Consider the following 56,177-nt stretch of genomic DNA (forward strand, 5'->3'; position numbering starts at 1 on the left):
TCTCCATTTAGTTCGTGTTGGGTTGTTAACATTATTATATTAGATTGTCTTTATACTGATATAGGCAAAACTTCATTATTGACTATCCCTTGGATTCTAAGATATACATAAGGAATCACATAAAAACTTTGTACTAAGAAAAATTTTCTAACAATCTGCCTCTGGGAAATTCATGTTTCCAGCTTACCCCATCTTGTCTTTCCTGTCTTCCTGCTGAGCTAATAGCCAGATCTCCAACTGAAATGGCAATGCCCATCTCTGATTAACGGGACCTCCCCCACCTTCTTTAATGGCTTCCTCCCATTGAGATTTCAATCAGAGCATTGCTGGGAATCCCTCCTGGTGCCTCTCCAGGACCACTTCCATTGCCATTTTTTATATACTCATCTTCAACAAAAGAAAAGCTAAAGAAATTTCTTCATCTTTCAAGCCACGGATCAATGTAAAAATGCTGCAAAACCATAGCATTTTCTAGCCAAGAAGGCCTCTAGAGCAGGGATGGCAAATGTTTTTGAGCTTTCAATGACACAAATAGCCCCCTGCAGCACGTGTGCCACAGGTTTGCCACCACTGGCCTAGAACCATCACCTGGTCCAGGGAGTGACAATGGGCTACTCTCGCCCTCCTGATTTTTTATTGACAAATGTCTTTGTAAATAATGTTTTATTTGAACACAGTCATGCCCATTTATTATGTGGTATTTGTCTGCTTCCATGCTGACAGCAGAACTGACCACTTGCGACAGAGATATATGAACTGCACAGCCTAAAATATTCCCTATCTGGTCCCTCACAGAAAAAATGTGCTCCCCATTTAATCCAGTCTATCACCTAGTTTGGAAAAAAAAAAAAAAAAGCTTAGACCCAGAAGGGCTGGCTAATGGTGGACAAGAACCCAAGGCCAACTTGGGTTCCCACACAGTGGTGCTTTCATGTTCTAGTACCATCTCCCCATTAGATTACAAGTACCTTGTAGCTAGGGATTATACTTCATGTTTTTGTGGTTTGCCAAACAATGGAGGCTGAATACTGGGGTCCCCATTAAAACTAGCTAAATTATGCAAAGGGGTTGAGGAAATAATGGATTTATTCACACTTCTATGTTTCTTTGTTTGTTTGCAGTGCTGAGTCTTGAACCCAGGGTCTTCACAGTGAGCTACATCCCCAGCCATTCTGTTATTTTTTATTTTAAAACAGTGTCTTGCTAAATTGGGCCAGGGATTTAGCTCAGTGGTTTTGCCGCCTGCTGCGCAAGCGCAAGGACCCAAGTTCGATCCCCAGTACCTAAAAAAAAAAAAAAAAACAGTATGCTAAATTGCTAAGTAGCATAGGCTGGGCTCAAAATTGCAATCCTCCAGCCTCAGCCTCCCAGAGTGCTGGGATTATAGGCGTGTGCCACCACACCTCAGAGACGTCTATCTAAACCATTTCCATGCCTACATCCACAGCTTCCAGCTATTTACAGCCACAAACCAATGACTGCCCACCTGACATCAAGCCACTATCTGGTGATGCCTTATGTAGAATGCCATAATAGCACCCACCTCATGGGGCTGTGAAGGTCAGGTGAGGGAAAGTGTGTGAGGCTTTGGCACCATGCCAGACACATGTCAAACCTTGAAGGGCAGCAGCTTAGCCTGAGGATTATCCTCAGATCAGAGGCACCTTGAGATATAACTTGGTACTGGGGAAGTCGTGGTGTTGCTGAACTGGCAATTTCCCTTACTTCCCTCCACAAGCAACAGAGAAAAATACAACAGGTGGGTTCTAACACACTTCCTGCAAGCAACTAAATTCATATGCAAGTGCCACCACCTGAGGAAGTTGGAGCGTAAGTGAGGGAAACGTTTCCTCAGACCCCAATAAAAACTAGCCTACTGGTAGGAAAGAAAGATTTTTTTTGCTGTAGCTAAGGCAACACAAACATAGGTGCATTAAAAAACAAGAGAACGCCTAGAAATGGGTCAGTAGCATGGGCACAGTGTGGAGGGCACTGGCCAAGGACATCTGCCTGCTTCTCCCCACAGTGAAGATCCTCCCACCCAAGGCCAGGGCTTCCCTCTGCCACACCTGCCCCTGTCCATTCTGAGTAACTTTTCCTTTCTTAGATTTGAAGGCTCTGGGAATCTATGGAATCCATAGGGGCCATTGCTCGATAACATTCCATGTACATGGCATGAAAGACTTCTAGCTACTGTCAAAATACTTCAGACGTCCAGCTCATCCTCTGCCAAAGAATTATGCTTAGAACGTTATTTTGTATTTTGGTAGTTCCAAAAATGGAACTCCAAGAAGAATAATGAAATTTATTTTCCCAGGCAAACAGAGACAGCCAAGGACTCACCCTCCACCCCACCTCCCTTTGTGATGTAGGATGGCAGATGGTGGTCCCCCTTGAGATAAACATCCCCCTTAGAACCTAATGGGGACATGCAGAGCCATGAGTCCACCCTCTCCCCTGCTGCGTTCCTTTCTTTGATGCTCACGCAAGGTTTGTGCAGAGTTGCTCAGCCCATACCAGGACTGGAACCCTTGATGGGCTCCTCTGTGATGCACTGATCGTCTGCTTACCCCATGGCAGCCAGAGGGGATTACCAGGACTAATAACCGGTAAACACCCACGTCAGGAGGGTCTTTCCCTCCCCAGCCCTCCATCCCACTGCCGCCATCTGTGTTTGTTCTTTTGCTACGTAAGAACTCAAACTGGGTGGCAGGCCTGTTATTTTTAAAACCCTTTTAGTAGCGTCTATACCCAGCACTGCCTCATCATAATTATCCACACCAAAGGAGGAAACTTCACATTGAAAATGGATATGGTTTTCAGCCAGCGCCAAATGTCTCTCCTTCTGCCTTTTTGTCTCTCCGATCAATCAGAACATGTGAGGCTCCCAAATGAAGAGTAAACACACAGCCCAGGTCTCTTTCATCTCCTAACATATGTCACGAAGGGGGAGGGGAAAGCCCCATTCCCAGCTTCAGTCAGCGACCCGCTTCCTGTGACTTGAAGCTTCCAGGGGAAGGGTGATGAGGGGAGCCAGGAGGAGTGTTGAATTGGACCGGCTCCTCAGAAGATGATAGGTATGTGCTGCATACCTGAGTCCCGGAGTCATTACCTCCCCTGTGAGCACTTCTGTATTTATATATAATGAGATCATTACCAGGCAGCTATTCCAATTTTATTCAGACTTTAATATTTCTTGAAGTTAAAAAAAAAAAAAAGCATACAAAAGGATTTGTGATACCAACTCAATCAGACGTGCTGTTGATGGAGAATTATTCAAGTGCAAGCCAGAACAGGATAAAAAATAATTTCAGAGAGGTTTCTGTCAAAGCCGAGTTCTCCAGTGACAATGTTTCAAGTGAATGTGCCGGGGTATCCAGAGGTGAGGACGGAAAATCACAATGAACAGAAGAGAGGACAGCGGATAACATTCACAACGAGGCAGGCTGCAGCCTAACTATTCAGACAGGTAGGGCAGACACAGACTCCCACCCACGTTTCAGTGGGTAATTAGACCAGGGAGGCTGTTTTGCTCCCTGCCAGCTTCACAACGGGCTGCCGAGCTGCCGAAGCTGGGTCTTAGGAATTAACCCTTCTGAGCTGTTTCTTCCCTTTGCCATTGAACTCTGGTGGTTGGGCAGATGGGCAAAGCAATTCCTTTCTCCCTTCACAACAACAAGCTCTAAAGAAAAGCCTTCCTATCTCCCCAGTCCTGTTGCACCTGCAGGAAAAGAATTTTAAAATGGAGAGATTTTACTTCTCTTTGTCCACTAAGCCTCCATTCACAAAAAAAACTGGCTAGAAACTCTGTGTCGTTGCCCATCAAATATTCTGGGGAAGGCTCTTATCAGTTTCCAGCAAGTGAAAAAAGCCAATGAAGTCAATCAAATCATAAAACTGAACAGAAAGAAAACTCCTGTGATAATCCAGACTGTGCAGAGCCTCGGTGACAGGGCTGAGAGCTGCTCGCCACCAGCCGGGCCCCTAGAAAACCACGCCGCTAATAGGAACTCCCTGGTTGTTTGCACTTTGGATAAACACAAGCTTACGGATTCATTTCTGGGCTCTGTGTTTTATCCAAGATTACAAATCCAAGAAGAGTATCTTTTTAGCTATTTGCTCCCAGCCCTGAAACTGCAGATGGCAATAAGCAGATGGAGAAGAAATGCAGACTTGTCATCACATAAACATGGGATGAAAGGATTCTGGGTCCTTTCTTATGGTGGCTGTAAAGCACCCTTACACTTCCTAACAGGCTAAGCCAAACTAGCAGTAGAAGAAAACCTGCAGCACGTACATGCTGTGCCTGAGCCCCACGGTCACTTGAAAATAGAGTTGGTAAATTTTTTTATTACCCTACAGAAAGAGATACCTTATGATAGTTAGGAATTAATTCTGGTAAAACTATAAAGGCTGGTAAATTAATTCTGGTAAAATTTATACATCCCTGGCTCAACATACTTAAATCAATTAATGTAATACACTATATTCACAGAATCAAAGACAAAAACCATATGATCATCTCAATAGATGTAGAAAAAGCATTCGATGAGATTCAACATCCATTCATGATAAAAACCCTGCAGAAAATTGGAATAGGTCTTTATCTCAACTTGATAAAGGCTATCTGTGAAAAAAACAGCCAACATCATACTAAATGGTCAAAAACTGAAAACCTTCACACTAAAATCAGGAACAAGACAAGGATGTCCACTATCACCACTTCTGTTCAATATAGTTTTGGAAATATTAGCCACAGCAATTAGACAAGAGAAAGAAATAAAAGGAATAAAGATAGGAATGGAAGAAGTTAAACTGTCATTATTTGCTGATGATATGATACTCTACATTGAAGACCCAAAAAACTCCACCAAAGACAGACTTAATTCTAGACTTCATTGACAGATACAGTAGAGCAGCTGGATACAAGGTAAACACTCAAAAACCAATAGCCTTCTTGTACACAAATAACAGATTTACTGAGAGAGAAATTAGGGAAACAATCCCTTTCACAATAGCATCCAAAAAAATGAACTATCTAGGAATCAATCTAATGAAGGAAGCAAATGACCGCTACATTGAGAACTACAACATTCTGAAAAAAAGAGATCGAAGAGAATATAAGAAAATGGAAAAACATCCCTTGTTCCTGGGTAGGAAGAACCAATATAGTGAAAATGGCCATACTTCCAACACTGCTATACAGATTCAATGCAATCCCAATTGAAATCCCAATAGTATATTTCACAGAGCTAAAGAAAAAAAACCCAAAAATTCATTTGGAACCAGAAGAAACTTAGAATAGCAAAAGCAATTCTAGGCAACCGAGCCATGGCAGGGGGTATTACAATCCCCAACTTGAAACTATACTACAAAGCCACTGTGATAAAAACAGCATGGTACTAACAAAGAAACAGACACGAGGATCTGTGGAATAGATTAAAAGATACAGAAACAATTCCAGACATACTCAGCTACTTCATCTTTGACAAAGGAGCCAACCATCCTCCCTGGAGGAAAGATAGCCTCTTTAATAAATGGTGTGGGAAAAACTGGATTTAAACTTGCCAAAGTTGGACTAGACCCCTATCTTTCACCATGCACTAAACTAAAATGGAAGTGGATTAGAGATCTAAATATTAAAACAGAAGCACTAAACTTGCTGGAAGATCAGTTAGGTAGAACTCTTGAAGACATTGGCGTAGGAAAAGACTTTATAAACAAAACCTCAGTAGCATGGGAACTAGCAGAAAGAATCAACAACTGGGATCTCATCTTATTAAAAAGCTTCTGCACCGCAAGAGAAACCACCAACAGAGCTAAGAAACAACCTACAATGGGGGAAAAAATTTTCACCTGTTGTTCCTCAGACAAAGGACTACTATCTAGAATATATAAAGAACTCAAAAAATCAGACCCCCAAATATAAAGACCCAATTCAAAAATGGGTATCTGAAATGAACAGACATTTCTCAGACAAAGAAGTAAAAGCAGCAAATAAATATATGAAAAATGTTCAACATCACTGGTCATTCAAGAGATGCAGATGAAAACAACGCTGAGATTCCACCTCACCCCAGTAAGAATGGCTGCTATCAAGAAATCAACCAGTAACAAATGCTGGCAGGGTTGTGGGGAGAAAGGAACCCTTCTCCATTGTTGGTGGGAGTGCAGACTGGTGCAACCACTGTGGAAATCAGTATGGAGATACCTCAAAGAACTACAGCTAGAGGTCTCATTTGACCCAGCTCCCCTGCTGGGGATCTTCCCCAAAGAAGTAAAAGAATCATACTACAGTGATATATATGCACCCATGTTTACAGTGGCACAGTTTGTAATAGCTAAAGCTTGGAAGCAGCCCAAGTGCCCATCACCTGGAAACTGGATAAAGAAGATATGGTTTCTTTATAAAATGGAGTACTACTCAGCCTTAAAGAACAAGAAACTAAAGACATTTATAGCTAAGTGGATGCACATTGAGGCCATCCTCTTAAGTGATAGGACAGACATGTGTAAATACCAAATAGTTTCTCTGGTGTGAAAAACTAAAAGTGTAAATAAGGATCAAAATGTATAATTGATATTGTGAAACAGGAAGAAAAGGTCTAAAGGAGTCGGGGAAGTGTGAGGGGTAAGGGTGAGAAAAGAAGGGAAAAGAAAAGATACCAAGAAAAGGAAAAAAATGGAAGCAAAGTCTTTGTAAATAGAGAAGGGTGGAGGGGGTGAAGGAAGGGCAGGGGAAGGGGGAAAAAATAAGAACCAAGATGCATCAGGTAAAGGTACAGGATCCCAATGATGAATGTAACTGTACTGTGTACCTAAAATGTACCAATAAAGTTAATGGGAAAAAAAAACTTATACATCCTATTGTTGGATGGCTCAGCATTTAGAAATCAGTTTGAGAGAGAGAGAGACAGACAGACAGAGAGAGAAGACAGTGCATTGACCATCAACATGGATTCTCCAGAGAAGTGCGAGATCACCCCCTACCCACCAGTGCTCCTCCCTCTGCCTCTCTAGGATGAAGAACACCCCTGTCTCTGTACCCTTTGCTCTTCCCTCACAGTCTAAAAAGAAGAGTGCTGTCTCTTCCTAAAAAGGCCAAGCCCCTCTCCAGCACACTTTCCCTAGCCTGCACTGGTCCTCTCCTCCTGTCACCAGGTAAGTTTGTCTTCCTCTTCCTTGGGAAATCCTCCCAGCCTGGCTCTTGGGAGCTATGAATCCCAGCCCAGCTCCTCCACGTCCTGGCCCTGAGCCTGGCAAGAATGCTAGGAGTGTTGTTCCCGCACAGCTGCCGTGCCACTGACATTATTCTTTGGGATCATCAAATCCAACCTTTTTCACCAAACCAAATAATCCATACCGATTCTTCATCCCTTGCTGACTTTGGTGATAAGTGAGGAGCTTCTTGCAGCCCTTTGCTCTGAGCTCCCCACGAAGACACCCTCTCTATCCCTAGGTTGTCCCACCCCATCTCTTCGATTTAGACACCGGGCTTTCTAGTAGCCTGGAAGCCACACACACACGTGGCTGGTTGTAAAGTATTGATCTCAGGCCCCACCTCCTCACCACCATATATACAGAGCACTCTCCGCACCAAATATTTGATTGAAGATCCATCCCTTTGGGTTACAACACTGTGTCTCCTAGAATGTTCTACTCGCAGAGAAAAATCCCTTTTAAAAGCTCATATGGCCAAGCATGGTAGCACATGCCTGTAAGCCCAGCTCCTCAGGAGGCTAAGATAGTAGGATCACAAGTTCAAGACCAAACTAGGTAACCTTAGCAAGACCCAGTCTCAAATTAAAACTTTTTTTTTTTGTACAGGGGACCGAACTCGGGTCCTTGTGCTTGCTCAGCAGATGGTGAAACCACTGAGCTAAATCCCCGGCCCCTCAAATTAAAACTTTAAAGTATTAGGGGAGTATCTCAGTGCCCCCTGGGTTCAATCCCAAGTACCATTAAAAAAAAAAAGCATATATTCATTCTTGGTCCTTTTTTTTTTTTTTTTTTTTTTTTTGGTGTTTTGCTGTTTTGAGACAGGACAGGGTCTCACTATGCAGTTCAGGCTGGCCCAAAACTCACTCTGTGGCCCAGGATGGCCTCAAACTTGCAGCAATCCTCTGGCCTCAGCTCCCAAGTGCTAGAATTATAGGCGTGTGCCACCAAGCCTGGCAATTCCTCATCTATTAATACAAAATTAATTTAATGTTACCTCAGAAATCACAAAATAGCACTGAGGAAATAAAGTTCAGTTTGAAGAAATATCAACTCTATGTTCTAGAGGGGACAAATAAATATATTTAATACCTACGGAAACATTGTTCACATTTTAACTCTGCAGAACCCTGACCAAGGAAGACAAAGCTAGTGCCCTACAGAGAGTCAAAGGTCTGTGGTAAGGAGGATTCTGGGAAAGTTAATTACCAATAACTATGCATGACATCTGAAATAATAAGATGATTCACTGTCAGAAATACAAGAATTTTCTTAATTTACTAAATGTTGTGAGGCTTTTTACTGGACCTTATCCTGCAACCAGAGAAATGGGTACAGGTTTTCACTGTGAGAAAGCTCACCCAGCAGGGTCAAAGGCCACGGGACCTGATTCCTCTTCCCCATAAGCAGCTCTCCCTGCACAGGTGCTCTGTGGAGAACAAATAACCCTGTGTCAGCATCAATAAAGCCTTGGGACCTCCCCCCGCAGGACTGGTGCACTACCAATTAAATTGCTGTTGGCAATCACCTTGCTAAAGCAACTGAGTGTTTATTTATCAGTGTTCATGCCCTGATTTCTGCACCTGCAGAAATTTTCCTTTCCTATGGTCCCAAAACCAGACCTGTGCGTGGGGAATCAACTGTCTAGACATTGTATGTGAGAGTGGCCAAGATTAAATTTCTCTTTCCTCTGCCTGCAAGATGTACTCTGATAGCAGATTAATAAGATTCCCGCTCCAGTCTGGAGCAGAGTGCCACATTTAATCATTCCCAGAAGTGGGCCAACAACCTCCCACTTGTTAGGTTCATGAACAACAGGAGAAAGATCACCCGGCAGGGTTGAAGGCCAAAACACCTCATCTCTGAAGACCCTATTCTTATGAAGGGTCTTCTGAATCAAAGCAAGGGCATAACCACCTCATCTTTCAAAAGCAGGGGAAGAAAAATTGGAAAAGCCCTATGCTTGTAATAAGAGAAACTGTGCAAATCATGCTGCTAGCAGAATTGCACTGTGTCTGCAAGCTGCATCCTTTGTATTGCACCCTAACATAAAATCAAACTCAAGGACCTCATAGAAACTAGGTGAATTTTGGGTCTGACCACAAGGGAATTCTTGGGTTCTTGAACTTGACTAGTCACGTCCCATAGGAGAAAGTAATGTGTGATCAGGGAGTAGAGATTCTTTTATCTAGTGTAAATAAGCTCAACCATGAACTGGGTCTGAAGATGAGAAACAGGTGCCTAAAAGTGACTTTCTTTTCCAGGAAAGAAGATACCTGCCCTCTTTACCTATATCAACAGGATACTTTCTTCCAGAAGCCATAAAGCAGGAGCTCTTAGTTCCCTATACCAGGAGTTGATAAGGTATGATTCACAGGCCTGTAAGTCTGGCTCATCACCTGTTTCTATGAATAAAGTTTTATTCAAACACAGCCATGCTCATTTGTTTACACATGGTCGCCTTCCATTACAATGGCAAAGCTGAGTAGTTGCACCAGAGACCTCCTAGCCTGTAAAGACTTAGATATTAAATATTTGCCCCTTGGTGGAAAAAAAAAAAAGCCTACTGGCCCTTCCCCTATATCCTCCATGGCAAAATCAAAAATAATTATAATAATGGCTAATGTTCATCAAGCCTTTTAACCCACAATGCACTATTAAACATATAAACTATGTCCTTAAATATCCACCACAGCTCTATAGAGTCACTATTTTTGTTTTCCCCATTTTAAAAGAGAAAGCCCCAAGGTTTACAGAACTAATAATGTCAAATGTCCCAAACTAGGGAGTGGTTGAAGGCAGGATTCAAAGCATGTCAGTCTGATTCCAGTGCCTGTTCTCAGCTGATGAACAGTACTTCTGCTAATATAATAAAAGAATGTGACCATTTACCAGTGCTTACTGTGCTAGTGCACAGTCTCTAGAGCTCACCCTGGCTATGCTATACTTTCCAGTAATCAGGGAGCAGGGACCCAGACTGGTTAAATGCTTTGTGCAAGATCAGATGGCTCAGAGCAGAGGATCCTGTATCCCAAGTCAGGCTGCGAAACTCTTTCATGACACGTGCCACCTCCCTGCAGACAGCCAATATTTAAGAGATAATGCAACAAGCTTAGAAACTGTAAAATTGTTTCTTAACTTTGCACTCTGTTTAGAAAGACCATGGGCCATTTCCATTCATGGTTTGAATGTTTGTGTCCCTTCCAAACTTCATGTTGAAACTTAATCACCAAGACGATGGTAGTAAGAGGTGGAACGTTTGGTTGGAGACTAGGCCAGGAGGGCTTGGCCCTCATGGAGGAGGTTAATGTCTTTGTGAAAGAACTGCAAGAAATAGTGATATTTTGTCCTTTTTTGCACTTCCACCTCCCACCATGTCAGGGCGCAGCAATGGGGCACCAGCGTGGAAATGGTGCCCTCTTTGGACAATGACTTTACAGGCACCTCAACCTCCAGAACTATAAGAAATCAATTCTGTACTTCATAATTTATCAAGTCTAGGGCATGTTGTTCTAGCTACAGGAACAGGCTAAGACAGTCACCACACTCGGGTTCTAGTCCTCACTTAGCCATTTGGCTACCTTGGTAGGTGTGGCCCTTGGTAGGTCACTTAGTCCCTTCAGCTCTTGGTTCCTTGTTGGCAAAAGGACGTTCAGGCAGGGTGCTTTTAGGATCTTCCAGCTCTAACTCTTCAGTGCAGCCCCTTCCCAGGGCTCTGAGATCATTTTTTCCTCAGTGAGTGTGTTTGCCTGTGTATTTCTGGTAATTCCAAACTTCTACCCAAAGAACCAGTCAAGTCCCAATTTAAAACTCCTTGCCTGAGATAATCTCTCATTCTGGATCCTAATTGCCTTCCACTCAAGACAGAGGCCGAATTAAAGTCAACTCCTATATTCACTTATCACTACAGGACGGCTCAGGCAACAGATGCTTCCTCTTAAAACACTAAGAGGACTCCGGACTTTTATGACTCTGATTCTTTCATTCATTTTCTTGTCACTAACTTGGTGGATTTCACCATTTTATAAAATTATCCAGTAAGATCTGATTCCTGAGACTCAAACGGGCCAAATACAGTAAAATACATATTGAATATTATGTGATTTAATGGATGTCATTGTTTTCTTTTATTATAATATTTTAAATGACTAAAATCCATCTGATAATTTGAAATATTAGGGCCTATATCTGTTCATAAACACTAGGACCACAAATCCACAGGCAACAAAAGCAAAACAGACAAATGGGATAACACTGAACTAAAAAAGTTTCTACACAGCAAATGAAACAATCAACAGAGTGAACATACAACCTACAGAATGACAGAAAATATAAGCATATAGTCCATCTGACAAAAGATTAAGATCCAGAATATATAAGTTTCTCAAGCAATTCAACAACCAAAAAAAATGTGCAAATGATCTGAATAAATATCTCAAAACAAAATATATAAATGGTCAATAAATATATGAAAAGAAACTAAAAAAAAAACTAAACCTCACTAAATATCAGAGACATGCCAATGAAAACTCTAATGAGATTATCATCCCACCCCAATTAAAATGGCTGTATCAAAAAGACAAAAAGGAACAAATGCTGGCAAACATGAAAAAAAGGAAAACTCATTTATTATTAGTGGGAAGGTCAATTAGTACAGCCATTACGGAAAAGAACACAGAGGTTCATAAAAAACTAAAAATAGCCGGGGATTTAGCTCAGTGGTTTCACAGCCTACTGCGCAAGTGCAAGGACCCAAGTTCAATCCCCTGTACCAAAAAAACAAAAACAAAAAAAAAACTAAAAATAAATCTACCATAGGATCCAGGAAATTTCCCGCTGAGTATTATCTAAAGAAAATAAAATCAAGACATCAAAGAGATACTTGCACTCACATTTGTTGCAGCATTATTCACAACAGCCAGTATATAGAATCAACCCAAGAGACCATCAGCCAATGAATGAATAAAGATAATGTGGTACATATACACAATGGAATATTACCCAGCCATAAAAAAGAAGAAATCTCATCATGTGCAGCAACGTAAATGGAATTGGAGGACACTGAATAAAATAAGCTGGGCATAGTAAGATAAATACTCATGTCCTCATTCATATGTGGGAACTATGAATGTTGATTTCACAGAAGTAGGAAGTAGAATAGTGGTCCCCAGAAGGTAGGAAAGGGAGGAGAGGGGGCTAAAAGGAAGTTGGGTATAAGGTACAAACATATAGTGAAACAGAAGGAGTAACTTCTAGGGTTCTATAGCAGAGTGGGTGACTACAATTTACAACAACTTACTATACTTTTACAAAGAACAAGAAAAGAGACTTTTGAATGGGCCCAATACAAAGAAATGATAAATGTCTAAGGAAATAGAAATGCCCAATATCTTGATTTGATCATTTTACATTAAATTCATATCATCCTATGCCCTTAAATATTTACAATTAATAATAATAATACAGTAATAAAGGAGAAAAGTAGGATTCCTCAGCCAATTGTTCTCTCTCTCTTATTCTCTGATCCTATGGTCTTTCTCTGTAGATAATCAAACCTTCAGGACCACTGACATCCCTGACAGCTGCTCGGACCAGATTAAAAACCGTTCCTCAACACCGGCTGGGTTCTAAACACTGCCCCCAGAAGCACCTCAAAAGGTGGCTTTTTTCAGCCTGGGTCCCTTCACTGTGGGGAAAAACTGATGAAAGAAATATCTGTATTAAGTTTACTTCTACAAGTGAATTGGTTAAAAAAAAATAAGCCAACTTGCCAGTGATCCTGTTAAGCCTTTTTAATTGCAAAATTCTTTTTTATGGTGTTGCTGACCTAGCCTCAGCAGAGTTCATTTCAGAAATGTGCTGAAGTGGGTACCAGCGCTGACAACTAAGGCTGAGAAATGTTTTAAGTAGCACGGCTCTACATTTTTCCCCTGTCTGCGAGGTTCAGGGATTCATCCTGTGTGAATCATGCCTCCCCTTCGTTTATGCATGAATAAGATATTTCAGACACAGAGGACACAACCCAGACACCACCCCTTCCTGGAAAAATAAGACCTACACCTCCAATGAGGGTGAGAACACTGACCATTTCCAGTGCCAACTAATATCTAAATGTGAATAAAGACACATTGTTTAGCAAGCTTCCTCCAAGTCTCCTATTGGCCCCTAACCTCTAGCAAGACAGAAATGTCACATATAATGGATCCTAAAATTAATGACACATTTTGCTTTTCAGTTGATCAGATCAGCTGAGAATAAGGTCAGTGTCTTATTTCCCCAGGATAAGAGGTTGTCATTGTTTGAGTGCATTTAACAACACCGCAGATGTTCTGCCTCAGAAAATATCTGATAATTTAGAATCTCGGAACATGCATCAAGAATCAACCTGCAAAAAGTCATTCAGCCTGGTAGCCTAACTCCTAATAGGCCCACAATTAATGCCTCTTTCTGATATCACTCAGAGAAATCTTGTGATGGTTAATCTTTGTTTGCTTTTGGTGTTTTGGTCTTTTGAGACAGAGCCTCACTGTGTATTTCAGGCTGGCTTTGAAGTCACTAGGGTGCCCAGGCTGGCCTCAAACTCCCAGCAATCCTTCTGTCCAAGCCTCCAGAGTCCTGGGATTAAAGGTGTGCAGCACCACACCCGGATAAGCGATGGTTAATCTTGACAGTCAACTTGACTAGTTTAAGAGAGGCCTAAGGGATTAGTTAGTAAAGCACTCTTTTAGATGTGTCATGGGGAGATGACGCTGGGGACTATATCTGGTCTCCAGGCTTGTTCTTCCCCTGCTGTCTACTTCCTAGAGGCCAAGAATTGAGCAGTTTCCCTCCATCACGCCCTTCCACCATGATGTTTCTGCCTGAGAGCCAGCTAACCATGGACTGAAACTTCTGAAACCATGAGGCAAAAATAAACCTTCCTCCTTTAAATTGTGGGTACCAGGTACTCTGTCCCAGCAATGAAAAGCTAATACAAACCTCTTCATCAAGTTTTTCTCATCCATTCATGAGATGACTATTTACTGGGCACCTACTTTTACAGAGGTGGTAATTAGGGAGAAGGTGGGAAGTCTGGAGAAACATTCTAGAGATTTAAGGCAGGATTCACTGATGGATTTGATGTGGGGCTGAGGGAGTCAAGAACAAGTCTCAAGTTTTCAGCTGGCTCATGGTACATTGGACCTGCTTGCTACTTTAGCATTGGAGATTATGGTGTTTCAAGCAAATGACACCAAATGCATGACCAATTGTACTGTAAATTTGAAACACCAGAGGAAACTGGTATATATTATAAACTATGGTCGGGAATTCATCACATTTCTGACTCCATCCAGTGGAGCAATGGTCTTCTCAGAGCACAGTGGAGCTCACCTCTCTGTGTAAGAGTAGCCTCCTAACGAGGCTGAGCGAGGGCACTTCCTCATTTGCTCTTAAAGCCAGGAGACACACAAACCAGACAGTGGGCTGGGGACTGTGTGCTTTGTTAAAGCAAAGGGACAGTCTGCAGGGGGGACATCAGCCACAGCCGTAGACAGGATTGCTCAACAACGTATGAAAAGAAAAACCAGCCATCTGAGTTGAATTTTCAACTGGAGCCTAAGAGGCCAAATTTAATCATCCACATAAAATTATCATACAAGTCAATACTCCCTTCCTTCTCCTTGCAAAGAAAAAGAAACTAATTCTTTATTTTTCAACCGAGCAGGTGGCCTTGAGGCAGCTAACCAGCTGGCTGGAATCTAAATACATTCACCAAGACAAAAGGCAGCAACGTGATTGATTATCTTCTCATTGTATGAGAAGAGAAACTCCTCCAGCCAATCAGCATGCAGAACCACTATCAGCTTATCAATGACCGAAACTAGACTTAGAGCTGATAATGAAGCAGCCCCAATCCCAGGCCCCGATTGGCTGAGGCTTCATCTACCAGCTCAGTTCTATTTAATGCATTGATTTATAACAAGGTTCAGTTAGTTTCTTAGTTGTTAAGCTCTGGCTTTCTTTTTCAGACTCTGAGTAGGTATGTACGCTCCCAATCATTTCAATATATCTGCTGCAGAGATGGAGCTGACCTGGCAACGGAGGGAAAGCTCTTCCTCCAAACATCTTGGACATTCAGACTTCTGAGTGGCCCATAGGTTCCTTCCAAATTCCTGTTTTTCCTAGGGAAGAAAAAAATGCCTGTATACATCTCTTTTTATTAGGAAGCCCACAATAAAGATCTCATCTGACTGGTTTCCGGCTAGCACAGTGTCCCAGCTTCCTTCAGTGGAAGGGTGGCACCTACTCTTCAGCACCCTCACTTTTTATTCCTGGTTACTGGGTGGCTGGTGATGCTTGCTACTGACCAGAGTTGGTATTTGAATTTAAGAAAAACGCCTTGTAGCCAAAATCTGCTACAGTCAAAAGGAGTCAAGCGACCCCATTACCCTGGAGACCTTCCTTCCACGAAGCACAAGTCGTAACCCCAGGGTCTTCTTGCTGGGACTCTGACATCTTTCCTCTTCGGGTTCAAGAAGGTTATTTTACTTCTCAAAACTGACCATCAAACTGGCCGTGGCAGCACACACCTATAATCCCAGCATTCTGGGAAGCCGAGACAGGAGGATCAAGTTCAAAGGCAGCCTGGGCAACTTAGTGACTTAGTGAGACCCTGTCTCAAAATAAAAATAAATAGACAAGTTTTTAAATCTGCCCATCAGACCTGTCCAAAATGTCACCATGTTGTCCAGGAGACAGAATACTAAAGTCAGAGAGATTATGTGCTGAGTTACTTCCCTTGTTTCAGGGAGAAGCTGAAGGTCATCACAACAGCTGTGAGGACAGAGTAGTGTGTCCTGAGAGGCACCACCCCCTGCCTAGAAATAGGAGCCTCAGGATTGGAGGCAAGAAGAATGGGCAGGCATGGTGGTGCACCATATATAATCCCAATACTCAGGAAGCTGAGGCAGGAGGATCTCCAGAATTTGGAGGCCAACCTGGGCTTCATATCGAGTTCAAGGCCAGCTTGAACTACATAGTGAGACCTGGTCTCAAAAACAAACAAAAAAATCTCAAGCAAGCCCAGGAGGGGCCGGCATGGGGGCCGGGGCAGCATCCCTCATCCAACACTGACTAGAGCACTGACATCACAGGAGACCACGGCAGGCTCCATTTGCACTCTCTCCCCGATGTGGGGCAGAAGCACAGATCCGTCTCCAGAGAAAATCTAACGGCACTGACAGAAGAGGAATGCGATTTTCTGGAGACTTCCGGAGGAGTCTTAGTGGCTCAGCCAGGAGGCCCCACTCAGAGCCAGCTTCCTGCCCCTCCCCATTCCCCAGGGGGAGGCCTCGAGCTACTGACTCCCCCACCAATGGCGTGCCACTAATGCGTCCTCTTCCTCAGGGGACCAAAATTCAGGCACAGTTCTGTCTGCAGGAAAGCAAGGGTAGAGAGGAGACCCGTGCTTCTGTCTTACATTGGCTTTTTCAAAGACAAGAAGGAAGGAAGAATAAATATCATAGGATGCTTAGAATCAAGAAAATGATAAGGAGCTGTTTGATGTCTTCTGAGACAGAGTCTCCCTATGTAGTTCAGGCTGGCCTTGAACTCACTGTGTAGCCCAGGCTGGCCTCAAACTCAGTGATCCTCCTGCCTCTGCCTCCGGAGTGCTGGGATCACAGGTGTGCACCACCACACCTAGCTTCTTGAGACAGGCTCTTGCTATGTAGTCCAAGCTGGCCTCGAACTCACAACTCCTCTGCCTCAGCCTCCCAAAACCACCAACCTCAGCAGAAAAAGCTTTGTTGTCCCACATCTTCACAAGACTGCAGCAACTGCTGCTGTTGCAGAGCTTTAACCCGCCACCTAAGGACAGCAAGAATTAAGGCAAAGACCTATGGAATAAATCTGGGAGCAAGGACAGAAAGAAAGGTTTCAAAAGCAAAGTCTGGGACAAGCTCACCAAGCAGGTTTTGTTTGACAAGGCCACTTATGACAACTCTGAGCAGGTTCCCAGCCATGAGCTTATAACCCCAGCTGTGACCTCGGAGAGAGGGAAGATTTGAGGTTCTCTGGCCAAGGCAGCCCTTCCGGGCTCCTTAGTAAACGGCTTCCAAAGCTCGGAGCTCAGGCAGTGCACACAGGAAACGCCAGCAGCGGGGACACCGTGCCGCTGGCGAACCTGCAAGCGCAGATCCAACCCACTGTTCTTTTGGGGAAACTAAACAAACTAAGAGATAAAGAGCCTGCCGGTGTGGCACTGAAGCCCCTGAGGACACCACCGAGAGCCTTGATCGCAGAGGACAGCGGGTGGGGAGCAGGAGGATTGGCCATCAGAGTGGCTGTAGGATTTCCCACAGCCCTGGAGACCTAGAGGCTGGCAGGAGGCGAGCGATGCTACAGGGAAAGGCCAGAGACACAAGAGGCTCCTCAGTGAGGCCTTATTTCTGTAAATACAATCGTTCTCATTGCGCGTTCTATGTGCACATCATTATACGCCTAAAACAATGTGCAAGGATAAACAGCGACTGTAACATCCGCGTTCTCTAAGGGATGGAGGACTCTCGCTCTTAATGCATATCGGGATATTTCCGATTATTAATCAGTGCGTTCCGCCCACTCACTGGACTCACCAAAGCCCTACAGAGAGCTCCAGGCAACACACAACGCACCACATGCACACACACTGCACACACAGAGGGGCCTTGCGCAGTCCCTTCTTCCCCCACCGACCTCCATCCCTCGCGCGGCTGAAGCTGACTGGATTTCCCTCTAGCGTCGTGCTTCACCCTCGCACGCCAGGCGGCGGCGCTGTTCCTGCAAACGCTGCCTTCGCCCCGCACCGCCGCGCCTCCCACTTCCGCTGCCGACTGTGACTGCGCAGGATCAGGCGGGAGCGGAAGGGACGCCTCCCGCGCGCGGATTCCTCGCTCTCGGTTCCGGAAACCGTGGCTCTGTTTCCAGAAAGTGCATTCAAACAGGAGAGGGCCCTCTGGTCTTCCTTGGTAGTCGTCCTAGGAAGGCTGGGAACCGCGAGCTGACCGAGATCGCCTTCCCCTTGGGCTTCGCTTTCAGAATCTACCTGCCCCTCGCGGAGTGGGGCCTCAGACTTTCTGCCTCCGTTTTGACTGAGCGGCGAAAGCAAATTGGAGCGCGACACCATTGGCCAGGACAGACCCGCCTCGTGCAGGGTTACACGGCGCCCCAGAACCCTTTATAGGGCGGTGGGGTCCTCCAGACCGGTGAGAGGCCTTCAGGGGCCAGGTTGAGAAGCGCCTGTGGGGCCGCATCCAGTCTGCCGCCCAGGGTTTGGGGCGGATGTGTCACCCTCAGCTCCGACCTAGGGGTCCACCTCACTGACCGGCGATGCAGCCCATGGAGGCAGAAACGACCGCCTGAAACCGGGAGGCCAGGATTCAACCGACTTGAAGGAAAGGAGGGACTTGGTCCTTGGCCACAGGAGTCGGATCGAAGCGTGACAGAGAAACACACGTCCTGGGTTACATCATCGCTCCCTGGCCGATTCTATTTCTGGGAGTTGAAAGGAAACACTTCCCTCCACTCATTGGGAGTCACTGCTTTGCTTATCTGAGCCTACATATGAATCTGAACCAATGAGCCATCCCTTTTGCAAATGGCCACGTATGGAATGGCTATTTAACCTTATGGAAACCAGTAAAACATCTTCAGATTCTGGAAGGGAAAAATATTGCAGTGTAAATACCTCCTCTGACTCAGGGTAAACTCGGTAGTAAAAGCCTGGAAAAATATTAAAAATGACTCGCCACAGACAAGTTTTAGAATCTCAGTTTAATTTTTTTTAAATGGTTGCAGGAATCTTCCCCATATTTTTTTTTTGGAATGGGGGTTTGGAGGGGTCTATCCAACTTTTTTTCAAGTCATAAACTTCTTTGAGAACTCTGGGGAGATCCCTGCCCCTGACTTCAGGATGGGACCCCCTGGAAATAGCAATATTTTTTAAATTAATTATATTGGTATATTTTAGGTATGCTATATAATATCATTCATCATTGAAAATTCATGCCTCATAATCTCTTGGTTCTTTTTTTTTCCCCCATTCCCCTTCCGTCCCTTCAACCGCTCCATCCCTCCCTCTTTACAAAGACTTTGTTTCCACTTTTTCATTTTCTCACCTTAATTCCATTCCTTTCTTTACTTTCCCCTACCCCTTCCACTTCCCCGTTGCCCTTTTTCTTCCTATTTCACATTATCTATTATGCCTTTTAGTCCTTATTTACACTTTCAGTTTCTCACACCAGAGAAACTATTTGATATTTACACATGTGTGTCCTATTTATTTCACTTAAGAATATCACCTCAATGTGCATCCATTTAGCTATAAATGTCTCTAATTTCTCATTTTTTATGGCTTAGTAGTACTCCATTTTATTTTTTAAAAATACATTTTCTTTACCCAGTTAACAGTTCATGGGCAATTGGGCTGCTTCCAAGCTTTAGCTATTACAAATTGTGCTGCTATGAACATGGGTGCACATATATCGCTGTGGTATGATTCTTTTAATTCTTTGGGGAAGACAGCCAGCGGGGAAATAGCTGGGTCAAATGGGACTTCCAGTCCTAGCTCTTTGAGGTGTCTCCATACTGATTACCACAGTGCTTGCACCAGTCTACACTCCCACCAGCAGTGGAGCAGGGTTCCTCTTTCCCCACAGCCCCGCCAGCAATTGTTATTGGTTGATTTCATGATAGCAGCCATTCTTTCTGGAGTGAGGTGGAATCTCAGTGTTGTTTTCATTTGCATCTCTCAAATGACCAGTGATGTTGAACATTTTTCATATGTTTATTTGCTGTTTCTACTTCTTTGTCTGAGAAACGTCTGTTCATTTCAGATGCCCATTTTTGGATTGGGTCTTTAAATTTGGAAGGTCTGATCTTTTTAAGTTCTTTATAGATTTGAGATAGTAGACCTTTGTCTGAGGAACAGCAGGTGAAAATTTTTTCCCACATTGTGGGTTTTCTTTTCACACTGCTGGTGGTTTCTCTTGCTGTGCAGAAGCTTTTCAATAAGAGATCCCACTTGTTGATTGTTTGTGCTAGTTCACGGGCAACTGAGGTTTTGTTCATGAAATCTTTCCCTACCCCAATGTCTTCAAGAGTTCAGCACTATTAAAGTGTTCTCACGGCACACTGCTCGCCCCTTGCTCATGGGGAGAGCAGTGTGAGAAGCCACCACACACCAGCTGCGATGCCCAGTGCCAGCCCCAAGAGGGAGAAGACACTGGGACATCTGCCCTCCTAGTGGTTTCCAAGAAATCAGTTTGGAGAAGTAGCTATGAACCTAAGACAGGAGAGATTTCCAAAGGACTATAGCTCAGCAGCAAATGAAGTCCGAGGTGTTTTAGTTTCTGTTCTGTATGGCTTTTTTCCTAAGTTAATCTCATATTTTGCATCTGATAACCAACCAACATGTTAAGTGTTCACCAATAAGGTGCCAGAAGGTGCGCCATAATCAGGAAACTCCAGGCCCTTTTCTTCTGTAGCACTATTAAGAACAGCACTGATAGGAAGAGTAAATTGGAACAGAGCACAGTGGCACAGGTTTGTAATCCAGCACTTGGAAGGCTGAGGCAGGAGGACCAAAAGCTCAGGGGCAGCTTGGACTACATAGCGAGACCCTAAGGAATACACAGATTGAGGCATAGAGGGATGCATGGCACCTTGTATTTTCATACATAGGTTCTACTGGTAATTTCTCATTTGGCAATGCTTTATGCTCTGTGATTTCGGTCACTCAGCTAACACAGAAGGCTGTAGGAAGGGAAGAATAAGGGCAAGGAAGACAGGCATCTCTTTCCCACCAGCGTTTAATCCTTACACTCACCCTCCACTGGGTAAATACCTTTTAAATGGAGGAGATTAGTCACTGCCGCCCTCTTAGCATCTCTTCCAAAGTGAAGCTTTTCTCTAAACTAGTCTCTAACCTGCACATTCTGTCTCAGCGGATCAATAAGAAACCGTTTTTGACAAGTCAAATTTCATTTTTTAGGGGAAAAATAACCCTTCCTATCCAGGCTGCCGAAATTGTGGCTTATGTGTTCTCAGTCCCTTGAGCTATCCATCCGCCTTTCACTACAGACAGAAGCCAGCTGTCTTGGTCAGTGCACACTAAGGGCTTACTTTGCTGGCTTCTTCGGACAGAGATTTAACAGTTGCACGTGTTAGATGTAAAGGAACACCCTTCTCCATTGAAAGAGAAATTTTATTTCTTAGGGAGGAAAAAAATACAGCACGTAGTCACCAGGATGCATTATGAACCTGCTATGGCGTGTGGGATTTATGACCAAGGTCTTCTCTTCCACAAGGCTTCTTCAACTAAGGGCGGAAATACAGAGCTCGGCGCTGCCAAGTTTTCCGAAGACCTTTGGCTCCATCTAGTGGCCAGATTCTGTCATGTCGCCCAAACGTTTTCCTCCTGGAATTTGAAGAGAATGAGGGCTCTGGCAGAGGAAATTCAAAAGCTCCTACTCTAAACAGGCTTGGCAGAGCCAGAGTTGGCCCACACAGCAACTGTTGTGCCTCAGAACGCTGAGCCGGGTGTCTGACATTTCCTCACTGGCTCCCAGAGAGAGGGCTGCACCGGCTTTCATGGCATTCTGAAAAGAGCCATTTTCCAACGTGTCTGAAGAGCGCTTGAGCTGTCCCTGCTTAGTCATGTACTGGGCCACACGGGGGAGGTGTGTGCACGTGGGAGTGCACGCGTGTGTGGGCACGCGCTTGTGTATGGAGGGAGGGAGCACGAGAATGCTCGGGGTTGTGATGAGCTCTGCCGTGCCAACTGGCATCAGGAAGAGACATATCCAAAATCACACTCCACATGGCCTCTAAATTTAGATAATCTTGTCAGTATCCTGTGCTATGAGGCCTTCTTTCTCTATGCTGTGGTTTAAAGGCTTAAAAATAGAAGCCAAATTCAGCCCATTGGAAAGCGAGGGTGGTTAATGGCGCTGTCCAAGAGGACGACAGACAGCAGCTCACACTGATCCAGAGGCCACCAGCCTCACAGAAGCAGTGACTCTGTCCACCTCCTCCCTCTCCTCAGCCTTATCCCTGCCAAGGGACAGAGAAGCAAAATGGTCAGGGGCCTGGGTCCCCTCTCCCTTCTGCTCTCCTCCTCCCCAGGGGTGTATTCCTCACCTTCCCATCACTAGGACAAAACGCCCAACACCCACACCTTGAGAAAGGTTTATTTGGCTCTTGGTTTCAGAGAGTTCAGTCCACAGCCAGCTGGCTCCAAAGAGAACCAGCATACAGCAGAGGACAGCTTCGACCCATGGCAGCCAGGAAGCAGAGGGAAAGGAGAGCCGGGGAGGAATACACCTTTCCAGGTCACACTCCTGGTGACCCACCTCTTCTGATCAAACCACATCTCTTAACAGCACATTCAGCCACCAACTCAACTGATTAGTCTACTGTTGAGTACAGCACTCCCATGATCCAGTCACCTTCCAAAAGCGCCACTTCTGAACACATGAGCCTTTGTGGGGGGACCTTTTAGATCTGAACTATATCAAGACTGTTACAGTTTGGATCTTGAGTGGCCCCCATGGGCTGTGTGTTGAAGACTTGGTCCCCAGCCCATGGCATTACTGGGAGGTTGGGGAACCTTTAAGAGGTGGGGCCTGCTTAGGAGGAAGTTACGTCATTGGGGAGGTAACCTTGCAGGAGATAATGGGGCCCACCCTTTCCTCTGTTTCCTGGCCTCCTCCACTTATGGTCCTGCCATGAGGTACTGTGCCACCCCAGGCACAAGGTAACAGGGCAAAATGACCATGGAATGAAACCTCTGACACTATGAGCCAAAATAATCCTTTTTTCCTTATAGGCTGTTTATCTCAGGTATTTGTCACAGTGACAGAAAGCTCACTAACAAATTAACCAAAAAGCTTGAGGAAAGGTTAACAGAAGTTGGACATGGATAGATCTAAGATCCCATGTCAGCCAGCACTTCTTTTTTTTATTATTATTGTTTATTGGTACATTTTAAATATACATAACAATCACATTCCTCATAGGGAATTTGTACCTGTACATGACAAATCTTGATTCTTTTTTTAACCCGTTCCCCTGCCCTCCCTTCAACCTCTCTTCCTCTCCTTATTTATAAAAGCTTTGTTTCCATTTTTTTCTTCTTTTCTCATTTTCTTTTCCTTTCCCTTCTTTCCTTTCCCCACCTCCTCCCTAGTTCCTCTACCCATTTGAACATTTTCTTCCTATTTCACATTATCTATTATACATTTTGGCCCTCATTTACACTTTCAGTTTCTCACATCAGAGAAACAATTCAGTATTTACACATGTGTGTCCAATTTATTTAACTTAAGAGTGGTCTCTAGGTGCATCCATTTAGCTAGAAATGTCTCAAGCTTATCTTTCTTTATTGCTGAGTAGTACTCCACTGTGTGTGTGTGTGTATATATATATATATATATATATATATATATATACATGCATCTTGTTTATCCATTTGTCAGGTGGACACTGGGGCTGTTTCCACGCTTTAGCTATTACAAACTGTCCCGCTATAAACATGGGTGCACATATATCCCTGTGGTATGATGCTTTTAATTCTTTTGGGAAAATACTAAGCAGGGGAATAGTTTTTTGAGGAATCTCCACAGTGATTTCCACAGTGGTTGCACAAGTTACACCCCACCAACAGTGCATTCGTTTTTTTCCTTTTTTTTTTTCTTTTTTTTTTTTTGGTGGCACTGGATAGTGACTCTAGGGCGGTGGCAGCAAGCCCGCTGCAAACAGTGCAAACAGCAGGAAGACCCTCTGTCAGCACACCAGCCAAGTGTTTGCGTTGTTTTTTCTGAACTAAAACCTCAGTATTCAGGTTTAATTGCAGTGTTAACACTTTGCAATAAATAAATAAGTGGGTTTAGGGTTGCAGTTTGGGAACTCATTCTCTAAAAGGTTCGCCATCACTGCTCTAGGGCCTTCTTACCGAGCTATATCCCCGGTCCTTTCTTATTTACTTACTTATTTATTTGTTTGTTTATTATTAAGACAGTATGTTGCTAAGACACTAACTGCTCGGGCTGGGCTCAAATTTGCAGTCCTCCTGACTCAGCCTCCTAGAGTACTGGGATTACACCATGCTCAGCTACCACCCAGCACTTTTGAATGCATGGAAGCGGGAGTGGTGGTACAAGAGAGGACAAGAGAGCATCATCACCACTGCAGGGCTCAGAGTGGCTATGACAGAAAGTTCAGGCCACCATCTGTCTTTGGAGGAGATCAGTGACCAGGGATGATGACCCATTGACACCCAGCACCTCTTCGGCTCGCTACAACCCCAGAAGATCACAAATCCACCAGGCATTGCTCTCTATTTTTTTCCTGCCCTATTTATTCTTATTGCCCTATTTTAAAAATTATTTTAAAATTATTTTTGCATATCAGTGGGGAATTTAAAAGTAAAATGTAGATAGGACAGAAATTCACTCTTTGGATTCCCTTGTTTATTTAATCCCCAAGCAGAGTGGATGCCTTACCATCAAAAAGATATCAGTTTCCTTATTAACCCCTTTCATGAAAAAGTAGGACTATAAGAGTATCTTCCCCATCAGTTATTGTGAGAATTACCTGTGCTAATACATGTAAAATGCTTGGGACAATACCTATGTTCTCAATAAATGTCAGCTCTATGTAGTAAAATAATGGTAGAAATCAGATAAGCCAGGCCAGGGAGCTTAGATAGATTATTTGCTCTTTAAAAATCCTTTTTGCAAGTTGCATGAGTGGATTTGTTTTCAGAAAACCCACGTCTCCTCTCCAAGACCTCAGGCTCCCCAAGGAACCAGTGGTGTTAAGAGCTCTTTGGTGGGACTTCACAGTCACCAAATTCCATCCACCACTCAGGAGACAAAGAGAATTTGAATGCAGTAGGCACCAGGGACAATCACACTAAAAGGCCCCCGGAACCCATCTGGGGCCAGGCCCTCTGTGAGCAGCTCTGATCACCTGTCGTGGAATTTTTGAACACCCTGAGAAAGCATTATAGATGGAGGCTTCAACTTTCAGGGCAGACTCCGACTTTTAATTTCATGAAACTATCTGAATAGTCTACTGAAGAGAAAGCTGGGCATACCACAGGTGGGGTGAAGCTGTCTCATGACTCGTCCTTCCTAGGAGGACAGGCACTTCCAGCCTTATGAGAGAAAGATGAGACAAGGCAAAAAGCAAGCAGGTGAGATGGGAGACAGTGTGGACGGATGCATGGGTGAAGACAGATATTGATGTAGAGATAGATGATTGATACAAATCGTTACGGGTTGTGTTTAGATGTCCCCCAAAGCCTCATGTGGATGAGGTGGGACTTTCTTTTTCAGAGGCCATTGAATCTGAAATGTGTGATGCTGGGGTGGGTGAAGGGCGTGCGATTACTGAATGACTACACCATCTAATCCCGGTGTCTAAGATAAAAGGGGCAGAGTGCTCCATTTGCAGCACATATAATAATAAGTTAAAAGAGGTAGAAAGGTGCTGTTAAACTCCCTTGTTGCCTTTGCTGCCTTGTGTGCGCCATGTTGTTTCTACTCTGTGATGCCTGTTTGTCATCCCTGCCTTGGAGCCAGCCGATTATGGACTGACCTCTAGGAACTGTAAGCCAAACAAACCCCTTCCCCTTTAGCTTTTTGATGCCAGGTATTTTGTCTCAGCAACACGAGAAAAGTAACTAACACACAGATAGAGATAGATGAGATAGACATATATAGATGGTAGATAGATGCTATATGTACATAGATAATCATAGATAATAGATAATCAATAGATCTGCAGGCTACTGCGGAGAAACACAGAGCAAGAGCCTCACTAATTCAGCCTTTTTGTTCCCCACCTGAAAAACCTAAGTGCATCCCAGATTCCAGCCTGTACCGTACATCACCCCTTTAAAAGCTCATTGAGAAGTTCAGTCATGATCCTGTCCTTATCCCAGAGCTCTTGGGAAACCTTGTCATTAACTCTTACAATCGCTGCACCTGCTCATTCACTCCTGGGAAAATGTCAAGATCTTTCTTTCCTTTTGTGGAACCAGAGGCTACAGAGCAGGCACTTTTCTTTCACGGAGACTTTTTCTGAAGGGTGGGTTGTTTTTTTTTTTTCTTTTCTTTTTTTCTCCTCCCACGATTCCAAAGATTTTATTTTAGACCGCAATGGCAAGCACAAAGAGGCATTCAGCTCAGCCTGCAGATTGCTAGAAAGCCCCTCACATCCCACGGAAATTAGAAAGGCAGCCGTGCTCATCAGCAACCGTGTATAAATTTGGAAGGAGGGATTTTATAGAATCAGCCCGTTTTAGAATGAGAAGCAACATTAGTCCATCCTCTTCATCACCGAGATGGAGACTGAGGCACTTAGGATCTAATCTTTGACTACTCAGCGCCTCGTTTCTCTCTTCTCCTCAAGCAGAAGAATGATGGCAGGTGACTGAATTAACAAGGGCTGGCATTGGGGGCAGAGCTGTGGAAGAGCGAATATCACCTCTCCTCCAGGCCCCGGCCTTCTCCCTGCTGCTGAGCATAAGCAGCTCTGTCCCATGCAACCCGGGCCACCCTGGATTCCCACAAACCCCACCACAGAGAGGGCCTGGCTGGTCCCTGGCCACAGAGCGCTTCTGATTCTGAGTGTTACTTACACGAGACCTGCATTAAGCATTGTGGTGGGGAATATTTAATGCAGATGGTTGGCAAGTAGCTTTGCCAAAATTGTCAGAAAATGCACATGAGGAAATTATCTTCCTCATCCCTTGGTGGGTATTGTCTTGTATTGTCTCTGCATTTTGAAGTGTTTTCTTTCTTAAAGATGTGATTTTAAACAACTCCTCAGTTGAGAATAGGGAGAAAGGAGAAGGAGGGAGAGAAGAAAACAGATAAGGAAATAACACAAGAAGGACACACACCTGCAAGAACATGGACTCTCCATGCCGCTCCAGAGGAACCATGTCTGTGAGAACAGAGCCTCAGGTGAGGAGACTCCTGGGAGCTGTCAGAGAGGGAAGATGGGAAGGATGCTCAAAGATGGCCTCTCCCAGGGCAGATCCAGCAGCACAGAGTGGCAAGAAAAGACAGTGACATTCAACTAACTAGAACTGACCATGAGGCTCAGCCTCTACAGAACAGCTGGCAAAAGATGAAGGGAGGAGGGGAGGAAGGAAGGAAGGAAGGAAGGAAGGAAGGAAGGAAGGAAGAAGGGGAGGAGAGGGAAGGGAAGAGAAGGGAAGAAAGGAGGGAGGGAGGGAGGAAGGATCAAGCAATGGAACCAAGTTCCAGAAGGGAGTAGGACCACCAGAGGCAGCAGCCATCCTAAAGAGTGAATGCAGCTTTAGGGGCCAATGTAGAAAATGCCAAATTTCTCCAGAGGAGAAAGAAAAAGTGTAATTATCTAGATGAGACTGCAGGAGGGAAGAGAGCATGCATCTAGAATGTCCCCAAAGGGCCGGGTGTTAAAGGCTTGGGCCCCTGACTAGGAGTATTGGGAGGTGGTGGAAACTCTAAAAGGTGAGTCCTAGTGGGAGGTCTTCTTGCCACTGGAGCTGTCCCCTTTGAAGGAAATAAAGGGACCCCACACCCTGCTTCTTCTCTCTTTAGCATCCTGGCCATGAGGTGACAGTTTTACTACACACTGCTGTGTAAGGTGCTGCTCACTACAGGCTCAAAACAATAAGCCTGGCCAATCATGGACTGAAGCTTTCAAAACTGTGAGCAAAATAAACCTTTTCTCCTTATAAGCTGATTGCCTTGGGTACTTATTACAGCAACAGAAAGCTGACTAACACAGATGGTCCCTGAGAGTAGCAGGCGGTTCCCCTCTATCTTTCTCAAAGAGGATGAATCCAAGTGCGGGAGCTACAGTATAGACATTCAATTGAGCATACATAAGGCTAGTTTCTTTTTGGATTCACTGCCATCCTAGACAGCATACAATAGCCTGAGTGTCTCTCCTGAGAACTGCCCCAACCTTAACACAACAGAACAGGCAGAATTAAAGGCAAAAGGTCATGAAGGTCACCTGAACTTCCATCAGTATTGAAGACCAGACTGCTACCTCTAGCCTAGGAAAACTGAGTCCTTCAATATTCCACAGAGCTTGCATTGGGCTGGAGGTGTAACCCACATAACAGAGAACGGCTTCTGCCTGTCTTTATGCTCTGTGTGTCTGATTCCAAGGAGTTCCTGTGGGAGTGGATGTAACAGGAAGGAACACAGTCAGCACAAGCCATTGTAGGAAGCAGTTCCCAAGAGGGTCACTATTTAGGGGTCCTACCTAGAAAGATCAGGAAGGTGCACCGGGAGGATCAGCAAGGCCCTCAGTGCCAGCAGATTGAGCCAACTTCTGGCGTCATTAGACCTCAGCTAAGACTGGCCAGACAAAAGAAGGAATCAGCGAACGTCTCAGAGGGATTTCCCACACAGTTTAACAGAAGGAAGACAGAAGCGTGCATCACAACTCGCTGCCATAAAAGTGTCATTATGCTCTTGGAATCTTTGCTGTACCCCATACCTATTTCACATCCCTTGTTCCATCTCTCCATGGTGAGCAGCACTGGAGCCCTTGAACCTGATGTTCCATGGACTGCAGGAAACCTGAAAACTAGAGCGAGAACCTCCCACCATGTAGACAGTTGAGATTGGGGAAGAGGAAAAGCACCGAAGGCCAGGTCAGGAGAGGAGGGTGAGGGTCAGGCTGAAACTCTGGAGCCACCACAGCTCAGTAAGTGGAGCATCCCCGAGGGGACACTGAGAGGAACCCAAGAGGCCCGGACTCTGAGAAGCCGTGAGCGCCAGTCTCACTGCTGTGACCACTCTGTGGCCGAGGGCAAGCCTTCTCACCTCTCTGGGCCTATTGTGAACGGCACGTAGAATCCAGCTTCTTCACTAAGAACTCAGCCACAGCAGTGGAGTCCCACGCTGGGATGAAGGGTGTGCTGTCATTAGAGAATTTTAAAGCAATAATAAAACAGACTCAGCCACCCTGTTTCTCATCATGGTGCACATTCAATGGAAAGCAACATCTATGCTGAAATGCTCCTACCTGCTGGGTACTTTATCTCCCTCCTTACCTCCTTGCTGTGCTTCAGGACCAGACAGCCCTACATGGGCCAGCAGTCCATGGAAGAGCTTTCCGGTGCCACTCAGCAATGACAAACGATTAGCACCACACTAACATTGAAACCAGTGATGCTGAAAAATTCAGAGGTCATGTGGGAGGCTAAAGAATGGCCCCAAAGCCACAGTTGCTAATTTCTAGGCCCTGGCAGTGCTAACTTACCCGGTAATGACTTTACAGATATGATTAAATTAAGGGTCTTGAGATGAAAGGTTGTCGTGGATTATCCCAGTAGGCTCTAGGTATCCCTATAAGAGACACACAGGGAGGGCGTGACACCCCCAGAAAAGAGGATGTGGCTGCTTTGAGCTCCCACCAGAAGCTAGAAAGGTTATGGAACAAATTCTCCCTGCAGCCTCCAGAAGGTGGGTGGCCCTGCCCACACCCTGATCTCAGCCCAGCAAAATTGATCTCAGACTTCCGCATTCCGGCACTGTAAGAGAATACATTTCTGCTGTGGGTGGCCATTTGCTACAAAGTAGTAAGGGACTCACACAGGTGGTCAGGGGAAAGGCAACTGCAGTGGAGACAGAGCCTCCTCTTCAAGGGCATTACGGTCTCTCCAGAGGATTACGGTCTCCACTTCCTGCTGTTCCACTTCCACTGGCATCTTCTCCCTGGAACCCAAAATTCTAGAATTTCAGAAGACCGCAGATGAGACTACAGGTGAAGTCTTAGGGACACAACGTTGGAGAAACGGCGCTGAAATCTGTCCCAAAGAAAGCGGCATCCTTGGGACATTAAGTGCGAATTTGCCACCAGAACAGAGTTCCTGCCATTCAGAAAGCCGGCCTGGGCCGGCCGTGGGTGCTCACATGACACCCAGGACAGCTCCTGGAAAGCCCTGCCCTGCTGGCAAGGTCTGCAGACCTGGGCGGTCCCTTTGGTAAACGCCCTCTGCACGCTGTCAGGTGGCAGATCCTTTCTCTACTTCGGGAAGCATTTCATTAGTGACCTACTTTCTCACTCCACACCTCACAGGAACCAAAATCCCCACTCAAAGGGGAAAGAGGATAGACTTCTAAGGGCCCAAAAAAAGGCTTGTGTTTTAAACCCAAACAGACCAAAGCAAAACAACAGGCTCACCTGGGCCTGACATCTGGCTGAAAAGGATCTTAAAGTGCAGGAAAGCACCACGAGAAATAAGGATTAATACTGGTTAATAAACTTGCTGAAAGCCTGCATGGCCCCAGTAATTTATTCCCCTTGTGCCTCCCATTTTCCGTCAGTGTGCTGCTAGAAAAAGACCTGTTGGTAATGAATTTATGTGAATCAAAACACAGTTTAAATACACTGAAAGGGAGCTGCCCACTAGAGAAATCTCCTCGTGAATTCTTTCATAATGTGAGGACTCCATTTTTAATTTCTTTTTGATGAAAGTCTGGATTCTTCCCATCGTATTTGCTTAAGGAGAGGTGCAGATTTACAAGTACAAATTCCAGTGAGTTCTACTCCACTGCCAAGGTTAATTGCCACCCTTCTTTCAAGGGAAGCTAGGGAGCTACGGCTCCACTGTGCCACTTTTGCAAGCAGCAACTTGCCCGGCCCTAGGAGAATTCCTGTAGCGATTTCCACATTGTATACTCAGAGCAAGGAACATTAGGACCACCAAGTTGGAAAATCAAGGGACCCACAGTAGGAAAATGCACCAAACTGGAGGTGGGGAAGTTTTTAGTGAGCAAATAATGAAAAGTGCGACTGGTACTGACACAAGAGAATCAACTCAGAACACTCAAAGGCTGAAGCATAACTAGTTATGGAAATAAGAAAGAGTGGAAGAAAAGGGCCCAAGAGAGAAAAATAGGAAAAGAAGAAGAAGGGAAGAGAGATGGCCAAAGCAAAGGAAATAAGTGAGTTGAAGGAGGAAATTTAAACATTAGAGATGAAGAAGTAGGCGTGTAGATCAGCAGTAGAGCATGTGTTTCACACACATAAGGTCCTGGGCTCGATCCTGGGCACCAAATAAATAAAATAAATACTAGGAATAAAAGCTAGGAAGAGAAAAGGGTAAAATGAGTTTTAAATTTTTAGAAAATCTCCTTTGTTCTTGGATTCATACATTTAAAAGTACCCCGTTGAACAATTAAAAAAAAAAAAAGAAGTACCCCATTGGCTGGGGCTGGGACTCAGTGGTTTAAATCCAGGGTTTAAACTCCAGCATCACAAAATAAATAAAAGAATGAATGATGGACCCCTAGACTGCTAACAAGTACAAATCTGTACAATTTTCAGGCCATCCTCCCTTTTGACTGCACACCATCATGATGGGCATGCCATCTTATATACACATAAACCGAGGTATAGTTCACTTCCTGCCTGGTCTTCCACAGCTAGGAGTGCAGAGTCTGACTTCAGAAGGCCCAGGCCTTCTAGTTCCCACCAGATTATCTCTCCTATCATCCTCCTGAAGCACCCTGGAATCTTCACATGCTTCCTGCGTTGTGTGTAGGTGTTATGGCTTGTATCTAGATGTCCCTCCAAAGATTCGTGTGGCCATAGGTGGGGCTTTTTGAAGGTGGCTGGATCTAGGGTGAGTGATGCTAGGATCAAGGAGGTGAGGCTGGGACAGATTCACGGTGCGATGCTAGGACTAAGGGTGCCCCTGGGTGTCAGTGCTACTCATCCTAAGTGTAGGTAGCCTGGATAAAATACAAGGGACAGAAAGAGGGCTGTAGTTGTTGTCACTTTCCACTTGCTACTTGCTACTTCACTGTTTTCCTGCCTTTCACCTGCCATGAACCATTTCTCCTCTGCGACGCCTCTCTGCCATGCCACTCTGCCTTGGAGCCAGCCAACTGTGGACTGAAAACCTCTACAAACTGTGAGCCAAATAAACCTTTCCTTTCTTAACTTTGGGTGTCAGTATTTTGTCTCAGCAATGAGAAAAATAACTAAGACAGTAAGCAAAGTCCTTGAAATCAATTCCAATCCACTGGTACTAAAGCATGTGTATCACCTGTCTTAGTCAGTTTGACCTATAACAAAATACCAGAGTGGGTGGCTAAACACAGACATTTATTTCTTGCTGTCGTAGAGTCATATTCAGAATCTGGTGGCACCTTTAGGAGGTGATTAGATCACAAAGGTTGAATTTCAGGCAACTCTGCAGATCTATGAAGTAGATATTTTTTGGTGTACTCTCAAATCATAAGGGTCTGCTAGTGAGGAACTCTGCCACTAGACAGATAGTGGCCTCACACAGCGCGCCATTTGGTGGCTGCTGCCCCTGCACCCCATGTGAGCTGGAACGCATGCCCACAACCCCAACATGACTCCCAACTGGAGATAAAAAGTGAGGAATCCAAGCAGCCCCTCATTTTGGCTGCATTGTGCCAAACGACTGGTATAACTGAAAGGCTCTTCTCCTCTGAGGTCTGGGTGTTGTGATGTTGTATAGACAAGGCCACATCCCTCCAAGCTGCCATGCACGGGCCACTGATCAACTTATTTAGAAACAGCCTCACATAGCCTTGAGATCGGAGAGAAAAAAAGCAGGCTGCCTGCCCCACTCCAATGTCCTTGAACAGAAGTCTAGCTTCCTCACTCTTCTTTCCAAGCACATGATATTTTTTTTAAAAAGACAGCAGAGCCCTCAAATCCTCTCATCAAAGAGGCATTGACTTTTAATTTTACAAATGTGGCTCTTTCCTATAAGGAATGAGAGAATTCATTAGTAATCATACTCCAGAGACTTATTCCACCTGAATGTTTCTTTCTTCTGGCTAGCATATAATTATAGCCCAGATTTCTGATTACAGAAACTTTTCCCTTTAACTGCTCTACAATTTTAGACTCTCATTTTCCCATCTCTCTTTTTCTAGTTGGTCTTTGAAGAGGGAGGAAACAGGAAATCGGCAAAGATAACATGTGCGTAGGCACCAGAATGGTCATACCTCATTCCTAGAGAGCACTTTGTCTCTAAGCGCTCTTCGAGCCTGGGGCTAACAGGACTGGGGGCATCCATAGGAAAGAATCCAAATGTGCATCTGGTTGTGATGGGCAGAAGCCATCTAAACACTGCCTACCCTTACAGGCGAATTGAAAAGAACCTCATTTAAAACATGTGATACTACCTAGACTTGTTCTTGCCACATATACTGACCGGGTAGGTAAATAACTTCACATGTCACAACCTGCCCTCAGCATTGTTTTGCCGGCCACTGAAGTGCACAAGGAAAGAAAGTACATCCATCACCAGGGTTGCTCCCAGCCTTGCAGAAATCCTTCCTGGGCTGTCAGGAAAGCCAGGCGATTTCCAAAGCCATTCTCTGTAGGAACGTGCACCTGGTCCGTGCACTCTGGCAAGCAGTTGTAGAGTAATAAGCCTGGGTGTGTGCGACACAGGACAAACTGCTGAATCAAGGAAGCGGCATCTGACAAGCCTCCTATCTGCCCATGGCAAATGCGGGGCCTGCTCCTTGGAAGAGCAACAGGCCATCTGAGCAATTGCAGTGTTTCTCTCCTGCACACACTCACTTCTCATCTCTTCTTTTCAAAAACAAATTTTCTCCTTAGCTTTCTGTTATTAGTCTCCAGTGATGAACAATAGGTCGGAAATTCTGAGAAAATAAACTACTGAAATTATTATTCACTCCTTGCTCTGGATTTGCTCTGTGAGCTACGGGCTACACACTCTGCATTCGGTGATGAAGGCCCCGTCCCATGTGTTTTCCCAGTTCAATCAACTGTGCTAAAGAACTGTCACAATAGCCCTTGACGACAAGAAAATAAAATTTAGGGTAGAATGGAAAGCCCGACTTGCATTGCAATTCTTCTCTGCACCTGTTTCTCTCTCTTTTTGTCCCCCACCCTTGTTGACAATGTTGCCAAACCTTTTCATCCACCTTAATGACAAAGGAAAAGGAATGGATTGTTTTTCCAGTTTGGATAATTGCCTCTGAAATGTTGTCACAATCTTCCAAATGACTATATTTCTTTCATGTCAGACCACTGTGATTTCCACACAGCGCAGGTTTCGGTTTTGTTAAGGTTCTGGTCTGCTGACAGCCGTGGAAGTTTTGTTTTGTTTTTTTGTTTGGGGTCTTTTTTTTTTTTTTAAGAAGAAGACAAAGCAAAAACCAAATAAGTCACAATGATAACTTAGGACAGCAAGATCGACATCTGAATCAGATGATAATAGCAGGAGCCGCAGCAGGGAGGGGATATGTCTTGTGTCAAGAAAAGAAAGGCACGAAAAGTTATTTAAAACTGATCAAAACCCACTAGGAGTCACAATCCCATCATGGTTTCCCTTTGGAAAAGCAGTTTTCAGAAGCCCCAATTAACCTTAATTGAATTCTGCCTTAGTAATATCTGGAATTTTAATTGACTAGGAAGGTGATCATAAATCTCCGTTCATAATGCACTTAGCCATTAGTAAATCCCTGGATGGCTCACAGCCTTGACATGAGGGGACTTAGCTATTCTAGGAGTGAGGCTGGTTTTAGATAGTAAAATAAACATTCAAAGGAGAAAGGCCCTCGATGTCAGCCAGCCTGAACAGGTTTCACTGTGGAAGTTCAGAGTTGAGGTAACTGATTCCAGTAAAGCTAAGGCTCACTTCGGTGCCATTGGCTTCCATGGCTTCCCCAAAACATGACCAGAACACTGGGCCTCGCAGCCCGAAGAAGGAAATTGATCCTGTTACTTAGATGAGCATAGCATGGTTCTTGTTTTCTCTTTTAGAAAACCATCATTACATCATTTTTTATAACTTTTTGTTTGTTTGGTTTTGGTTTTGGTTTTTTTGGTACCGGAGATCGAACTCGGGACCTTGCGCTTGCGAGGCAGGCGGCGGGACCACTGAGCTAAATCCCCGGCCATTTTTTATAACTTTTTATTAAAACTGCTAAGAGTGGGGAGATATTGCCCTAGGCCTTTCAAACTGCCTGAATGTGACTACTTACCCGAAGGTTCTCAACTGGGCAGGAAGGGCTATAGCATGACCGACAAGCCTTTGCAGGATCCCAGGAAGGCATCCAAAGCTGAGGGCAGGGACCCAAACATGCGCATTTTGAAGACAAAAGGAAATTCCCTTGAGGCAAAAGGATCACAGAGCCCAGCCTGGGCAGCTTGGAGACTTAATGAGATTGGGTTCAATTCCCAGCACTGAAAAAAGAAGCCAGACAGAGAGGGAGACAGAGACAGGGAGGCAGGGAAGGAGGGAGGGGAAATTTCCTTGGTACACTCCAATTTGGAGCCCCTCCTGTGCAGCAAACCTACAACCTCAGGTTGAAGAGCACGGCTTTAGTCTGCTGACAGCCAGCTCGGCCCAACCATCAAATGGATTGATTGCTGTTTTAGGAAATGGAATAGATGTTTGGATTAACTAAGCTCACTCATCATTTTGAAATCATTCTCGGTGCCTGACATGGCTAAATTACTCTCTGGTTCCTCTCTATTTTCACCTACACAGTTTGATCCTTCTACCATAATCAGAGAAAAATCAGGGTATTTCCCCCACATAATGCAGTTTGGTTCTGTTCTGTTTTGTTTTGTTCAAACTTTCACTGATGATTCCAACAGAAACCATTACAACCTTCTTTAAAAAATCATCAATAAATGAAACAAAAGTTCTATATTCTTGCCAGGTGGGGAAATGAGCAAAAGAAGTGAGTTTTAAGGGCTGGGGATTTAGCTCAGTGGTTCCGGTGCCTGCCTCGCAAGCACAAGGTCCCGAGTTCGATCCCTGGTACAAAAAAAAAAAAGTGAGTTTTAAAAGAATCCTGGTGGGGCATAAAGAAAACTATTCTCTCTCTCCCTCCCCTCCCACCCTCCCTATTTCTTTCAGGGAGTAATTTTGTGATGAAATTGGTCAGAAATGTAACACAATGCCAACACAATGCAGGAAAAACTAAGAAAAAAGGAAGACGGAGCTCCTAAGGAAATCTAGACTCCGATTAATTTGGCCCCCTGCTTGCTGTGTAACTGTTCAAACCACCTTGGTAAAGAGGAGTAAGAGTATCAGTGATTGATGAAACCTAAAGAAGATGCCCATGGAACAGGGTCCATATGCTAATTACATGAATTCTCTTAGTATACCTCATTTACAATCAAAATATCAAGAAGAACAGGGGGAATTACATGAGTAAATCTGGCACCTAGGGAGCATAAGTTTGGGAGATTGACATCAGTGTCCTGATACTTATTCCCAGGTTGGCCTCTTTTAGGAAATGTTACCAATCACTGGTACTTAAGGGCAAATCAAAGAGCAAGGCCAGAGAGGAGACACAAATACACTATTTCAGAATCAACCTTTAATATTTAGGCCAATGTTTCTAAAATATACTTGGTAAAATAACTTCATCAGCAATCTCTGGATTACCTGCCTGTAATCGCTGCTACTCCAGAGGCTGAGGAAAGAGGATCTTAAGTTCAAGGGCAGTCTGAACAACCCAGCATGACCCTCTCTCAACAATAATAGTAATAACAACTATCCTGGGTGCTTGTTATTGATGTGACTCCCAGACTTTCTGAGGCACGTTCCTGAAAATGGGCCCAAGGATGAGAATTCTGCAAGCAACCCAGATCAGATGGATGCTCACTGCAGCTGGAAACTGCTGGGGTGGCAACAGTAATTAGCATTTATTGGAAACTGTCAAGATAGGTCCAAGTGGGCTAGTTGATTAAGGATTAAATTCAAGAGAATCGTTCCTAGATCTACTGCTACAGAGTTGACAATTTAAGTCAGACTTCTTATTTTGTTCTGTTTTAAAAATAAGAAATGAATTTAAGCCAGCCAGGACTAGAAAGTCAATGGTTGGCAGAGGCATGATTGGAAAATCTCTAGGTTCTGTTTCAAGGCTGGGAAAGCTACCGTTGACGATGTGGGCCAAAGGTCCACCAAGTGAGGCAGAGAACAGTTAGCTTTTGCTACCTAACAAACCAGTCCAGCACATAATGGCGAGGGATAATGATCACTTACTCACTCATGATTCTGAAGGCTGGGTGGATGGTTTTAGTTTTGACCCGGATTGGGTGGGGGGACACAGCCTGGGATGGCTTCACTCATCTGGAGACTTGGTGGAAGCTGGTTTGTTTCCACTGCCAGCGTCTCCCTCAGCAGTCCAGGCTGAGCTTCCTCACATAATTGACCCTCTTTGCTTACCTGAATGCTTGTCTGGTTCGAACACATCAGCAAGTCTCCACAATGCACTTGAAAATAAATTCCTCACAGTGGCCTTTAAGCCCTTTACATCTGACCTTTTTGTCTTCCTATACTTTCTCCCTCTTCCCTAAAAAAGTCTTTTAATATGCCTGTTCTTTTTTTTAACTTTAGTTTATTAGTACATATGTGTAGTATATAATGTTTACACTCCTCGTGTGGAGTTCACACGTGTACATAGCACATCCTAACTCCTTTTTTCGTCCGCTTTCCCTCCTCTCCCTCCCCCTCCTGCCATCTCTTCATCCTCTTCCTCTTTGAGAACAATCTATCTCCCTACTTCCTATTATCTATCCTTTGTTTTACTCCTCATTTTTACTCTGGGTTTCTCGTATAAGTGAAACCATGTGATATTTAAGCTTCTGTGTCTGATTTATTTCACTTAACATTATGGTCTCAGGCTGCATCCATTTTCCTACAAATGACTAAAGTTTATCTTTCTTTATGGCAGAGTTGTACTCCACATTTTCTTTATGCATTCATCTGCTGATGGACATATGTTAATGTTCCTATTCTTTTTGAAGGTCCTCGCCCTCAACTACCTAAGTCATTCTCACCCTTCAAGATAGGGACCCACAAATACTCAGTGACAACCTACCCACTGAGTCACAGTTCATTTTGTGCTCCCATAAACAGAATACCACAGACTGGGTAACTAATAATGGACACGAATTTATTTCGCACAGTCTGGAAATTCCAAGATGAAGGCACAAGGACATTTGGGATCTAGTCAGGGCCCAGCCTTCACTTCCAAGATGGCGCCTTGAATGCTACAGCCCTCACATGGGAGGAACACTCCTCCTCATGAGGCAGAAAGTCAGAAGGGGGCAAACCTACTTCTGAAAGCCTTTTCATTTTGGTATTAATCCACTCATGAGAGCCGAGCCTTGTGGCCTAAACACCTTGCATTAGGCCTCACCCTCCAACACTGTTGCATTGGTGGGGTTCCCGATGCCCAAGTTTTGAAGGGGACAAACATTCAAACCGGAGCAACTAGTGTCCTCAAATACACAAACAGCTCACAGTCCCTGTCTTAAGGAGTTCTGTCACATCAAAAGATGCCTCTTCTATTACAGTTTCTCATTCTCCATTCTATAACCCCAGCCTCAAATGATCTTTTCTTCCTTTGAACACCCAAAATAATATACCTGTGCTTCTCTTATGGCACTTATATGATACCTCTACTGTAGTTCTGACTAATCTCATACTGATTTGCAAGATCTCAGAACCATATCTTGTCATCCAACTCCAACTATGTTTAGTCCAGTGCCATGCACATAATAGACCCTAATAAATATTTTCATAATAAAGAGATAGGATTAACTCCTGCATTATCCACATATTGAACTCATATCAGGCTATGAGGCTTATATTTTTACCCATAGTTTAGCTGACCTGATATAATTACACACTGTAACATTACTATGCACCACGTGTGGTGGTGCATGCCTGCAATCCCAGCTCTCAGGAGGCTGAGGCAGGAGGATTGCTGTGAGTTCGAGACCAGCCTAGGCTACATGGAGAGTTCAAAACCAGCCTGAATGGCATAGCAAAACCCTGTCTCAAAAAAGAAAAAGTTACCATGTTTTGTTGTACTTGTATCAACACATGGATATACACAATCACTACCCGACCTTCTTCCTATATCTTTTGAAAAATTTGTGCCAACAAGAGATTCTCAAAGTTCTCTCTCACTCTTGACTTCCTTCCCCTTTTCATAGAACCTGTGGGTGCACCATTATCCCTGACTGATGGTATTTTAAATTCACCCGGTGGTATTTAAATTTATCCGGTAACATTTTAAATTGATCTAATTTATTTAATTTACTTAATCTAATTTAATTAAACGTCATCTCCCCCTGATGTTATTTAACTTCACCTAATGGTATTTTAAATTTATCACAGTCCAGAAGTTAATCAGAATCAATAAAATTGGTTTAGGGCAATGCTCCTTAAAGTGTTGTGCCTGGACCAACAATAGCATCCAGATCACTTGGGGATTTACTAGCACTACAGACTCCCAGACCCCTGACCAAACCTATTAAATCAGAAGCTCAGGGCGTGGGGCCCAGCCTGCTCTGTTTCCCCAGGCCTCCAGGAGATTCTGTTGCATGCCAACATTTAAGAATCACCAGTGAGGGGATCCCAGGAAATTGTTTCTGGACCAAAATAAATTGGTAATACAGATAAAAGATGGGACATTTTTGGATGAAAATGAACCACCCCTGGGTTATGGCTTGCCTCGATTTGCAGGAGATCAGATGAGTCCAGTGGCTGAGATCCAAGTCCTATTGTTGGCCAAAGTACAACATACAAATCAGCTTACTGTGGAAACAAGGTGAGAGGGAATGTGTCATGATGGGACACTGTCGGCACCCAGTTACTTTTAGAGCTGGGTTTTTGCTTCATGAGTGAAAGAAGAAAAGTCCAAAAGATTTAGAATATACTCAGAAGAACAAAATATATAAATGTCTTTGAATTTGAGTTTTCCCTTCACAATGGGAGATACAGGTATAAGAAGGAGCAAGGTGATTGATTGCATGGTAGCTCGCAGTACCGCAGAGCCAGCCAGCCTCACCTGAGGTATTCACCAACGCAAACTGCAGCTCCAGGGCTAGGGAGCTTTGCTGGACCCCGGGGAATATCTGCTGGGGCTCACAGGCTGTCACACGCAGTAGTGACAGTAGGATTACCTTGTTGACCTCCACCACACCCCAGGGGCCGCAGGACCACAGCCCTTTTTTGACACATACTTTTTAACCTTCATAAAGCGTAATGATAGCTCTCCTACCAATAGGAAAGCATGTTGCATTTAGACGGTGCTTGACAACTCTCTGATGGGCCATTCTAAACCAAATCTGTGGCTCTCTGAGAAAAAGGTAGATGAAAGTTTGAAATTTGTTACAGATTGCTGTTGGCTATGTTCCTTAATTGAAGGACTTTCAGTGATTTCTGGGAGAATCAGATTGGCTACAGAGATTTAGCTATCTTAGAGATGTGGAAGAGAGGTTCAGAGGAAAAAAAGAGTAAGCATAAGAGGATGCAAGGAACTTCCACAAAGATAAGAATTTTGCCTGTAGTACTGTACCTAAGTTTTTAAAAATCAGGATGTCAGAGGTAACAGAGTACACTTGCAAGTCAAAATGGAGCTAAAATCAGATGTGGCTGTATAAAATTATGAGTTATAAAGCACTGCAGAGAAAACTTTATATCAGAAAATGATAACATAAATTATATTCTACATCCAGTGTAGGTTCTGACTATTTGATGGCACCAGTCACAGTAGAGAGCGACATTCATTGACAAACAGCTTGGCATAACTTTGGATCCTGGAGAACCAGAATTTTAGGAGGAATTGACTTTATAATATCCCTGCTTCTCCTCCTTCCCAGTCCCACCTCAATCAAAATCTAAAACCAAACACTTGCAAACACATTTTCAGAGGCGAGAAGTATCTCTCATCCTTGGCCAGGCTCACAAGAGCTCTCCGGACAGTGAAGAACAACATGAAATCTTTCCTCAGATTCTCTCCCATCCCTTCTCACCTTTCTGATTCACAGTGATTTATTTGGTACACAAATATTTGTTGAGTTCCTAATAAATGCGAGGTGCTGTGCTATAAACTAAGAATACTTTCAAGGAGTTGACAATCAGATGCAGTAGAACAAAGTTCTTTGATTCACCTCGGGTGTTAAACTATGCTTCCCCAGCCCCACCCTAAGCCTGAATCAGAATCACTTTGGACAGAACCTTCAACTCAGTGAACCTCGGAAACTACACCAGGTATTGAAGCCCACAGGAAGAGTGTTGTGGGGGACCGGGGATTTAGCTCAGTGGTTCTGGCGCCGGCCTAGCAAGCACAAGGTCCCGAGTTTGATCCCCGGTACCAAAAAAAAAAAGAAGCATTGTGGGGAAAGCTTCTCTTGGGGATTACAGTGGCTTTGTCCTTGGCCAAGTGACTACTTCCTAGAGGGAAGGTTGGAAGCAGATGTTTTTCCACTCTGGCCTTATGCAAGGACAGCCCAAATTTCTACAAAGAATGAACGGGCTTGTGGTGCAGCTCAGTGGCAGAGAGCTTGTTTAGAAGGCACAAGGCCAAGTGTTCAGTCCTGGAAAAAAAAAAACCACGTGAACCACAGCAACAAAGTTCAGACCACATGGCCTTCAGCAATGGCTCTCGAACCATGAGGGAGCCCTCAGCAAAAGTGGCACAGGCTGCTGGGACTTGATCTTCGCTGTACTTAGTGCTTGCTGGGGTGGGATGGAGTTTCAGCGACAACGCAAGATAAGAAATTGGAGGTGATGATTCAGTGGGCTTCAATGTAAGAATGGTCAACTTCAAGACCAAAACTTCAAAACAACTTCAAAACATTCTCATTTGTAACTTTATACCTTTTGGGCTTTAATATCTGGACATGAAATTAGAGGTTTACCTCTGGAATACTAATTTCTCCTGGGAAATTTGATAGTAGAAGAGATTTTATCTCCAACTTTGGGATAGCACTAGATTGTTGGCATTTTATTGTCAATCATGACATCTTTTAGTCTCCTTAAAGACTCTTCAATATGCTGTGATACACAATCGGAGTGGAAGGGGTAGGGGCCGTTTCTCGGGTACCCTGTGTCCTCTTTCGCCTTGTGGTGTGGCCGGTGTCTCGAAACAATGGAAACCTGTTGAGGGTCTGTTAAGCACTTGTACTGAATCCACTGGAAGTTCACTGTCTGTGGCCTAAAGGGTGCTATAAGGCATTGAAAGGGGGCTGGAACTAAAAATTTGGTAATGCAGTGATTCTGTGAAATCAAGTAGACTTGTACCTGGGTCCCAAAGGGCACATCCCAGAATCAACCATGAACAGCATTTGGGGAGCAGCGTTTCCCCCAGACATTGCCTGATTCCAGTTGAGAGAATGTGATCCAAGGATTCAATCGGGACCCAGAAAGTCCAACCAGTGGTTTTAAACTAGGAATTCTCACAACACAGAATCAGAACAAAACATCAGCAGGACCAGGCAGTTGTTAGCCATGATCTGAAAAAACTCACCAGTATCAGGACATAGAGATGCAGGGCTAGAGGCCACATCGCAGTGTGGATGCGTCCTAAGGCCTGGACACCCTGTAATCTACTGTTCAATAAAGCAAGCTAGCTTAACAGATTGGGTGTCAAATCAGACTCACAAATCACAGGTCTTCCTCACAATCAAGCTCTACTACTAATTTTCAGGATAGAAGTAATTGAGAGGCCCCAACAAAGCAGAGTGATATACACAATGGGCTGCATAAATTTGCAGGCCCTTTCTTCCCACACCAGAGTATAATGTGGGCAGGGACGGTCTCCAGATCCCAGAGTAGTAATACATGGGGTCTCTGGGTGAGGTTTTTGCATCACCTCACATTTTGGAGAATGTTTAGATTATGAAACACACTGTTTTATACCCAGAGAGTTCTACAGTTAACGTAATCCTCCTTGGGGATCATGCATCATAAATCCAAAGAGTCTAGGTTTGTTGACCATCAGTAATCCAAAACCAGGGATTTCCAAGTGACATTCTGTACATGAACACTCTCCAATCAGATATCATTAGTCTACCAAGAGGTCCAGGTCTCAGCACATTTACAAGGAGATTTAAAGAGGTTTCTTGCTTTCTTTCCTGGAAGCATTGCCCCAGGAATCAGGAGAGAAATGGGTGGTAGACCAGGTGCTTCAATCTCTTTCCTCACCACCAGACACTTCTGAGAAGGAATGAAGGACACTACTAGTAATGATGCCAAGATGTCAGGTGTCAAGTGGGTCTAAGCCAGAGAAACCAGAATACACTGCCACTATCTTAGTCCATTAAAACCGAAGTAACACATAAACTGGGTGACTTCCAAGCAGCACAAATTTATTTCTCACTGTTCTACAGTCTAAAAATGCAAGATCACGGTGCTGGCAGATTTGATGTCAGGCGTGGGTCCTCTTCCAAGCTTGTACACCAGTGCCTTCTCTCTGTGTCCTCATGTGGTGGAAGAGCACCCACAGCTCCCTGGGTCTTCTTAACAAGGGCATGAAGCCCACTATTTATGAGTGTCTCGCCCTCACGATCCGATCACCTCCCAAAGGATCCACCCACTTATACCATCACAATGGATGTTAGGTTTCAACATATTAATTTGGGGGGAACACAAAATTTAGACCATAGCAGTCACCTCTCTAATACGCCCACCACTGGTAGTTTGTGGGTGGCAGAAGTGAAACAAGATTTGAAATCTAGAGAACCAGAAACAAGTCTGTGAAACATAGTTTTAATCTTCAGAGGAAAAAACTGAAGGATTCTTGTTAAAGCCTGCAATGCAAAAGTTTTGGTTTTGGTTTTGGCCATGAATATGCTCAATAATGCATGATATACAATTACAAATGCACTGAACATTTTTCCTGTTACTTATAACTCCTCAAAGACTGTTTTAAAAGTCTTTGGATATCAGAACCGTCTTATCTACCTTGTGCTGAATAAAAACACCTAACTAGCCTTAGGGCAACAGGATTTCTGCCTTTTGACATTTATTTCTTTCATGGGTTTTCTTTTTCTCTTTCAAGTGTCCAATGTTTAGTTTATTACACTCTGTATGGGAAAAAAAATAAGCTGTTAATTGGAATGCCTGGGATCTCCCTATGCCTAGAAATTAAATGATACACTTGGGTCCCAAGAAGAAATGGGTATTGATTCTACCTTAACTGTCAGGTATGTTCTCTGACTTCCAACGCGCCTGCAGCCAGAAAACAGCTGAGGGGTAACGAAGCCTGACTCACCTAGTGGGGCGCCTTGCAGCCTTGTCTAAAAAGCAGAAGCACTGAACTCAGACCCTGAAATGAGGTAATTTCAATGCACCTGGAGGAAACTGAAAAATTTGATGCTTTCCATGAACTTCAACGAACTTCCGATGTCCATTTAATCCAGTCATTGCATTTTATTCATTTATAAATCACTAACACCCGGTATGTTTCTCTGAGTGGCACTCCTCAGATACAAGGCTAAATTTTACTACTGAGTTTCCGAATTTAGAATCTTGGTTGCTGCAAAGACACAAGCTCTAAAACGAAAGGGAAGAAGAAAGAAAAGGAGGAGGGAGCAAGATGGGGCAGAGAGGGAGGAGGAAAACCTCAGCTCTCTCTCTGCCAGCATCCACCTTTCTGTCTGCAAAGAAGAATGCAGCCAGCTCTGAGCCCATCCTCAGAACTGCTGCCCAGGCCAAGTGGGCTGACTTTTTCCCTTTCCTGTGAGACAGACTGGAATAGAACATCTCTCAGAGGGAAAATGACCACTAGTATCCAGATGATCGAAGACCATGCCACATCAGACCACTTCACCCATCCAGCTCCATGAGGAAGACCTGCTGATTACTTCCTGGCTCCATCGGGCACCTCTGTGGACAGGCCTGTGGGTCCTCCAGCTCTTCCTGGACTCTCCATGACATCCCCACCTGTCACCTCTGCCTGACTGGTGGCCTCACTCTCGACTCAGACCTGCTTCTCCACCAGCACTAATAAGTACAAGGAAAGCACTGGGAGGCTTGGTGCAAAAGAGTATTAGAGTTGAAAATCATTTTTATTCGAAGTATAATTATAAACATGCATCTATGTGTATATGCATTGTATATACCTGTGTTGCTCATTTCCTCTTTTTTCAGGATGCATTTCAGGGCCTGTAGCCTCCAGAATGCCACCTGTGCTCTCAAGGAAGGATGTGGAATCTGCTCTTATCTGTGGTCTCTCAGAACTCTAGGACATCCAGAATCGAAAACACCTCACGTAGCAGGTCTTGTCATTCCAACTGTCATCCAAGAAGAACCCCCAACCCTCCTGAGATCCTTGGATATGGTCTGCAGACCCAAGTCACTCATGGGCAGAGGCTCTGATCCCTCAAGAATGTCAACCACTCAAGGTGTCCTTCCTCAGTGAATGGAATGGAGCGACTCCTCGCTGGTAAGGAAAGTGCAGGACTGGCTTTAGGATCTAGCAGACTCAGAGGGGAATCCTGGCTCTGCCCCTCGCCAGCGACCAGACCAACAACCTCTCTGGATATCCATTTCCTCTCCCATCAAATGGGGATGATTCCACCTACTTCATCAGGGTGTCGTGATGATGAATGAGATGAGGTTGCAGAGTGTTCTCGGCCAGCTGAGCAGGCACTCGGCCAACAGTACTCGCCCATCTGAAAGGCTACTGGGCTTTGAAGAAAGCCTGACCCAAACAATCACATCCCCCTTTCAAAGGTCATCTTTCCCATCTTGTCCACAAGCAGGGATGCCTTGAACTCGCTTCTCAGCCCTCTGCTGGAAAGACTACCCTGCTCTGGGCTTGGTCACTTTCTTCCTGCCCAGGGCCTGGAGGTCCTGGGTACAGATTCATCAAACACCATGCTACTGCCTCCCTGGGGGACAGCCAAGAGGGACGTGGGCAGGGAGCCCTTCCCTCACCGTGCTCTCTGGACATAAAGCTACCCAGAGATGTGTATCGGATTTCCCCTAAAAGCATAGGTCATTCAAGAGAATCACAGTGTTGGAACTGACACAAACCCATGTGCTAAAGGTGATGTTTCTGCTCATCTCAGGAGGAAAGACCCAAAAATGTCACTGCTTCTCACTAGAGGACACATCCCACATCCTGCCTCTACTCACTGACCCTTGGGTCCAAAACCCACCCCTCCTTTCCCTCTGCAGTACAGATGATCTACGCAGTTCCCTGTGTCCTGTTTCCCTTTCTCTTCCCTCCTCAGTCTGCAATGCCAATGGTCTCTGCACAAAGGGACATGACCAGAACCGATAGGTGCCCCACCCACCCAAGCCTGGCAGTGAACTCCGCCAGAAAGAGTATCTGGCCTCTGGCCTCTACAGCAGCAGCGTCCTGGGGGCCTCCCAGCCCTGCTGCCCGCCCCTCATCATCAGTTTGCATTATGGAGAGGGGTAAGCAGCTGCTGTGCTGAACCATTAGGATCCAGGCAGTGTGCTGCCACCGCAGAGGGTTAGTATTCCGCAGAGATGCAACCCGAGCCAAGACACCCCCCCTGCCCTTCAAGGAACCATACTCTCAGGCATCCACCATCCTCCAAACTCTCCTTCCTCCCAGCTGAACACTTTGCTAAATCTGAATTATTCATCTGAAATAATGACCCAAAGACAGAAGTGAGACTTCTGCAGAATAGTTAAGTGGTGACTCTGACACTTCACACCCCACAGAACAATCTGGCAAGATGGAGAACGCTGTTGGCATCTGATATCCAAACTCCTTTGATTCTCCCTCGAAGGTGCAGACTGTGGTCACACTTTATTCTCCTAACATTCCAGCAGGTAAATCACACACACGCACACACGCACACATGCACACCACCACCAACAACAACAACGGGCTGATATCCTCAAAGCAGGAGTCACAAACATGGATGCCAAGAGTGGTCACCAGGTCATAGCGGTGATGACAGGGGTTCTGCTCAAAGCCATGACAGAGTGGGTAAAGCCCACATTGCCTACAGGAAGCAGCTTCCACCCAGACTCCTTTGTGGTCACCATGCAGGCTGTGGGTCCCTGTTTGTCAGACCTCTCAATTGCTTGAAGGACAATTAAAATCTATGTTTCAATATAAAAATCTCCATAGTTTTATAATTTGGCTACATCATAGTCACTTCCCCATTGCTAAGACACAATACCCAACACCCACAACTGAAAGGGGTGAGGCTTATTTTGGCTCCCTGTTTTTAGGAGTTAAAGTCCATGGTTGGCTCAGGCCCAGGAACAGCATGGTGGAAGGGCCTGGGCGGAGAGAAGCTGCTCAGGTCATGGCGGGCAGGAAGCCGAGAGCAGGGAGCCAGCACCCTGAGCTCTATCCGTAGATGAATCCACAGATAAGTACAGCACCCCAGTGATCCAATCACCTTCCAAACGCCCCTCCTCTGAACACACGAGGCCTTCGGGGACATTCTAGACCTAAACCGTAACAAGCTACTACTTGGAATTCAAAATACACACGTTGCCAGGTCAAACAAAACCCAGCTGTCTGGTCATCTTGACCATGTGCTCTCAGGTTCTGCATCCTGGTTTCCAAACCTGCACGGTTTATTTCACGCCTGCCCCCTTGTGGCCAGTGCTACCCCTCTTACAGCCTAGCGAACACCTCCACAGTTATGCAGAGTGACGTCTTCCTTTCATCACCAATCCATTCCGCCCCACACCCAAACTCAAACTGTGTCCCCACGGCCGGCCAGAACTAAGAGACCCACCCCGTGATGAGTGCTGTGCACATCCCGAGTGTGCTGCTCCCGGCAACACCAAGGCCGGCCTCAACTCAAGCTGTCTTTTTGGTTTTTTGGTACCAGTGATCAAACTCCAGCCCTTGCACTTTCGAGGCGAGTGACAGAACCACCCAGCTAAATCCCCGGACCCCCAAAGCTTTCTAATCACCTCATGCAAGAGCTCCACTAAACTCGTGGCCGGAAGGGCTGCCTTCTTCTTCGGCAAGGAAAGAGGACATTAGCAATGACAGCTTCACACCGATTCACCTCTCCTCTCTCTCCCTCACATCCAACTATTCTTGTGAGCAAAGCCTACAAATGTGAAAAAAATGGTCAGAAATTAGAGCTATTTTTTGTGCCTGTACTACAGTTTTTCTGAGAACAAGCCTAGCTAGCTTTTAGAAGGATCAAATAGAATTTGAAAATCACCCTGCTTTATGTGGCAAGAGCTTTAGGAATATCAAATATTTCTTACCATTTGCAAGCAAATGGGTCAGAAGATTTTTTTTTTCCACAATTATCCTTTTCAGGGGAGAAGGTATTCGAAACCAGAGAAAATGGATGTTACTGAGGGAGGAGAAAAAAACTACTTTAAGAGAAAGTCAGTCCCTGATATATGTGAGAAGTAGAGGTGAAATGATTTTCTTCTGCCACACATGTGAGCTCCAAGTGCGTTCCAAGCAGAAAGCTCTTTTCAAAGCACAAATATTGGGAAAATAGACCAAGACATCAGTGCATTCTAAACACAGCTGTGTTTGCCCACAGCTCCTTGATGCCAGGCTGGGTTTGACTTAACCTGGAAGCTCAGGGGTGAGAGGCGCCTGCTTCCAAATACTCGATCTCTGTGGCTTCTCTTCTCCCAGTATTATTGTTGTTAATGTCAGATATAGCGAACTGACCTCTATAAAAGGTTGGAGCCAGCAAAGTGGCTTTAATCATCTTTTGGAGTTTCATGCTAAATGTGTTGTCAGGGGGCTGTCATTTGAATTCATTCCAGGAAGCAAAATGTCGAGCCACCCACTCGCCCTGAGAGTAGCAGGCTGCTCTGACTGGGAGGGTTAATGCCCTGTGACGCCTCAGGACAATGTATTTATTAGTACTAGAGAAAAGAACTGAAAACAGGAGGTAGAATTTGCCAATCAGCTGGGTTCTGCAAGTTAGAGTTCAGCAGACTATTTTCAGGGCTCTGAGTCACCTGGGAGTGAACAGACCACGGAAGGTGGCAGGGAAGGAAGGGCCCTGGGTTGGCCTCAGATAACAAGCAGCGCCCCGGCTGGACCGGACCGGTTATCTTAGGCTTGCATCAGGAGGCCAGGGAGGTTTACACACGAGCTTCTGGTGCAGTGTCAGCATGTCCCTAGTTAGGGCCTGAGGGTACAACCAACTGAGCATCAGCATCCAATAGATAACAACAAAAGCCATTATCTCTCTCCCTGCCCGGCTTCCAAGTGCAAGGCCAGGATTGCCCGGTGTTTGCAGTTTCCATAGCAGCGCTGTTTTGTTCTAGCTGGCAAAGTACACGGAGAGGACAGGATAAACATTGCAGGAAATGACATGAACAACCCAAGTCCTGAGTCCAGGATCTTGTGGCAGGCTTTGCCCTTTATGAGTCAGCAACGGAGGTGGGCAAGGGTGTTATTCAAGAGATGCCCAGAAATTCATAGCTCCCCGAGCACAGGGCTCAGCTGAGCTCAGCCATCCATCCCAGGCCAGAGCTGAGGGACTCCCTACCCCATTCGCCTGCACACTGAAAAGGTGTATGGTGCTCTCAGAATGTTGTTAAAACGTGGAGCAGGCAGATGAGGGACGAGACAGAGGCACTGCGGGCCACTTCCACCTGTTTTTTGCTTTTTATTTTTTTGTTGTTTCTGGTACTATGGTTTGAACCTTCAGCCTTTGCACTGAGCTACATCCCCAGCCCTTTTTTACTTTTTGAGACAGGATCTCACTAAGTTACCCAGGCTAGGCTCAAACTTGCCATCCTTCTGTCTCAGCCTCCCAGAGTACTGGCATTACAGCTGTGCCTCACCATGCCTGGGCCTCTTGGAATGTTTTGAAGCCCTTGCTGTCCTCTCACCTCAGTGCCACATGGCCAGAGAGAGACCTCTGGGGTCCTGGTCACTGACGCAGAGCATCATGCTCCAGGCCTTGGGTGAGGGGCCACCAGGGAGCCCACACCTGCACCTCTTGCACTACAGACCGGGGGAGGAAAAGGGGGGATCGATTCCTCAGACCCATATTTGCTGGACTTACAGCTACTATTTGCTGCTAAATGAGTAGCAAGAAGACCTGGCTCCAGCCTTATGTTGAACTGCACAGGATGTCACAGGTCTGATTGGCTTCGACTTCGGTTTCCATCTTTAGAGAAACATTGAATCAGTTGTCTCAGAATAGGAACCAGGGTTATCTCCCACACTAAGAGCATCCAGCAACCTCATGCTATTATAATATTGAACCCTTCTGCAGTATCTGTAGTGTTAAAATTGTCTAACTTAAGCATTCTTAATTATTTTTATGCCATCTCTCCTGGTCATCCTCGACATCATCTCAAACTGACAAATTACAAGTGCCGTTGAGTTTTGTTTGCAAATAAAAATCCTAAGTGTCAGATTAAGGATGAGAAGTCAGGAGGTCTGAATCCTAGCTGCAGACTCAACCCACCAAATCCGTACCCACCAGGAGGCATAGACTCGAGGATTTAATGCAAATACATTGGCTGCCTCCCTCCTTCCTACTCTGGGATGTGGCTGCTGTAATGTCTCTTCTTGTGTGCACAGATCAAACTAAACACACCCTGCCCAGCCTAAAGCCTTTCCCCATATGAATATCTGTGCCTTGTACCTTTCAGTTAATGGCCTTAAATGCTTTTCACTCAGGTGAGCACAATACATTATGGTGTTTGTTAAATCTGAGCGACGCTATTACAAAGGATCAGAGGACAGAACTGATATCTGAAGGGGACACACATATTGACATCTGCATGGTAAACAAAGGACAGAAGGACTGGATTTGGTTTTAACTGTGACCAAAGGTCACATTTCACTCGTCTTTGTTTCTTCCTTAGCATCTCTGTAGCCAGGCACATTGTAGGTCTCACAGTTATGTGCTGAATTAATGCTACTCCCCAGGCTCCAGCATCAGAATGCAAAGGAGAATCTGGAATGTGGTTAACTCACCTGAGGCTCTGAGACTCAGCCTTGGAGCCCTTCCTGCTGAGCCCCAGTGGGGAGCCCTGCCTCTGCGCCCCTGATTTCACCAAGTCACTCTCCTGCTGCTCCCCAACTGTTCGAGGATCCAAGGTAGGTCCTGCCTGGGGGGGGAAAGCGGCAACAACTTCTGCCCTGCATTCCAAGGCTGCGTGAGGACTTATTCTTCCTAATTATGAGTTGAAAACAAGAAGGCTCTGTCCCTGCAATCCCCCAGGAAACAAATATGTCACTATCCACATTTCATGTTCGCACACAGTCCTCTGAGACTGCGCAGAACACTCCCAAGACTGATTTGGTGGAAGAAAATAAAATGCAGTAAAAGGCCCCAAACACCTAGGAGCTTCGAGTCTAACAGTAACCATCACTTAAGACGTATTTGGCAGCTGCCGTCCCAGGCTAAGCATGCAACTAACACCTAATTTATTCCTCACCCTTAGGAAACAGTCGGAGTCAACAGGTGAGGCGGCTTGGCCTGGACCACACAGCCAGCAAAGGACACAACCCAGTCTGGAAACGCAGTTCGATGGCTCTGAGTTCCAGGCTTGCTCTTTACTCTACCACTGCAGTGAGCTGTCACCTCCACCCTAAGGCAAGAGACAGTACACACTGTATAAATGATAAATGAGGATACACAAGCGTTACAGTCACCACTTCCCAGACAGACAGGAGGGAGAAAGGCACTGGAGATGTTCACAGTATTTTCCAATTTTTTTCAATAGGTAAAACATTTACAAAAAAAAAAAAACATTTACAGATTTCCAAAAAAGCAATCGATAGGGATTCAGAGTGAAGCATCTTTATTCCTTTCCTGTCCTCAATCAGCTCCCCCAAAAGATAACCACTTTATTGGATTTTAAGGTATCTTTTACCATTCCATTTTTGCAAATATAAGCACATATGAAGATATATTTTTACTTTTTGTTTTTCACAAAAGACAATGCGCTTTGCCTGAGACTCTTTTTTCCCTTTGCCATTTTATCTATTTATGTACCTATCTATCTATTTATTTGGCTTTTTGAGACAGGGTCTCACTATGTAGGTCAGGCTGGCCTTGAACCTCAGCCTCCCGAGTGCTGGGATTATAGGCGTGCACCACCACACCCTGCTTGCCATTTCATTTAAGCAAAGACTTTTCAGTCTTTCTACAACAGTACCTAAAGACCTTCTTCTACTTTTACACTACAACATAGTACAGCTCAGCATTCCATTGTGTTGGTGAACTATCATTTATTTAACCCATTCTATACTGATGGATAGGGCTGGGGATTTAGCTCAGTGGTCCTGCTACCTGCCTCCCAAGCACAAGGTCCCAAGTTCGATCCCCGGTACGAAAAAAAAAAACCAAAAACACTCTATACTGATGGATAAATGGATTGTTGCTGATGGGTAACTGGATTCTTACTGATCTCCTGCCATTAAAAATAATGCTATAATAATAATAATGCTACAATGAATAACTGAATAGACACCATTTCACACATATGCCAAAAGATGTGTATAGGAAGTTATCATAAGTGTGTGAATCAAAAGATACATGTGGCCAGGTGTGTAACGTGTCACTATATGACACACTACTGTAGGTCCCAGAGTCCAAAGTCTGAAGGACCTAGAGTTGAGGAGTTCATTGACCAGAGGAGAAAGGCATCCTACTCACTCTGGGAGAGAGAGAAGGGCAGAGAGAAAGGAGTGGAATCCACCCTCCTTCTGCCTTTCTCTTCCACCCAGGGCCCCAGCCAATGGGCTGGTGCCTCCCGCACCTGATTCTGCCCACCAGCTCCCATACCAGTGTCCTCCAAAACACCCTTCACAGACCCACCCAAAGCAGTGCATCACCAGCCACCCTAGCTAGCATCACTCAGCCAAGACAAGCTGACACCTAAAATGTCAATCAGATTCATGCTCAGATTTGTGTTCCTAGTAAGTTTCCAAGCACAGATGGGAATAACCAGAGGAAATCTGTGAGGCAGGTCTGCAAGACAGAAGCCCAGTTCACTTGCACCATTGGTTTTGTGTTGGGGATTTGGGTATTCGAGGAGCCCATCGTAGACCTTGCTTTCAAAAGGCAGCACTCAAGGGTCAGGGATTTAGCTCAGTGGTTTTGTCGCCTGCTGCGCAAGTGCAAGGACCTAAGTTTGATCCCCAGTACCAAAAAAAAAGGCAGCACTCTAATTGGGAGGGCTAGCAAGCACATCAGAAATGTGGAAGGATCAGAACTAGAAACAAACATCTTACCTCTGGTAAGGCTTGCTGAAAAGAGGAACAAAATGAACTTGCCAGAAACACTCATTATTTGTTTGCTAATTCTCCATTCTGATTAAATTTTTCTTTTGAGGTAGGAAAATAAAGAGTTAATAAAGGTCGAGTGGACACTGATTTCTGTTTGGGGATTCATGTGGCTCCAAGGGAGCTGATTCTATCCCAGGGGACACCCAGGGGATTTTCTCTATCAACCCCAGTTTTCAAATCTCCTAAGCAAAATGATAAGCCCAGAGGAGGTGCAGGCTAAGCAGCTCCATCAGGGTGAGTCTCAGGGCGCCGCTTGGAGCACTTCTCTGGAAAGTGTGAAATAAACTCATTTTTTGTTACTATGAGGAAAGGCAGAGGGAAATAAAGCTTTTAAGTTAAAGGAAATCTGAGCTCAAGTGCTATTGATTTGGGGTACCTGTGGATGCACCTCGAGCGAAGCCCAGTTTATCTAGAGCCGATTCAGTGCCGTGAGCCAGCAACATACCATTACCGTTTAAGTGAATCTGAGGGATTTCTGGAACTTGAAACCCATAGTGGCCACGGAGGGTTTCAGGGTGTTGCTGGTCCTTGAACTGGGCCTGAAAGACACGTAGGAGCGAGGTGCAGTCCACTGTCAGGAGAGGAGAACACTCCAGGCAGGAGCAAATGGAGGATGGCCAGGCTGGCTCCACCCTGTTTAGTGGAATTTGCCTCCAGTTTACTCTGCAATATCCCCTTCCTTTACCTAAGCACATAGCCCCAGTCTGATTTATAACCACACCCAGCCCTAGAGCGTGTCTCAATTAACTGCATAAGTTCAATTCCACTACAATTTATTTTGTCTTTTTACCTAACTCTTGAATTTATTCTAAGAAGAGAACGCATCCTATTCCAGATGGTCTGAGCTGATATTAAGCCAAAAAGTTTGGCTCACTTCAGAAGTGCTATAATTCCATTTTTGAAGAGGTGGAAGAAAAGGGGACCTGGCTTTCAGTGTTATCTAGTGCTACACACAATATTACTACACATTTAGCCACTCAAACACACAGTTGTGATCCCCGCTTCTGTGGGTCAGATCTTCTGATTAGGGTCTCACAACCCAAGTGGTGGCCAGGCCTTCGCCCTCATGTAAGACTCAACGGGGGAAAGTCCACTTCCAGTCTCAGGCAGAAGGCTGGCAGGGCCTGCAAGGACATTAGTGTTTCACCTTCAGCTTCTCCAAGCAATCTGTAACCTCATCCGTGCCCACATTAATCTCTGTACCAAGTGGCTGTTCAGCCACTCCCTTACTGTTCTCTTCTGTACACATATTCTTCTCCTTTGCAATAAAGAGAGGCTGAGAATTCTGACATAGCATCTTGATAAATCACTAAGTTGCCCAGGCTGGGCTGGAACTTGCAGTCCTCCTGCCTCAGCTTCCCAGAGTGCTAGGATTAGAGGGACGAGCCACCATGGTTTAACTTCTGGTTTCTTTTTACTTAATAATTCCTGCTTCAATTCATTTCTCTTGTCAGATTTTACCATGAGCACTTAGGCAGAACCCAGCCACTAAGCTAAGTGTCCAATTTCATGGCTTGCAGGCTCCAACCCCTCCATGTTCTAACACAGTAGAATATGAACCCAATTCAGCCAAGACTTTTTGCCTTTCTAAAGGTACTTAATAAAAAGAATTGCCTTTCCTCCAATTTCCAATGACATGTTCCTTTTGTCCACCTGAGACCTCACAAGAACTGCCATTCCCAGCCGTATTTCTACCAACATTCTCTTCATGATTATTTGTGTGTCCACTAGGAAAACAGACGCTTCCTCCACAGCTCACTTCAGAGCCCCCACCAAAATCTCTTTTAATAGCCAAGATTCCTGGCCATCTCAGCCCTGTCCCACATTCACCTCAGCCTCTACCCACGACCCACCTCCAAAGCCACTTCCACACCCTCAGGTGTCTGTTACCGCAGCACCCGCTTCTCATTACCAACTTCTGCACTGCTCTGCTCAGGCTGCTGTCACAAAATGCCACAGGCTGGGTGGCTAAATTAACAAACATTGAATTCTCACAGTTCTGGAAGCGGGAAGTCCAAGGCCAGGATGCTGGCCTGCTCCGGCTGTGGTCAGAGCTGTGGTCCGAGCTTGCAGAGCGCCACCTGATGGCCATGTCTTCAAATGGCAAAGAAAGAGAAAGTCTCTTCTTTGTAAAGACACTAATCCCATAGGGACCCACCATGCTCACTCCATCCAAACCTAATTCCCTCCTGCTACGGTTTAGATATGGGTTAAGTGCGGCCACCTAAAGGTTCTTGCAATTGAAAGTTTGGTCCACAGAATGGTGGAGATAGACTTGGTGGAAGCTCCGTGTGTGTGTGTGTGTGTGTGTGTGTGTGTGTGTGTGTGTGTTACAGGGAATTGAATCCAGGACCTTCACACTGAGCTACATCCCCAGCTTTTGCTAAGTGTCTAAGTTGCCCAGGCTGGGCTCAAACTTGCCTCAGTCTCCCAGGGTGGTGGGATTCCAGGCTTGGCAAAACGATGTCCGGCTTGGCAGAACCTTTAAGAGGTGAGGCCCAGGGGAGCTCCTCTGCCCCTGTGGGGGTGTTCTCAGGAGCAATTCCTGGGAGTTCTTCCCAGGCTGTTGTTACAAAGCAAACAAGCCTGGCTCCACCCCAGTTTCTCTACTCCTGTCTCAAGCTGGGATCCCTCGCTTGCTCCTGTATGCACCCCAGCCCTGGCCACCTGCACCTCAAGGTGAGGTCAGCCAAGGGGTGACCCTGGCCATGAAGCCGGCACGACACTGGTTGGGCTTTCAGCCTCCAAACCACAAACAAACTGAAGCTTTTTCTTCATAAGCAGCCCGAGTCGGGCGCTTCACGGTAGTGACAAGAAGCTAACTGTCACACCTCCCGCAGGCCCAAAGTGACGAGAAGCTAACTGTCACACCTCCCGCAGGCCCAAAGTCCAGACACCAAG

General features: G+C 45.0%; 1 long non-coding RNA gene across 3 annotated transcripts; it reads right to left on the reverse strand.

Annotated features, from left to right (window-relative positions):
* Positions 1–21,428: 21,428 nt before the first annotated feature.
* Positions 21,429–34,227, reverse strand: LOC147823428 (uncharacterized). Of its 3 annotated transcripts, none has more exons than XR_015443923.1 (3): positions 29,850–34,227; positions 29,079–29,603; positions 21,429–21,655 (listed from the first exon to the last, which is right to left on the reverse strand). It is a non-coding gene; the product is annotated as an uncharacterized LOC147823428 (long non-coding RNA). The 3 variants fall into 3 exon arrangements; XR_015443924.1 differs by lacking the exon at positions 29,850–34,227 and having other exon boundaries at positions 29,079–29,173; positions 29,309–29,839; XR_015443922.1 differs by lacking the exon at positions 29,850–34,227 and having other exon boundaries at positions 29,079–29,839.
* Positions 34,228–56,177: the final 21,950 nt, after the last annotated feature.

Source organism: Heterocephalus glaber, unplaced genomic scaffold, assembly GCF_053883595.1.
Source record: "Heterocephalus glaber isolate CG9 unplaced genomic scaffold, H.glaber_assembly_v1.0 deba00001586, whole genome shotgun sequence".
Classification (NCBI taxonomy): domain Eukaryota; kingdom Metazoa; phylum Chordata; class Mammalia; order Rodentia; family Bathyergidae; genus Heterocephalus; species Heterocephalus glaber.